At 36.8% G+C, this 72,089-nt stretch overlaps 2 protein-coding genes and 1 pseudogene across 8 annotated transcripts; 2 read left to right on the top strand and 1 right to left on the bottom strand.

Annotated features, from left to right (window-relative positions):
- Positions 1 to 6,180: 6,180 nt before the first annotated feature.
- Positions 6,181 to 12,055, bottom strand: LOC148872323 (pheophytinase, chloroplastic-like). Of its 6 annotated transcripts, none has more exons than XM_088969105.1 (6): positions 11,857 to 12,055; positions 10,755 to 11,506; positions 7,469 to 7,695; positions 6,989 to 7,180; positions 6,738 to 6,894; positions 6,181 to 6,576 (listed from the first exon to the last, which is right to left on the bottom strand). In XM_088969105.1, the coding sequence occupies exons 2-6, from the start codon at positions 11,487 to 11,489 to the stop codon at positions 6,334 to 6,336; spliced, it is 1,554 nt and encodes a 517-aa protein (XP_088825231.1). In that variant the 5' UTR covers positions 11,490 to 11,506; positions 11,857 to 12,055; the 3' UTR covers positions 6,181 to 6,333. The 6 variants fall into 6 exon arrangements, with proteins under 6 accessions (XP_088825231.1, XP_088825236.1, XP_088825234.1 ...); XM_088969110.1 differs by having other exon boundaries at positions 10,755 to 11,531; positions 11,857 to 12,005; XM_088969108.1 differs by having other exon boundaries at positions 11,645 to 11,867.
- A 20,477-nt stretch (positions 12,056 to 32,532) lies between these two features.
- LOC148872322 (RNA-binding protein Y14-like) lies at positions 32,533 to 49,198 on the top strand. Its single transcript, XM_088972276.1, has 3 exons — positions 32,533 to 32,848; positions 38,461 to 38,597; positions 48,719 to 49,198. Exons 1-3 carry the CDS (start codon positions 32,578 to 32,580, stop codon positions 48,887 to 48,889), a joined length of 579 nt encoding a protein of 192 aa, XP_088828402.1. The 5' UTR covers positions 32,533 to 32,577; the 3' UTR covers positions 48,890 to 49,198.
- Positions 49,199 to 63,350: 14,152 nt separating this feature from the next.
- LOC148872321 (disease resistance RPP8-like protein 3) lies at positions 63,351 to 68,655 on the top strand (annotated as a pseudogene). Its single transcript, XR_016107282.1, has 3 exons — positions 63,351 to 65,628; positions 65,722 to 67,231; positions 68,231 to 68,655. The product of XR_016107282.1 is annotated as a disease resistance RPP8-like protein 3 (transcript).
- The last annotated feature ends 3,434 nt before the right edge of the window (positions 68,656 to 72,089 follow it).

The following is a 72,089-nucleotide window of genomic DNA, read 5'->3' as shown; positions in this document are numbered from 1 at the left end:
CATATCTGTTAGAATATGGTGTTGTCCATCAGAGCAGTTGTCCCTACAGTCCACAGCAGAATGGTGTTGCAGAAAGGAAGAACATACACAATGTTGAGATTGCAAGAACCATGATGATCACATCTACAGTTCCAGTTCGGTTTTGGGGTGATGCAGTTCTCACAACAGTATATCTGATTAACAGGGTGCCCTCTCGTATACTTGGATTCAGCACCCCATTCAGTCTCCTTTTTTCCTCAGGGGGAGATGTTTCATATTCCTCTCAAGGTGTTTGGGTGTGTCTGCTTTGCACATATCCTTGGTCCTCACTGCTCGAAGCTTGATCTCAAGGCAAAGAAGTGTGTCTTCCTTGGATATGCAGAGAATCAGAAAGGGTACTGCTGCTATGATCTAGTCTCTGGGAGCCGATATGTTACCATGGATGTCACATTTTTTTAATCCATGTACTTCTTCTCAAAGAATCCTTCTCAGGGGGAGTGTTTTGGGGAAGTGAGTCAGCAGTCTATTCCTCTCCCAGCTCCAGTCCCTGTGTCTGTTCCTGTGCTTGACCACCACCCTATGTCACCTACCTTGCCACCTCCTTTGCGTTCTGCTTCTCAGCATTACTTACAACAGAAACTTCACAAGGAGGTTGATTCCACTACAGCAGAACTCACATCACTTCCTGTCGATTCCTTGGAGACTCCAGATTCGGCTGACCCATTCAGGTGTTCCTCTTGGTCCTGCTACTGTTTCAGTTCCCATTGATTCTACTAACCTTGTTACAGATAACCTTGATCTCCCTATTGCTCTCAGAAAAGGGAAGAGAAAGTGTACTACTCATTATATTTCACAGTACTTATCCTACAGTGGACTTTCTCCTTCCTACCGTGCTTTTCTTTCCTCTCTTGACTCAGTGTCTATACCCAAGGGTGTTAGTGAGGCTCTCTCTAAACCTAAGTGGAAGACAGCTATACATGAAGAGATGGTAGGTTTGATTAAGAGTCAAACATGGAACATTGTTGATCTACCAGAAGGCAAGGAGACAGTTGGATGCAGATGGGTTTACACAGTAAAATATAAAGCAGATGGAAATATAGAAAGGTACAAGGCAAGACTTTTTGCAAAAGGGTACACACAAACCTATGGCATTGATTACTTAGAGACCTTTGCACCAGTTGCAAAGATGACCTCTGTTCAGATACTTCTTTCTCTTGCTGCCTCATACTCTTGGCACTTGTTTCAACTTGATGTGAAGAATGCTTTCCTAAATGGGGATCTGCAAGAGGAAGTGTATATGGATCTTCCTACTGGCTTCTACAATGATGCTGAAAAGGGAAAGGCATGCAGGCTTAAGAAGTCACTTTATGGCTTGAAACAATCTCCCAGAACATGGTTTGACAGATTTAGAAAGGCCTTGACTACTTTTGGCTACACTCAGATTCAATCCAATCATACCTTGTTTGTGAAGCGAAGGGGATCTTCGGTGTTAGTCCTAACTGTTTATGTGGATGATATTGTTATCACGGGGAATGACCTAAGTGAGATTGATTGTCTGAAAAGGAATCTACATAAAGAATTTGAAATCGAGGATCTTGGAGAACTGAGATACTTCTTAGGCATTGAAGTTGCAAGGTCAAAACATGGAATTTTTATCTCTCAAAGGAAGTATGTCTTGGATCTTCTTCAAGAGATAGGGTAGCTTGGAACGAAGGCAATCAGTACCCCTATTGATCAGAACCACAAAATCAATGCATCAGAAGGTGAGCTAGTAAAGGACATTGGGAGATATCAAAGACTTGTGGGTCGGCTGCTATACTTGTTTATGACAAGAACAGACATTTCCTATGTAGTAAGTATAGTCAATACATGCATGCTCCACGAGTCCAGCATTGGGTGGCAGTTGACAGGATTCTCGCTTATCTGAAGGGACACCCGAGCATAGGCATATTGTTTACTGATCATGGATAGTTGAAACTAGAGGCTTATACAGATGCAGATTGGGCAGGATGCCTTGATGACAGGAGATCAACTTCAGGAGTGTGCACCCTTGTTGGGGGTAACCTTGTCTCATGGAATAGTAAGAAACAAACAGTGGTGGCAAGATCAAGTGTTGAAGCCAAATACAGGGCCATGGCACATGGAGTTTCTGAATTTCTCTGGATTTGTTCCCTGTTAGAAGAAATTGGTGTACAGGCAGAAGAACCTATGATACTATATTGTGATAACCAGGCAGCAATTAACATTGCCCATAACCCAGTCCAGCATGACCGAACTAAGCACATTGAAGTGGATAGACATTTTATCAGAGAAAGGGTAACTTCTGGAGAAGTTTGTCTTCCATACATTGCTTCTGATTTGCAGCTCGCTGATGTTCTCACAAAAGGTGTTACAAAGAACAAGTTGGAGCATGATCTACGCAAGTTGGGAATGTGTGACATTTACTCCCTACTTGGGCTTTAGGCCCATTAGTTGATTTTTTTTTTAAGTTGTGACTGTTCAGCTATATTAGTAGCCACCCTATTAAGGGCATCCTTGTAATATCTCATCCTTTAAGTTAAGTATAAATATAATGAGAGGTTGGCGGATAGGGTTAAATTTTACAATCCTGGTTGACTTCCTACTCTTTTCTTCTTCTCCTTTCTTCTCTACTGCTGAAATCTTCATCTTCCTCCTCTTTCCTTTCACAAGAAACTCGACCAAATCTGCAATTAGTGATTTCTACTCATTGTAACCCTTATACTGAAAAATTTAGCTTGCCACATCTCTGTACCAATATTTATTTGGATTCACAAATAGTGCAAGTGAGCTTAACCAAGATTTCCCTTTCCTTTCCAAATATCTATTTTCTTTTGGTAAAAAGTGGTGTTTGGTCATATTTTAATTCCTCTCCCTTCTGGTAAGCAATTGGATGTAGATGGATGTATGTTGTGAAGTTTACTCCAGATGGTACAGTGAATAGGCTTAAATCTCCTTTGTGCAAGAGGGTTTACTCAAACTTGTGGTGTAGATTTTGATGAAACCTTCTCTCTAGTTGCTAAAATTATCTTTGTCCATGTTATTATCTCCTTAGCTACAAATAATCATTGACCCTTGTATCAATTAGATGTTAAGAATGTATTCTTGCATAGTAACCTTATGGAAGAAGTGTACATGAAGCAACCACCTGGGTTTGATGCTTATGGGGAGTATAAGGGTATGGTTTGTAGGTTAAAGAAGGAATTGTACGGTTTGGAACAGTCACCATGTGATTGGTTTGGAAAGTTGAGTGAAGTGGCTGTGGAATTTGGCTTACATAGATGTTAGTTTGACTATTCTATGTTCAACAAGACTTCTGAAGGTGTCATTATTCTTGTTGTCTATGTAGATAACATTGTCATCACAGGGAATGATTCACAAGGCATCAGTGAATTAAAGAACTTTCTATTCTACAAGAGAGACTTCATACTAAAGACCTCAGCAAATTGAGATATTTCCTTGGTACAAAAGTTATGAAATCATCCACAGAGATCTCTCTATCACAACATAAGTATACGTTGGATCTACTTGAGGAAACAAGCAAGGTGGGATGTAAACCAATTGCTACACCCATGGATCCCAATACTAAACTTGTTTTAGATCAGGTGGAGTTAGTCTTTTGTAGGGAAGCTGAATTACTTAACTATCACCCGTCAGATATTTGCCTTGATGTGGAGGTTGTGAGTCAGTTTATGAGCTCTCACGTGTTCTGCATCTTGAAGCTATGTAAAAAATCATAAAGTATCTTAAGGGATCACTAGTGTTAGAGTTAGCCGAATAAGGGTAGATTAGTCATCTCACCTTGGTTAAGTTATGAGCTTATGTGGCAGTCTTATTAGAGGTTCTCTGTCCCATACTTAAGTAGGGGCAGTTTAGTCCTTGTACATTTAATTAGAAGCCTAATCACTATTAAGAGGTCGACTGATAGGGTTTAGCTATCAAGTTCGACAGTTCTTTCATCTTCTTCTTCTCCTTACTGGTTCGGACTACTGTAGCTACAGTATCTACAGTAGCTACAGTAAAAACAACTAGGTATGAGGAATATTTACATAGATTATGGTCATTTGATTTGTGTCTGGGTTCAAGATGCTGATTGGGATGGATCACCAACAAATAAGAGGTTAACTACAGAGTATTGTATACTTTTCTGTGGTAATCTCGTTTATTGAAAGAGAAAGAAATAAAATTTTATGGCTAGATCAAGTGCAAAAACTGAGTATAGATCCATGAGTCATGCAATAAGAGAGTTGGTGTGGCTTTAGAGCCTTCTTTGAGAAATTGGAATTCCAATGAAGACTCCTGTGCACTAACACCATGATAATCAATCTGCCATTCATATTGCATCAAATCCTATTTTCCATGAGAGGACAAAACATAATGAGGTAGACTACCACTTTGTTAGAGAGAAGATTCAAAGTGGTAATGTTGACACATCATCCGTGAAGACAAGAGACCAATTATCTGATTTATGGACCAAGGCCTGTCATCGTCCTCGTATTAACTTTATCACTAATAAACTGGGTCTATATGATATACACACACCAACTTGAGGAGTGTTGAAAGAACATTATTTTGGGTGCACATGGGCAGCAGGGTAGTTAAGTAATTCTATCATAGAATAAGGACACTCCAGTCCAATGCCTTTCATAAAGAAGGGAACTCTATTCGTTATTTAAAGTTAATATAAGGTCGGACCAACTGCTAAGAGGAGATTAATACGCTCTAATCTCTCTCTAAACAGTTCAGTGGTTTTTTCCTCTCTTCTCTTCCCTTCTCTTCTCTCTTTCTCTCTCTCTTTCATCACAGTTTCTTGCTGTTTAGTGCCTCTATAATACCATATTTTACATTTTTTTTTATTTTTGAGAGCAAAATCGCATTCAGATGAAGCAGCAACCGTTCATTTTCATAAGGGTCAGCCCCTGATAGCAACTTAAATTCATAATCATAGTTTTCAAGGCGCCAAGGTGAGGCTAGGTGACTGGGGGGGCGCCTAGTCGCCTAGGCCTAGGCGACGCCTAGGCAATGGATTTTTTTATGTTAAAAACAGAGATCCTAGGGTAGTTCCCTAGGTACCATAACCATATTTCTTTAATAATTATTCAGGATTTTCATAATAAAAGTATAAATTTCATATTAAAGTATAGAAAATCAACATATTCATGAGAAGAAAAGGAAGAAGGAAAATAAAATTCAAAAAGTATTGGGCTGAACCCTTATTTTTGTTATAGGAAAAGAAGAAAATAAAAAGTATTGGTAGTAGTAGTAGTAGTAGTAGTAGTAGTAGTAGTAGTAGTAGAAGAAGAAGAAGAAGAAGAAGAATATATGGAAGAGGAAAATGTGCTGATTAGATAAAACTTTTAGTTCTTCCTTACTTATTGGTTCAGGTTTTTAAGTCTTTGAGGGTTCAATACAGCATTTAGCAATGTTTGTGTTGATTAAACCCTAATAAATAAGAAAATAATAAAAAGAAATTAGTATATAAACACACAAAATGATTATTTAGTTTAATAATGTCCATTTTATAATTATAATCTCAAAAAAGAATGAATAAAAAAGTTTTTTATAGTAGGGAGCAGAAAACTGTTACACGATTAGGCGAGGCAAGCCTCAAAGGGCGCCTTGTCGCCTAGGTGTCCGCCTAGGCATCGCCTTGACAACTATGTTCATAATTGAACATGATGTAGGAGATTAAATCCCATTGATTCACATTATGGAGTCATATCTCATAACTTTTCCAGTGCTCACAAAATCACAGGTTCTTCTTAGGTGATCTATTAATAACAAGAAACAACTGTATTAAAATTTAAAAGAAATTATAATGTGTCTGCATGCTCCAATAATGAAATGACATTGTGATAAAAGCTTGATTGTTACTCTTCTTGCACTGTCAAAGGAAAGGCAGTATATATAATTCATGATCCACCATTTTGAAACTTCCTCCTTTTATGGGCTTAATATCATGTTGCATAATCAGCCATAAAAATTATGTTGCATGTCTGCTTGTGAGATAACAAAGAGTACTGCATAACCATCTTTAAATCCTGAACACCTTTTCTCTTTGACACCAAAGCCTGAGGGCTAATTTTTCTGTATACTTCTATCACTTTATGTAATATTGAACACCAAAACCACCAATGCTAGTGCATAGAATAAAAATAACTACCATGTCCCTGACTGGGGAAATTCCACAAGGCAATTGAACTTTTTCAACTTTTGAATTGACACATCATGTGTACATTGATTTTGAACTGAATTTATTTGTTACATTAATGAATCAAAATATACGACACATCTGAGAATTTACATCAACTGTGGAGGATGGCAAAGTAGGTTTGACTATGAAGAATTAATTCCTAAACCTGTAACATGCAACCTAAGATAAGTGCTTATCTGGTTCCAAAAAGAGAATCTTGATCCAAAGAAACGCACCGTCACTAATTTTCTTGATCCTTCTCTAACAAATTCTAAATTCCCAGAGGTTCCATATTCAATAGATTCAGGATCTTCCAGAAGAGGTAATGTAACAGAACCCTGTGAATCAAGGTTTCTGATCCATCCACGTAGTAAATAATTCACAACCTGATCAATGAGAACCCAATTTCCATAACTATTCAAATAATGGAGAATATAAAAGAAAAATGAAAGTATCCATATAATATGAGCTTAACAACCCAAGGAAATAATGTAAAACTCAATTAAAAATTTTCCTGCTTCTAAACTATGAAGAAATAGAGTTGTACCTCAGGAACCTCATCATGGGGGCAGTGGCCAGCTGGGCTGATCTCATAATATGGAACTTCAGGCAGTTGTCTTTTCACTTGATGCCCCCACACAGGCATCACCCAGGGGTCTTCTTTCCCATACATGAGACAGATTGGGACATTGTTCTCTTTGCACCTGAATAAGGGGATACAAAGTCCTTAACTTGGAATAAGAACAATGAAAATATCAATGATGTTTCTGTATCAGTTTGTATTCTAATATTACACACCTAGATAAAGCTTCATGGAAAGAAAGTTGTCCTTTAGGAGCAAACATGATTGAAGCAAATGATGCAGCTGCTGCAGGATGCTGTGTGACCTCAAGTATACAAGAAAAAACTTTATCAACCCTTGTGGAATGATCAGCATATACCTGCTTAAGTACATCAGCTATGCTTCTGGGATCACTTATCTTTTGCCATCTGCATTAGAGAGAGTGTTTTTTCAGTAAACCAGCTACTTGTACAAAGGAAAGACAGAGAGAAAGCATATTCTTCTTTCAGAATATAAGGTCAACATGAAATATAAGAAAGTTCCATCTCATAACAAGATGATATTTTCCATCCTTAAGCAAGGAAATGAAGGATTATCTACATCTATTCCCAGAAAATTGTCAACACAAGATTACCTTAGTGAAAGAACTGGCATTCATCTTTCACATAAAATGGAAAGAAAACTATTAATTTGATTGATAGAAGTAGAAAACTTACACCAATTCTGTGAGCTTTTTGACATTGGTTGGCAGTGGAAAAGTCCCAGCCCATGGGAAAATCCTGGCTAACTTCGGAGAACTTATAGGATTAGGAAGAAATCCCCAAAATGGTGTTGCATTTAGCAGTGTAACACCCTTTACTAGCTCAGGATAGCATGCTGCTAAGTACAATGCAACAAATCCTCCTAGTGAATTTCCCACAACATAAACTGGTTCTCCAATAACCTGTATCAGGAGTCAGGACTAGCCACTTCAGTTTTCTCCTACATAAATCGGAAAAGGAATAATCCCGTTTTAAATTATATAAAACATGGTGAACAAAGATTTATTTAACCATAAGGTTATATTGCTACGACTAACATTTTATCAAGCAGCAATGATTGAAATATTGGATTAACAGAGCTACCCCGATTCACTATTCATTGAAAACAGATTTTGAATTTTATACTGAGAAGCAAGGATTAAGAAATAAGAACCTGAATCTTCTTGAACAGCACACATAAGATCCTATATCAGTACAACTAATAATCTTATAGATTAGTGCAATTTGCAAAGATATATAAGGATGGAAGTACTGCACAATTTGCACTGCATTATGGTTTTACTTTTTTTTCAGTAAAAAAAAAAAAAATTATTGATCAAAAGAGTTAAAAACACTGCAGTGTTTGATGACACTGCACCATCAGTAACAAAATTTGCACTATCAGATGCAAACAACACAAAACAACAAAAAAGTATAAATATAATTACAATCATCCAGCACACAACCATTCCTCCCTGGAAGATACAGACATTTAACAAGAGCACAATTTTACTCAAAAGGCCAAATGATCTTAATCCAGGAATGTGATTCCCCAATACAATGGATTCTTTGGTATCCCATCCCAAGCTATATTGTCTGCTAGAAAGTTTTAAAATATTGGTACCAAAGAGGATAAAGTGTTAATGTAGTTAACTAAGGATCTTGCCTCTCTGATGAAGTGTCTAAGTTCCCATAGCCCCTCCTTGAAATTCCTCCTTCCTATCACCATTGCTGAGTCTCCTTCAGCTTCAAATATTTTAAGTTATTTTCATCCTTTCTGACAATAGAAAGAATATACTGGAAACAACCAAGTCAATAGATGTTAGGCTCATTCCTGTCTCTTTATCCCCAGAATATGTAGAAACATAAAATAGCAGATCTTTAATTAACAATGAATTTCCTACTACCTATCATTCTCTAGAAGTTTCCAATCCATTAATGTAATCCAGATATCTTTCCATGGATTGAGGAGTAACACAGAGTGTACCAGTCCACGTAATATCAATTAAGCGGATAAGGAGCTCTATGTTCTATTCATAATTTCATGTTCAAATAATTTCTAAAGGCAAGTGTAGTTGTGGTCTTTTTTTGTTGCACAAAATAGTTGGCCATTGCATCAAAGTAAGATAGCAATGAATGACATATAGATTTTCAACTTGAAAGGAGAGTCTCACTTCCTTTGATGGGAATGAAAGTATGCAACATCATTGTAACAGCATAAGCATACAATTAGTTAGAAGAAAAAAACAAATTTCAAAGCAGGATAAAACATAGAAAATCGACTTGAAGAGCATTGAATAAGTAATCGAAAGACATTAATTAGGTATTGTCTAAGAAATAAGTAAAATATGAAAATTTTCAAGAATATGTTGAACTTTTATAAGATTTACTACATCTTCTGATGTACAAGTGAGTAGAGTGAGAAGGAATTTCATACATTTACAGAAATGGCTAAGCGTAACCTAAATGCAAGATTTCTGGACTTCGTAGTGCACTCTGATGTTTCCTATTTGATAAAAAAAAGGCCATTACCCAATGCAGTGCATCCCTTGGTGTTTTCCAGATGATCTACAACCAAAACTCTCCATGTTTTTGGAGCACAGAAACATGGGGTTTTAAGCCTTAATGACCTTTCAGATATACTAGTCTCTTTTCTTTTTTCCATGTGGGTCAACGTGTTTAAAGCCATAGGATGCTCAAGGTCATGTCCAGAAGATAGCAAGAAAGTTGGTTTGATAATGGCATGATAAGTCTAGGACTAAAGCCTTCTATTCATGCAGCCCTTCTGGATCGTTGAGACTGCACTTAGAGGGTTGGAATCATAGTTTAAGATCTCTGAAGACTTCCTTTTAGTGTTTTGTTTAATTTTAGTACCTTTCCAATTGAACTAATGCCAACTTCAAACATGGATTGGATTGGTTGCATGAATATATATAATAAGAAAAAACAACTAAAAAAAAGTCCCCACTCTCTACAATGCTATTTGACACTCTTGACTCTCCAAATTGGACTAATGCCAACTTCTGCTTTGCAGATTGCATAGGCATCCAGTTGTATCATGACTCTCAAAATCTTGCTTTGTGGATGGGTTTACTGGATTGCATTGGTCTTTGGTTTTTCCATCCTGAGCCTTGTTAATAATGGAAAACCAACATAGTCAATTGACACAATAATTTCAACTACTGGGAAATTTCAAACTCATGAAGATAGGTTAATAGTAAAATGCATGTTTTTTTCTATTAAATTTTGAAAATCAAACAAACTCAGGGTAATAGGTAACTTGTGCAACCATCATGTGAAGTATACATGGTACTTCCCGTTTCCTATTATATAACACCATAGAGGAAACAGGGCAGAACTGCTTGCAGTTTTACAAGGAGTACAAATTGCTAATGAATTGAATATAGCCAATATTGTGATTGAAGGGAACTCAAAATTGGTTGTGTGTTGGCTATAGGATCCAGAATCTGTAATATGGTGCTATAGGGATGAAATAAAAAAACTTAAATGGATCACCAAGAATATGAACTTGAGGATACAATGGGTGAGGAGATCGGAAAATGGGCTAGCAGATACTCTATCCAAGCAAGGAGTGAATAGGCAGTCTTTGTTTTCTGTTTTGTTTACAGAGAGGTAGTATCTCATGCCTCTCTAAGGGATGCTTGTAATGGTTATACTTTCAGCTTTAGTAAAATTTAAACCCATTTATCAAAAAAAATATCATAGAGGAAACAGGCTGCTTGAGGAAAATCCTTTAAAATAAAGATGCACAAAGTTAATGTGATGCAATCCCAACAAGCATCTATCCTGTGACATAATTTAATGCAGTGTACACAGAACAAACCAATCAAAATTACATTAGGGCCAGACAACAGTAATAGATGATTTCATACATCTCCATGGAATTGGCAAAGGTACTCAATGACAATGTAGAAACAATGGGTAAAATGCAGTTCATATATTCTAAGACTCATTTAAATACCTGTTGTACAAAATGGTGAACCTGATCTCGCCATAGATCAACTGAATATACCAGCTGATCTGCCCATGGTTCAGTTTCATTTCCAAAGCCCCAAACCAGATCCTTTTCTTCTGAAGCACCTTCTTCCTTAGCCAGAGGAGCTGGGTCTTCAGATGGCAACGACAAACCCTGTCCTAGAAAATCAATAGCCCAAACTCTGAAGTCACGGCCCAGATCCTTCAATTGCTTCTCATAGTGGAAGGATCCAACACCAAAACCAGGAAGAAATAGTATGGGTGGTGAATTAACATTCTTGGACCCAGATTTTTCATAATGCACAGTAAGTTTTGGTTTCCATTCCCAGAAGCAACTAGCGATGGGAGAACCATGGTCACCATTTGATTCCTCTGGCAGACCAGGAATTAAGACCTTTGTTATCACCTCCCCTCTTTCTGATAACTTTCTTATACCCTCTCTCCCATCAACTACATAACAATTATAGCTTTTGCTCAAGATTCTGGATTTTCCACTGCGCTGAAGCTGATCAAAACTCTGAATCTTGGAAAAACTTAAATGCTCCAAATTAGATAACTCAAAAGAATCCAATTTGGAATTAACTCCAACATGTCCAAGTCGAGTTTTCCTATCAAGAAAGAGATTTGACCTATTCAAATTCAAGCTCTTATCAACTAAACTCCACTTCGATCTATCAATGTGACAGTACGGCATATGGTGGCAGAAGGAGAGCAGTTCCATCGCTTAGAAATTGCTTCCTGTTATTCAGAAAAAAGGAATAAACTGCAATTTAGAGATAAAAAGGTAAGAATTTTTGCTTCTGTAAAATTTATTATTAAGGAAAGAGGAACTCAAAAAATTTAAAAAAAAAAAATCGCAAAAGTAACAAAACTAACTTTAACAGTTCAAACACGATTGGTGGGAGAAAAAGCAGATACAGAACAAACTAACCAACAAAAGGCATCAATTTTGAACTGTTAATGACTATATCCGATAAAGAACCGAATACTTAACCAAAAAACAAAAGAAAAGAAAACAAAGTTCGCCGGTTGGTGATCGGATTTGATTAGAACAACTGAAAAAGAAAAACAGGTCTAGAAGCTTGTACCTCTGAATGGCAGATCGAGCTACGATTAAAACCATATATATCTTGCAACTATAGTTTCTATGAGCGTAAGAGTCGAGGAGACTCCAGAGACAGAAACAGTGACAGCGAGAGAGAAGGTTGCTTACAATCTTCACCCTCTCCAAGAAAACGGTCGAACTGAGGTGAGAGAGAAGAAAACGGGAATTATTGCACGTGCGATAAGATCAAGCTTTTTCTAAGTTAGTTAATTCCGGTAATTCACACGTGTGGAGTTTCAATATGAAGTTTTTAAGGAATTGGGATCTGCTCCTCACACCGACTTCACAGGCACATCCTCCGTATATTAAGAATATCTTCTATCAATAATAAAACATATATACATGAGTTGTTCCGCCCGTAAAGTTGGTGTGAGGTGCGCTCCGTGCTCTGTGAGGAGCAGATCCGGTCTCGTTTTTTAAACCATTGACATTAATGCTGAAGTGGCTGACTGAAACCGAACCGAGTCCGAATCTCTTCCCAAGAAGAGAACCGTTCCAACATTATCTCTATCCGTGCATCTCATAAGGGCCCACCATGCATGAGATGTATGGATACAGATAATGTTGGAAACTGTTGGAACAGTTTATGTTGGAGGTCCTGATCCTAAGTCGGTTGAAGTGAATACCAACCTGATTGCTTATTGGGTCGTTTGGACTTTAGCCAACTATGATTGGGCCAGTGGGCCCAGCTGAAAAGTTATTTGGGCCCGTTGTTGAAAAGAAGGAAGAAAGAAAAGGAAATATCAAATGCCACCAAACCAACTTGTTTGGCTGGTTTAGACTTTTGGACTGTAGACCCTTTCAGAGGAGAGACGGCGTGGTACACGCAAACCCTCAGCTTCATGGATGCGTATGCGTGTCAATGACTCTCGGTAGAGTCCTGAGTTTGATATGTGTCGGTGTTTGACAAAGTATAGTTTGACACGTGGTAAGAAATGAAGGACTGAAACCTTTACATTCATGGAATCACTAGAGAATTCATTAGAGAATAACCCCTTATTAATTACAAGGTATTCACTACTATGTGTATAATTTACTTATAAGTTTACTATTTAGTTATTAAAAATTAAATAAAAAAAATAATATGGGTCTTGTATCTTTGTAATTGACAATTTATTCTAACCTATTTTATTTGAAATCTGTTATTAATTTATTTTTTTAATTTGATTTAAGATATTAAATGAGATCTTATTAGTAAGTATTTACTATTTCTCTAATAAATCTATTTTGAGTTATTTATTTTTAAAAATTAAATTAGGTTGGTTCCTAAGAATCAAATCAAGTTTGTAATTAATAAAGTATTTTCTTTTTGAAAAAATTAATATTTAAAAACAAACGTGTGTTTATGGTAATCTTTTAATAGGTCCTACCATTTTTATTTAATAGACTATGGATAAACGTGTGTTAAACTAATAAATAACTGTCTATTGGAAATACTTTGGAGTGAAACTAATCACTTTTTGAATTCTATTTCTTCAATTAATAGGATGCCATGTGTTTAGATTTCTAAATAATAAGAAGGCCATTTGTTTGAATGGTGATAGTCAATTATGGGCCAATTATTGCTTATTTTTTTGGTTAAATACATTACATTTATTAAAATTTTTATTTAAAGCTTTCCACTTCAGAGGAAAAGAGGATTTGATTGAATGCAACTGATGGTGGTTCAGTTCGTAAGTTTTCTGGCTGGTTGTAGCAAATATTGGTGTGACTTGGGTTTGGGGAATTACGTAGGGGTGGAATTTGGGCGGGTCTAATCCAAATATGGACCAATTCAGCCTATAATTTATGCATATGTTTGGCATTGATGTTGCAGATACATCAGGAAACCGTGCTACAACGGTGTCTTTTTTTTTTTTAGAAGAGTTGCTGCCAGGTAGGGTGTTTCCTGGAGCAACAACAACATTTTTTGTTTGGTAACAATGCTCCAGGAAACATTTTCAACACTGGTACCTATTATCTAGTGCCACGTCATGTCCCTGTTGGCATCAACTTGTTCCAAGCCATGCCTTCTCGATTTCTAAAGCATGGCTTAGCGTCTGTTTGGAACCGTTGTTGTTGCTCTAGAAAACGGCACCACATCAGCGCCGTGTAGGAAAAAAGGGTACTCCAAGAAGCAGTCATATGTTTGGAACCACTTTTCCATATAAAACAGTGCTCCAAGCCACACCTTGGAAATCGGGAAGGCATGACTTGGAGCAATGCCAAATTTGGTGTTTCCTGGAGCTGTAGCTTGTTACTACCAACAACCCGTTGCTCTAGAAAACGTCCTACCTGGCAGCAACAATTCTAAAAAAAAAAAAAAAAAACACCGTAAAATGCTATTAGATTGTGTAGACCATACTAGGCCCTCAAAACCTCATTGGGTCACCTGTACATTGGTTCAACCATCTGGGTATGGCCCGATTCATCTTGTCCAAACCAAATATTTTGCCCATATTGCTTTTATGACTTATGAGCCTAAGAAAATGCATCCCATGTGCAATCCAGATCTGCAGACCACAAAACATTGCTGATCATATTCATTCAATAGCATATGGGGAATATTAGTGATATAAAACACAAGAGATATTCCCAATGTGTGGTTGGGTGAACATGACCTTGTTGTGGTCAGTAGATCAGAACACATTGGGGCCTTTTGGGGCCTAGCCCCGTGGCAAATAAATGGAATGGTGAGTTATGGCTAGACCTGGCAATTGGGTTGGGTTAATATACTTCGGGTTGATTTTGGGTTGGGTTGTCAAATGTAGACCCTAACCCTAAATGTTCAGGTTAGGGTTGATCCATGCGTCAATTCGGATCATCCCAAAAAATAATTGAAATTTTAAAAAATAAAGAAAAATTACATGAAATATGTCAAAATTAAAAGAATTAACCTTAAAATTCTAAATATAAAATAAAAAACTTGAACATTTAACAATTTAAAAAGTAAACAATAAAAAATAAAGACTAAATAGAAAAAATTAAAGAGTGAAAACTTCTAACAATGCATAAATAATCCCAATTAAACTTAATAATCAGGGCAGCGGGTTGACCCATGACCCAACCCAATCCTATTTTTTCGAGTCGGATCATGTCATCTTCATGCTCGAGTAGCTAAATATGAAACCCTAACCCTGTTTTTTCAGGTTGGGTTGGATCGGGTCAACTTTTTGCCAAGTCTAAATTTATGGCATGTGGCCGGCCAAATCATGTAAATGGCATGTCCTCTACTCTTCGTTTGGATACTATGCCTATAATAGTGGTGGCCCATGGTTGGATGATGATTAGTGGGATACAATCCTGACTCAAGCCCAACGTAGTTGAAATTCTTAAAATATGAGAAAATGTAAGTTTTTAAAAGAAAAATCTTGCCCAATTTTAATTGATATTGTCTTTTTAAGCCGGAGATCTCGTTAACCTTTTTATTCACGTTTTTTTGTATACATGAGAAAAGGAGATACACAAGACGGGTATCACGTCCCAAGTCACAGACCAAATATAAGGGTGCAAACCGGGCAGGCTTAGCCGGGTTTTAGCTCAACCAATGGTCTTCATTGAAAGTCTTCCGGGTTATGGATGTTTTCCCACATATGCCATGCCACAAGAAGTAAACAATCCTTTCAAGCAAGAGGAAATCATTGTCTTTTAATCTAAGGATTCTTCTCCACCAATCCATATGAGTCCCTTTCATTTGGTCCAGGAATTTGGCAATCTACTGCCATCCAAATTTGCTCTACATATTTAGGCTCAGTTTGGAAAGAGTACAAATGCAAATATATACAATATAAATGCATACAAAATAATACCAAATATAAGGTTTTGCACTCTATATATTTGTATCTGTATTTCTTCCAAATTGAGCCTTACAAAAAAATGGCTTGTACTTTCTTTTCCTATCCTAGGGCTACAACGGATCATATCTGATTTGGCAAGGGCATATCCATTCCGATCCATTAAGAAAATTCGACTGAACCAAATCTGATAAGGATTCGTTGGATTTTCAAAAGCATGATTCAAATTCGAATTTGAATGTATTATCGGATATCTGATTTGAATCCAATTCAATTAGAATTATATTTATATTATGTATTATAAATAAATAATATAATAATATATTAAATTATATAATATATAATATATAATACATAAATGATATATATAGTATACATATATAATATCTAAATAATATATAATATTTCATAATTAACAGATCGGATCAGCCAATAAGAGTAATCCTACCTATCACAGTTTGATAACTTCTTTGTAAAATCTCTCCCATCTTCTTCAATGATCCTTGCTAACCTTACCCTCAATTACAGGAGCACCCAGGTAGGAGTTTTTTTTTTTTTTCAGTCTAATGGGATTTTGAGAATCTTTAAATTATGCTTTTGCAACTTTGCGTGTAGGATGATAGGATTTTTGCAAATTTTGACAAATTTGTCGCAAAGAGAAGTATTGCCCAATTTTCTTTTATATGAAGAAGACAAGATTTTTCATACAATAGATCAAATATTTAGGATCTATTTATTTCTAGTGCGAATTCATTTACATTGGTATAACTGTATAAGAATGCCCAATTTTCTTCTTCAGGCTTTATTTAATTTGCATTGTAAATAAACAGAGCAATTAAAATCTAAAATAAAAGTAAATGAGAATTTGCTCTCAACTTGTTTCTACTGTCATACTTTTGTAGCAGTAAAAAGGAAGTTACAGTGTAAACAAACTATACATTAGGTTAAGGTGGTGATGCTCATGTTTATTTGTAGCTTCAGTGAATTATGGAATGGAATGGGTCTAAAGACTGCCCTTGAAGACTTTGTTATTATGATGCTTTGATATTCTGGCATTCTATCAGATGATCTAATGTGATTCTTATTGGATTAGTGGCCATAGGCCCTTGATTTGGAATCCTCAACGTGTAGAAGAATCCATTGGCCATGTGAATCACCCAGTGAACACACTACAACACACACCAATTACTCTATGAATAGTGGGAGTTCATTTATTATACTCATATATGTTGATGATATTCTAATAGTTAGTAATGATATATCTATGATAAATAAAACAAAATATTGGGGGAGTACTAATTTTGAAATGAAAGACATGGGAGATGCCAACTATGTATTTGGAATAAAAAAATTGAAAGAGACAGAAAATCCAAAACATTATCTCTTCCATAGAAAAATTATTTAAAGACCATGCTTAAAAGGTTTAACATGGCAAATTGTAATGGAATTAATACTCCTATTTACAAATGAACTAAAATATCTAAGGACATGTCACATGGAAATGAAAGAAAAGTAAGTTATATGAAGAAATTTCCTTATGCACAAGTAGTTGATAGTTTAATGTATGCTATGTTATGTACAAGACCTGATTTGTCTTATGTTGTTAGTCTTGTCAATAGATACCAAAGTAATTCAGAAACTACACATTGATCAGCCATTAAAAGAATACTTAAATATTTACAACAAACCAAGGATTATATATTAACATACTCTTGTAATCTATTAGAATTAATGGGTTACTGTGATGCTGATTTTGCAAGAGACATGGATGATAGAAAATCTACTATCAGGTTTATCTTCCTTCTCGAATGAGGAGCCATTTCTTGGGCAAATAAAAAAGCAAAGTTGTATAGCCAAATATACTATGGAAGTTGAGTTCATAATGAAATGACCATCAAGACAATAAAAAACTAGAGAATTTAGCCCTAAAGGCACGTCAACTTGTAATACCGGTATCTTCATGATATCTACTAACAGAATGAGATATTGGTAGAGCACATGCCGACAACTATGATGGTTGCTGATCCATTGACAAAAGGCATGTGGTGTTAATGGGCTTGAGAAGCAACCAAACATCTCGGGCCTAAGTGGGAGATGTTGGAATGGGTGGCCATAGACCTCAATTTGGAATCCTCAATGTGTAGGAGAATCCACTAGCCATGTGAAAAGCCACACGTTGATGGAGAAGTTTGCTAATATCACCTCTATGAACACACTACAATATACACCAATTATAGTTTTTATTATATTAGTATTTATCTCCTAGTAAAAATAATTTTGTTTTATCTCAACTATATTTGACATGTTCACAAGTAGAGGTGTAAAATGGGTTGTGTTGGGCTGGCACGACATGACTAGTGTATGGCGTAGGTTGTGTTAGCTCGCGGGCCGTGCATCCCTCCCTTGGGATATTTTGGGGGCTCGGCCCACTATGGCCCACGACCTGAGCCTATGTGGGCCAAGCCTTGGGCCAGATCAGGTCGTGGACCGGGCCAAAGTTATTTATTTAAAAATTTGAAAAAACTTAAAATTTTAATTTTATATGAATTTTGATGTATACAATTGCTTATATATACAATAATTAAAATAGTATAATAAAATTGAAAAAATGTTTATTTATTAATATATTTATATTATATATTATTATATAATTATAATTTATATAATATATATTATATACAAATATATATATAATGCATGTGGGTTGTATCGAGCCATGCCAGCCCACGGGCCACAAGCAGCACGACACGACAGTGCAGGCCATGATGGCCCGGCCAGCTAACTTGAAACCCCAAGCCTAGCACAGCCCATTGGCCCATACAATTGTGTCAAGGCACGACACCACCTATGGACCATCGGGCCGGGCTGACTCAAAATCATGCTGGATTGTGGGTGACACAACCTGATTTACATCTCTATTCACAGGATTGTTATTAGATCTAAGTTGTACCCATACAGCTTTTGACCAAGTCAGCAAAAGAAGGTTTGGCTTAGAATGGGCTGAGTGATCATGTGGTATAAAACCATGATCATTGAGATACTTGTCTCAATCTAAAGGGGTAGAACAAGTCAATATTAGTGACATTACACTTGCCAATGACTCAATCTTGCTCTTTGACATGAGAGACGTTGTGGGCAATTATCTATAAACAGCAAAGAATACAAATCACTTGTACTTCAGAATTTTCCTCTTTATTGAAAGGCTATCAAAACCTCCAAGAGTTCTGCCCAATTCGGATTGTATAATCAACTTTGCAAATCCAAAGTTGGGATAGGTGTTAGTGGATCTATCAGCCAAAGTGTGCACCCCATTCATTTGCCAAATCTGTTTTTTTTTTTCTTTTGCATTTTATTTCTGTTATTGTTTTGTTTTTCCAATTCCTACTATTGATTTAATAATAGTTTCGTTCGGGTGCATGTGAATGAAGGAAATAAATATTACTTGAAAAGTGTGTATCGGTTGTAATTGTATAAAGAAAACATTCCTTCTAATTTTCTAAGTAGTTTTTCTCCATTCATACCTTCCAACACTTATATGTTTCTTAGTTTTCAGGGATGTGACTTGGGTGGACTCAAATCAAAAGCGAAAGATTATCCAAATAGAAACTTGATTATTTTTCATTAGTTAAGTTGTTCTAATTGAAAATTTAACTAATGAAAAATAATCAAGGCTGTAATCATGATTTATCTTATGCACCAATTATGAAAGCATGATGCCGTAGCAATATGATTTATCTCATGCAGAGATAAAGCTCTAATCATGTTTCCTATTCTTTAAGAACGAGTGTGCGATCAAAAGTGGTGAATACACATTGATGAGGGCAGATTTAGTCCTTTAGTGAAATTGTGACACGTGGCATCTCGTGACAAATAGGCGACACCCAGGCAATAATTTACCAAGTTGGTGCCCCACCCGGGCACCGGCCTGGCGTGCGGCCTGCGCGCGGCCTGAGCGGCCTACACGACCTGGCCGACCTGGCAACCCATGCCCACCGATAAACTCGGCATGCACCCCACGATACGTGGAGGCCGGCTCACGTTCCGGAAGTTGGTCAACATGCATGGTGGTTACCTCCAAGGAACTCGCGAAGGAGCTCAGCAGCTCACCAAGGAGCTCGGCAGCTCACCAAGGAGTTCGATAGCTCTCCAAGGAGCTCGCCAAGGAGTTCGGCAACTCACCAAGGAGCTAGGCAGCTCTCCAAGGAGCTCGACAACTCTCCAATGAGCTCGCCAGCTCGCCAAGGAGCTCGGCAACTTTCCAAGGAGCTCGCCACCAAGTAGCCACCAGGGAGCTCTTCACCAATAGGCAGCTCGCCACTTGCAGAGTAGCTCGGTACAGGAGCAGTTCAACATATCGCAGGAAGACCTCCTGCCTGACAACCGTACTTGACAAATTTGGTGGCAGCACCCACATCTCTTGCCAGGCGGCGTCGTGCCTATCGTCTCTGAAAAGCATGGCACGCCTTCGTACCCTGCAACAGCAGCCTGCACCTGTCACCTCGGTCCTGGTAGTAATGGCTTGGGCAGTGGCGGTTACGCCTGATGTAGCTGGGCACCACTATATAAGGACTCTGACCCCCAAAGCCAAGAGGAGGAGAATGGAAAAAATGGAGTTCTCGCAGGTCCCTAAGCTCCCGCCACCTACAAAGAGGAGGAAAAGATGGAGTTCTCGTAGGTCCCTCAGCTCCCACTGCCTACAAAGGAAAGAAGATCACCTCATGCAGAGGGCAGTCAGGTTGCACTGCACCAGGGAGCTCCACCATTCTCCGAGTCACAGGCCGCCTAGGAGTAGGGAGCTTGCCACCAGGGAGCTCGTCACCAGGTAGCTCGTCACCGAGGAGCTCGTCACCAAGCAACTCGACACCTCACAATCAGCTCGTCGCTAGGCAGCTCGCCACTAGGTAGCTTGCCACTAGGCAGTTCCACCAAGCAGCTCGCCACCTCACAGGTAGCTCGTCACCAGGTAGCTCACCACTAGGGAGCTCGTCACCAGGTAGCTCACCACCAGGGAGTTCGTCACCAAGTATCTCACCACTAGGCACTTCACCACTAAGTCAAATGATGAGGTACTTAGCCAAAAAAATTGATACATCACAAAAAATTGGTATGTGACCAGAAACGGTTACATCACACATGAATAACACAATCAATACCGAGGATATCTAGTACAAAAATGAACCACAAATAGAATGTGTTAAAAAATGCATTGTCATTTTCAGAAAAGATTTGGCACTTTATGTTGAACCATATCGCCTTTCTTTAAACCATAACGGTAGAATTGAGATACAGGTATTTCTTCTTTTTCTTCTTTTTATGAATGTGTTAATTTTTTATATATAGTTGGTTGCTATAAAACCCATAGAATTAGACTAGGATTTATATTTTTTTTCAAATCCATTGGCTAGGTAATTAAGCACTTATTTAGCTCCAAATTGGTTTTCTAACAGCCCCTGTATTTTGTGAAAAGGCCACTTTTTCCCTTTTACAATGCGAGGAGCAAATTTAGACCTCAGACTTCAAAAAATTTATTACTAATGCTAGGTTGCAAATCGGTTTGGTCCGAGTTAACAGTTTACACTATTTTTGGCCCAGGCTTCGAGTTAGGCCTATTGACATTTTGACAAAATCCCAACTCTAACTTGGAAAAGTTGCACCTATGGCGTCGTTCACAATCCATTAAATAATAAATAAAATAATAGAAAAATATTGATGTGACACTGTTAAACTCAAAAAATTGAAAAATTATAAGTGGATCTCATGGAATAAATTAAAACTATCTATTGTATAATTAATAAATGTTGAAAATAATATATAAGTGAGATTTCTCATGGGCTTGAGTTCTCAAACTTGCTATTTTATGGGCTTTAAGGAAGCTCATATTGGCAGTGGACAAGGACGATATCCTACCTTCAAATTTGAAGAGACGGACTAAAGGTAGATGGGTGGTGTGCATGGGGTGGGCTCCACAATTGGAAATTCTTGGGCACCCTTCGATTAGAAGTTTGTTGTTTCACTCAAGATGGGGATCTGTAATAGAGAACACTGCAACATGGACACACCCTGGCAATGTTGTTTATGGCAAACCAAGGATTGAATGCACAACATCTAGTGGAGAAGGGGTTGGTCATGGAAGTGGAAAGAGGTGAGGATGGATGGTTCCAAGGGAGCGACATCGCCAAGGCTCTGAATAAGGTGATGGTGGGTAAGGAAGGCGAGAGCTTGAGGGTACGTGCAGCATTGATGTGTGTTGTTTTTGAGGATGTGAAGCTCCACCAAGAGACCACTGCTTTGGAGGCTTCATTCAGTATTGCAATAGCAACAACAAAAGCAAAAGCACTCAGAGATTGTAGATCAGGTGTTAAATGCATGATTGATGATTCCAAATTGTATACTTGTATTAGCCATCTATTGATTGGTTGGAAGGAGAAGCTAAAGGTGCTAATATTAAAATTATGGCATAGTTTATTTAGGGCAAGAATGGGCAAGAATGAATAACATTAGAATGTTTGGTTACAAAAAATCTTGCCTTGGGATACATTCTTTTTAGAATGAAAAAGCAGCCCCATAGTACAAAAAATTGAGTAGCCTATAGCATGAAGCATGCCCCATGTTGCTCATTTTCATTCTTTGAGGAAACACTGTCTATAAAACTGTTGCCATAGATGTTTAATTTTGCGAAAGAATTTTTATGAAAGCACTTTTATGAAAGTACTTATACAAAAGTACTTTTATGAAATTACTTTTACAAAAGTACTTTTATGAAAACATTTTTATAAAAGTACATTTACATTAAAACACTTTTATAAAGCACTAAAAGTATTTCTGTTAAAGCACTTTTATAAAATTACTTTTATGAAATCACTTTATGGAAGTACTTTTATGAAAGTACTTTTATAAAAGCACTTTATGGAAGTACTTTTATAAAAACACTTTCATGGAAGTACTTTTATGAAAAGTACTTTTATAAAAGCAGTTTTAAGAAAGTACTTTTACAAGACATATATGCCAACTCATAAGCATTGACTATTAGAAACGTAGGTTGGTAGTTTATGAATGCCACCAAAAATTTTTTTGAAGGATAAAAATGAGCAACATAGGGCACTTGTTAATTTGAAAAAAAAAATTTAGGAAAAAAGTGTTTGGTTCATAGCAATATTTTCTCATTCTACCTATTTTTACCCAGTCTTGTCCATTTTAGAATTTCATCTTGGGCAAGAATGAGAATTGAATCTAATATGGCCTTACACTACAATTTCATTCCTACTGATTGGTTTCAAAGTATAAAAGTGAAAATGAATTGTGATCAAGTTCTGATTTACATTGAAGGAAATAAATAAGCCAGCAAAAGTGTTTTTAGAAAAAAAAAAAAAAAAAAAAAAGCAATGGTGAGGAGAGATTTCAAAGCTGATGGCTTAACATTTGTGGAATTTATTTGAGGAGGGTCAGAGATGCATGGATTGGATTAAGGGTGTTGTGAGTTCTAGAAAGCTCATGGCCGGTTCAAAGAAATGGAGTCACCACCCACTTTTCAAAGGAAATGGGTCCTCATTTTCAACCTTGAAAATCAATTTTATTATCTTGATAGTGGCTTCATTCTCCACGGAAAAAGGCACACAACTGAGAGATTTTGGATCACAAGGATTGGGAGAGGGAAGTAGTTAGGCACTCCTCTCTCCAAACTGTTGTAGTAGCCCAATACAAGAACTGTTTAAGCTTAATTTAAAAAAAATGGTTGCTGGAGTTTCTAAATGTTGGAAAAACATGCTCCCTACCTCTCCTAAGACCAATTTCGATGTGATGTTATCGAGCCTTAGATATTAGTTTCCCTAAGACCCTCATTTCTCTACATCTTCTCTGCTTAAAAGAAGTTGAGAACAATGATTCTATAAGGTCTCAGAACTTCAAGCAGCCCAGAAATCCAAACTTGAGCTAAAAGATAACGTGAGAGGCTTACCTCTCGTATGTAGCCTTATTATTGAGATTCCCACAACTTAACTGAACAAAGAGAGGGCTTGAATGAGCTCAAAAGAGATTTAAAACAGTTTGACGCTTGGATATGTTGTACAAATCTTAGATCTGAAACACTGTGAGTGGGTTTGGAGTTTTAGGTTTAAATGCTTGGGGGTTTTCTCGTGAATGAGGCACCTACATGAGTTGGGAATGCTTATTGGCTCTCTCTTTTGTTTTTCCTCTCTAACTTTTCTCCAAAGGTTTGTCCTTAGAGCTTGATTTTTGTCCTATTTTTAGAGAAAGGGAGAGAAACATGTTTGAATCTCACCCAATCAGAGAGCTTTGACAAGAAAATAACAAAGATTTTTCATAGAGAAAGGTGCTCAATCAACCTTTCCATGTTGGTAAAAGGATTTTCCTTAATTTGGGGTTCATTTTCATAGATTTTGTGTGGCCATTGGGAGCTTGGGGTGTGCATGTCATTACAATATTATATTTGGGGTTGTCAAGCGCATAAAATGTAAATTTGACTCACTTCTAAATGTTATTTTCTCTTTTCTTTGTTTTTAAGTGAGGGTATTTTTGGGTTTTTGGGATTTTAAGTTAATTTAGCATTATTTTATTGGTTTAGGTGTTTAGACAAATCAAGCAAGGGGTTGAAATTAGCCCCCACCTTTTTGAGGTCTTAGGTTGGGACAACTAATGTGGCAATTTAATTTGGCGTGTCAAAATGATGTTTTTTTTTTTACTTTACCGATCAAACAGGTGAATTATGTTGTGAAATTTGATGTACAAGGGTTTTTGGGTATATAAACATAGTGGTAAGGTCTGATTAGTCAAAAAGGTCAGGATGATGAAGATCTATGGATGGCAATTCGGATTAATGATATTTGTTGAAACTGAATCATGGCTTAATGGGGGGTCAAATGAGGGAATTTTGGGATGAAATTTGTTGGGTAGGCACTTTTGGACATCCTAAATCTGATGAAAGTGATGAGGCTTTGACCAGAGATGTGAATTGAAAGATTTGGTTTGGATCAAGGTTTTGGCTTATGGCACCAACCAATGAGAAGGTCCATAATGGAATATTACTCATTTTAGAGGAAAATGGAGGAATCTAAAGTTAGATTTAATGGGTGGTTTGTTTTGAGGATTTTGAACTCGAGATATGACTTTTTGTTGGGTCAAATCAAAATCTTTGTTGATTAGATGGTTAAACAAGGGAACTTTTAGTCAAGATTTGATGTGTGGGCACAAATTTAGACGATGAGTCAAGTTGATGGTTTTGATTTGAGAAAGAAATAGTTGATATTGGTTTCCTAGCTCTAGTCATTTAAGCCCATCAAAATGGAATCTTGGATTTTTAAGGTTGATCATTGTAGATTTAAAGTGGGATTGCTAATTGATTGTATCCTTGTAATCTTGAGGCACTGAATGTGTTCAATTTGATTTTAGGGTGTCATGGTTAGGATATCGTGTAGACCAAGACTGCTAGAGAGGGGGTTGATGTGATGAATGGTGCAACTAAGTTTTAGTTTCCTAAGTTTGGGGATAATGTCTAATTGCATATTTGATATTGATTTCAAAGTTCTCATTTGTCATGTGGCTTGCATAAAAAAAATGGAATTTTGGGCTTTTGGCATGTATTAGGTTGGTTTGATTTGGTTTTCAAGTTTTGGGGTCAAGTAGGAAGGTAGAACGAGGTAGGACGATAAAATCGAACAAAAATTAGGTGCTGACAACTGCTCCTCTTTGATGGAGGCAGCAAGCTGCCGAACAACAAAGAAAAAGAAGCACATGGAAATTTTTTTAAGGGACAAGAGGTTGGATTAAGCACATGGAAATTTCTGTTTGTAATAAATTTATATTGGACTGGGTTGGATTAATCCAATATCTGGTCCATTGATATAAGATAAGAATATAGGTGTAAATGGACCGACTTTGGGATGAAACCAATTAAATTAAAACCAATTTAAACATATTGGATGGTCTAGGCATTGAATTGGACTAGTCCAAAATGGTCCCAAATATTCATTGGATTGGATTGGACCTGGTCCATTGTAATGAACTCACATTGGACTAAATCAGATCGGACCAAAGCCAATTCAATTTACACCCATAGATTGGAGGAGGAGGATTGAGGGGGGGAGAGTGTTAACTGTTAAAAAAGAGAGAGGTGGGACCCACTTATAATTTCAAGTGGAGCCAACCTATTTATTTTTCTCTAAAAAGATAAAAGTTCAAGGGAAACCCACTTGTATATTATTTTCAACATTTATTAATCATACATTGAATCATTTTTGAGTTTAATAGTGTCACATCAGCATTTTCTATTATTTTATTCATTATTTAACAAATTATGAACGACGTTAGTAACACTGTGCGTTTTGGGGCTGATAAAGGCATTTTTTTCAAGTCCAAGGTCTAAATTGGCCCCTCGGATTGTAAAAGGGCAAAAGTGGCCTTTTGGCAAACTACAAGGTCTGTCAGAGCTGAAAATCCTTTTCAAAATCATAGAAAATGAAATATATTCATTAACCAGTGCACCATTAATACTTGTGGACAAAAATGGTGCTAACCTTTTAAATAGTCACCCACATAAATGTTAGTGAATGAAGGTAGTGAGTACTTAGGGGGTGTTTTACAACATGAGTTGTTTTTGTTGTTATTGGTTATAGAAAAAAATCAAAATCATCTGGTTTGAAAAGTGAAAAATAGATTGTTTTTCAAAACAAAAATACAAAATGTTCTTGGTTGTGTATGTATTTTTTTTTTTGTTTTTAAAACTAAAACCAAAAACATGTTCTTGAATTTCTAGTCTAGTTTCAAAAATATGTTTTCATCTGGTTAATATCGTGATCTATGAGCCATATGATTTCTACACTACAAAGTTTGTTCTTGTTTTCAAAACCATTATTTTGATGGTTCAAAAAACAGGTATTGTTTCTTTGGAACAAAACCAACTTAAAAATAGAGTTCTTTTTTGGTAAGCAAAAAAAAAAAAACAAAAAATAGAGTTCAAGAATTTGTTCTTTGTTGATGTGATTATGTCACAAACAAAAGAAAACAAAAACATTCATGTTGTAGAATGACCCCTTATGTGGTTGTTTATTTGGGATATTTTATTTTTTTTAAGAAATTGGGTTAATTCTGATTTCATAGTCTAAAAATACCAATTATCTATTATCTTGTTCTTTATTGTTTTATTTCTAGAAATGGGCTAATTGAGATAAAAGATTATTTATACATATTATGTTAGAAAAATGTAACAAAATAGATAAAAATAGACTTAATAAGACTATATGAAGCTTCTTGTATTTTTAGGGTCAATTATAAATTTACACCCTGTGTGCTTAGAAGGTGGAACACTTGGCCCCCAAACTTTGGTTTGCAACAAAAGCCCCTCAACTTTTGGATGTAGACACTTTGCTCCCTATTCTATTAACGGGTTGACAGTGAATGTAGAATTATAAAATTGGCTATTTGACATTCAATGGGATAAGAGAGAAAGTTATCAAAATGATGCAAATGGGCGTAAAGCATAATCTCTCTCTCTCTCTGGATGGGTTACTATGCTTCTAAACCTTGGGATGATGAACTGTGTTTCTTCTTCAGCATGGGTTTGGAAGCACAACAACCCAGTCCGAGAGAGATATTGTGCTTTAGCATGTGTAGTTTCATCATTAAATGGGCAATTTAGAAAATTTACCTTCACTATCAACCCCATTAACAAAGAACGAGGCAAAGCGTTGAAATCCAAAAATTCTAGGGATCTTTATTGCAAAAACAAAGTTTAGGGCGTTAAGTGTCAATACTCCTAGGGATGGCAATGGAACAAGTTTAGGAGAGTTTTGTAAATTCTAGACCCTCTTTGTCTCCCCAAACCTCCCAACTCATACCCTTCCCAAAACTTGCAACTTGTTGGAGTTTTGAATTCAAACCCTTCCTACACATGAAAATTCAAAACCCTCTATATTTTTTTTTAATATTTGTAAAACATATCAAACAGGTAATTGTTTCAACCGTTGACCCTTATAAAATTTAAAATGTCAAAATTTAAAACTCTTGCCACACCGGTTCAGACCTGTAAAATTAAAACATGGCAACCCATTAAGCTCCATCTTGATATTAATATGAAAACAACAACATCTATAACAATTCATGAGTTAGAATTTGAGTTCAAGAACCAAGACAGTACCTACTTCGATTGGAACTGTCAAAGAGTGTAGGCACATGAGCATTAAGAAATCACTCCTCTTTCTAAGAAACATCTGTGGACCTTTCTCCATGTACTCTTTAGCATTTTTTTGAGCTCAAAACTTTTATTATTTTTTTTCCCATACTGCAACTCCACCATGTTGAAATATTTAGTAACCTAAAGGCACTTCATCCCTGCTCTTCATCAAATGTCCAAGTATATATGGACATTTGTTGCTACAAATCAAGACATTGAAGTAAAGCAGCAAAGCAACACCTTGACAACTTGACAAATGTGCTATAAATCACACACTACTTCTCCCTCCTAAGTAGCAGTTGTCTTACCACCACTATCCTACCTCTATTTAAAAATCACTAAGGCTGTCTGCTCAATCTCAATGAACTGTCCCATGGCTGATTTAACGATGTATCACATTTTAAATAAGTAAATCAAACTCTAGGCTAAGACCAGTAAAGAAGTCAGAAACCTATCTCAATTAAGTTCGTATATTGCTTTGCATCAGGATAATCTCTCTACTACTCAGAAGACCAGTAAAGAAGTCAAAAACCTATCTCAATGAATCTCGTCACATGCATCCCCTTATGCTAAATGATAACCATAGACATAGGAATGTATGTGGTATTGTGATATAAACCAAAACTATTGGCCTTTGGGGTTGGGCCTCCAATGGATCTTGGATGGTTTCTCATTAGAGTTTAATAACCTGTTGATTCCCCTTATATGTAGTACATGATATTCAGTATGTATGCATGATGAATTTGCATATCATTAGGAGGACAGTCTTGGAATGGGCCTTCATACAATAAACTTAGAAAACTAGGGTTAGGAGCTCTGATATTCAACTATTTACTAAACTTGATCAAGACTAAATCCTAACGAGAACATGAAATCTCTCACTCAAAAGGCCTGACCACCCAAAAATAAACACAATTAGAAGCAAAATAAACCTGAAAGATCTAATTAAACCAAAGAGTTAGAAGCTGAAGTTGATCCACAAGAAATTTTATTGAAGACAGGGTGAATGTATAGAATGTACAAAAGGAATAAGGATCTTAAGTGAGGAAAACAACAATCACTACCACCACAAATACAAGTTTTAAGAAGGAGAAAGTTTCCTTCTACAAGGAATCTTTCTCACCTCCCCAACCTTGATAAGATCATCACCTTGGTTGTTTCCTTCTCACTTGTAGTTTGCATATGATACCATCGTTATCTATAAATTGATCCTAAATAATTGGGAAAAGGCTTCATTCCATTTACTGCCTTTTTTCATTAGCCACTGATGAACATCCATTCCAGTTTAAAATAAACATATACCAAAATCTGGTGGGAGAGGAGGTGAACTAAAAGTGCTTGCAGGGGCACTGGGATACGAGTTAAGATGATTCTTAGTGCTATTGATCCTATTATGAAGAATAATTTTTGGAGGTTTCTACATTTATAGACAATTCCTAAGCTCAAGGATATTTTAAAGATTGGATGCCCCAGGAAGAAAATCTCCTTCAGATCTAGTTCACTGCATAAAACAACATAGATTTACTACCACTAAAAGCATAGAGATATCTTCATTCCTAGAAAGGGCTTTTGTTCGCCTTGAAGCATGGTTCCAATGGTTCAATACTACACAATCAAGTAAGATATCCAATTTCTAATAATGGAAATTGCAATTTTACTTGGTAGTTCTATCCTTCAAAACATCTAGAAGGATATTGATTAGTTAAAACTGGCATATTTATCTTGCTTTAGAAGTAGAGAGCTGCAATAGACTTGTTTGACATTTCTCATGAAAACAAGTTTCTAAATGTGTTACAGAGATTTTTGATTGTGTTAAGAATGAAAATTTATACTTAAGACATCTTAGTAGGTTATTGTATTAACTTTTTTCTCTATTAAAACTCCAAAAATCTGTTGGTTACAGGTACACTATACTGTATGGTGTATATTTACAGTTCAATATTTCATTTTCTAGGAAAGGATATTAGCAGTTATTACTGGCATAGAAGAGATAAGGCAACAACTCGTGAACTAAACCCAAAGGTTCAAATTACAACTTTGTGATCACCTGCGATTATTGGTGTTGATTTTTCTAATTTGCTTTTACAGGAATGGAATTGTTATTTCTTAATTTCTCTTTAATGTAGTGTAAATGAATTTTAAGAATTGAGAATTCAACAAGCTCAGATCAAGTTGGCTAGACTCAACTAAGTACTCAGAAATGAAATTGTGCTTTTCAAAGTTCATTTAACATTAGTAACATTACCTCTAAAAAGGATTAATCTAATTCTAAATCATGCTTCATGGAAAAAGTGGTTGTATTTTGCTATGATTCAAAATTTGCATGTATGCAAGAATTTCATTAAAAGTTTATAGCTATTTGCTAGTCCACAACAAAATTTGGCAAAAAGAAGGCACTATGTTTGTGGGTGAACATTTACTTCTCATAATCATGTAATTTGGTTTGTGAACAAGTTTACTCTTTTGATCTACCATACCAACCATGCAAGTTCCAAGAACCTACTAGCATGGCACAACTTAATTTGAAAGAAGTAGAAAGTATTTGGACGAAGAAGTCAATTTTTCCTAGGCAGTGTGGGATCAAAACCAGTCTTTAAAAACCCATCTTAGAACTTGAACCATTTCCCCTTCTAGGTCAATGGGTCAGCAGTTCAACCATCTCAGTCAACCCATGATGTCACCAACATAAAATTTCAAACAAAAATTAAAAGAATCCAATAACCCGTTGAACAGGTCAACCACATGGGTTGTGGTGATTGACCAAGTAAATGTTTTTATTTTTTGTTAAAAAAGTGGGTTAGAGATTGAGGCACCTAGTATTGTGACAGATTCACTTCACTGCTCTGACTGGCTGGATCAATAATGGGTTGAAAACACTGATCAAAACATGTTATTTGGTTTGTAATTCAGTCTTTTCTTGGAGAGATCCTTTTCCATTTGAATAATTTTCTAAATGTCATGACTTTGGCATAGGAAGCTTTTTTTCATTTACAATTTAGCAGGAACACTCAACTAAGAGGCGATTTGAGTAGTGAAACGTAGCCATCGATGGTAAATACGGAGTCACTATTTTCAACTCAGATGACCAGGGGAAAATCATGTGAAGCTGTTTGAGAGTTGCAATCGTTTGGTTTATTTGGGACCAATGATATTAAGTGAAAAGTTGTTTTCAACTTGATGGTTTGTTCTTTGAGCAATTTGGGACCAAAGATACTGTTGATCCCATGTATTTTATGGTTGGTGGGAGTGTTATCATTGGCTCCACATTCCACTATACAGACAATGCATTCGGCTAATCCGATCTCCAATTGGGGCTTTCAGATTCGGGTATTGAAGAAGGGGTTTACAATTGATGTATTCCAGTGGACCTCTAATACCATCCAAAAGAACTATTCAACCTAAAAACTTAAGATATTAGGTGAGACCCCTGGAAAAGGTTTTTATTCTCTAATAGGATAGGATGCTCGTTTCTATTAGAGTTGTCAATGGGTTGTGTTTATTGGATAGAGCCAAATCAACCAAACTGGTTATGTTGGTTTTAGTTTTTGTGGTTTATGTCCTAAATAATAATTGGATTGGGACCTGCTCTTCTTCCTCTGAACCGATTAAGATGTGGACCAATTATACAGTTAATAATATATAGATGTCTCACTTTTTTGTACTTTTTGTTATATTTCATGTTTAAAAGTGTAAATTTCATAAATCGTACATAAGATAATTTTGGATAAAATTATCAAAATATAAACAGTTTATTATTTTATCGTCCTTTTTATTAAGACTATATTATTAAAAATGAAATTCTAAGTTGTTATTATTATAGGTAATTATAGGTGTCAAGTATAATCTGATTTGATTATCATGATTAATAATTGATTCGAGACTGGCCCACCATCTCTTGGTGGGTAATGAACACACTTCCTTTGTGTTGTTTTCAATTGAAACTTGGAATCATGAAATTGGAAAATTCAAATGGATAATAATTAAATACATAGAGAAATAAAAAAAAAAAGAGAAAATCAGAAATATATCTTGATGGTTAGGCTCAGTTTTGGAATGAATACAAATACAAATATGTAGAGTGCAAAACCTTGTATTTTGTATTATTTTATATGTATTTATACTGTACATATTTGTATATGTACTATTTCAAAACTGAGCCTTAATCAATTTTTAGAAGCACAAAATTGAATAGAAATAGGGCCTAATGGGCAGGAGTTCCTATTATAGAACACTTTTTGCAAAGATTTTAATAGAAAACTAATGTCGCGTTTGGGGGGCTTTTCTTCTCTAAATGGGCTTTTTAATAAGCACTTTTTGAATAAGTGCTTACAAGAGAATTACTTTTTAGCATTGGTGGTGATGGACTTTTTTTTTTAAATGTGCTTCTCGTAAACATAAAAAAGTTAGAAGCCAAAGCCGTTATGTTTTGGCTTTTTTCTGAATGGACTTTTTGATTAAAAAAGTCGGGTTGCAGCTGTTTTACCATGCGGTTATTTTGGTGCTTTTGGATTCCTATTAGTTGCCCCGCAAAAAACAGCCCAAGAGAGTCCCAGAGTCCAGAGAGGATTTGGCCACGTATGATAACCGTTGGATTGGAATAGTTTTAGATTAGGCAATGGTCGTTGGTGAGCGATCACGTGCAGAGCACGTGCTATTTCGATATAATAAAACCCTTTTTCCAGCTCTAAAACCTTTCCTCTTCGTTCTGAGGGAAAGAAGAGCAGAACTACAGTGCAAGTAGGAGAGAATGGCGAACGCAGATGTCGAAGCCGTGGACTTCGAGCCCGAAGAGGACGACCTCATGGACGAAGACGGAGCTGTGGACGTTGAAACTTCGCCGAGAGCTCCTCTTCCGAAGCTCAAATCTGCCATCACTGGTGGTTCATCCTCGTTGTCTGGTCCAAAGAAGACCAAAGGTAGAGGTTTTCGAGAAGAAACTGACGCGGAACGCAACAGTCGCTTCGCCGCCAATAATTTCGAATCCTTGGACTCGGATGGCGGCCCCGGTCCCCAACGATGTCAGTTTTTCTACCTACATCTATTTCTTTCTCGCTGTTACTGCTTGTTTTCATATTTTAGGGTTTCTTAGCTGTTATGTTGTTTCCGTTTCTCTTCTTTCTCCTTTTAGTTCTCCTTCACTACACGTTTAGGGTTTTAGGGTATTCTTTAGATGTTTTCTGTTAGTAAAAGCGACCCCTTAAACGAAATTCAATAATATCCTTGTTTGAGATGCATACTGTTATGGGATAAACAACGCTTCGCCTTTGCTTTTATGGAGACTTTCCAACGCTAGATATGTATAGTTATTAGTACTGGCCAGTACTTAGATTGGGGGAGCTGAGGTTTCCACTTTTGGGACAAATCTTCATCCTTTAACTTCCTTTATGAATGGAAATAAAAAAGAAAAGAAGGAAAGGAAACGGAAAGGACATAATATGTGGCTGTCCAATAGTTTTTTTTTATCAGAAAGCTGTCCATAAATATTCTGTGCTTGTTAACAGTTTACTGCCTATGTTCATGCTCTCTTTCTAAGCTGATGGCCTTGGAGGTCGCTGATCTTGTAAGTTGTAATCCACCTGAACAAACAATTCAATAACTGTCAGGGATTTAGCTCTCCTAATCAAGTGCCTTAGAGCCCGTTGGTCTTCATCTTGTCTGTCAGGGCTGATTAGCTTCTATAGAGTTGTTTGTCTCCCTTGTATATATATTCTTAAAATGCCAAGATTAACTTCTATAGAGTTGTCTGTCTCCCTTATATATATATTCTTAAAATTCCAAGAATACACATCTATATATATATATATATGTACGTATTTATATTTATATTTATAGTAAAATGCCAAGAAGAAGCCATCTGGACCTTGTGCTTTCTCCTTATCAAGAGAGAAAACCCTTTTGTGGATTTTCTAGTTTCTACTTTAAAACCTTTCTACGATTCTTCTTGGCATTACAGATTGTTGGGCCTGGATAATTCCCTAAAGAAAGTCTCTCTATTCTCTCTAAAGTGTAGAGCTTATTCTGGTAGAAGTTAACAATTTCCTTAGCTATCAACTTTGGGTCATTTGTTTTTTCCCTCTCATAAGTAGCTTGCTAATGTAATTTTTTTCTCCCTTTTTCATTTGCATATCTGTAATAAAATTTTCTGTTGCCACCCCTCTTTTACCCACTTCACTCTTGATTCATGTCTCCTACAAATTTGTTCTCTATGGATGAACATCTCTTTAGTCCTCCTTAACTTCTGCCCTTCTTACCTTTCTTCATTCAATCCTTATCTTTTCCAGTGATTAAACTCTTCTACAAGTCTCTAAGTTATATCTTTTCCATATGTTGCCCTAAATTGGGACTTTGGTTTTTGTAGGGGTTAAGGGGTAATGAGTCTGTTTGTGCTTCAGAGTTATTAATTTTGCTTGAGTCACTTTGTTTGGACCCTACTAAATCTGATGGAAGAATTTGGATCCCTGTCCCAAAAGGCACCTTTGCTTGTGCTTCTTTCTTCAAATCCCTTAGTCCTAATTGTACCCCCAACTGGTTTGCAAATTAGACCCCTTGTACAACAGCTAAAAGTTCTGCCCTGATGAATTCCCAATTCCCAAAGGACCTGAGTAGAGCAACAAAATCTCTCCCTTCTCATTTCTCAAAGCACCCTCCATTCCGGATAATCCTGGATTACCCATGTTGCTTCCATCAAAGTTCAACTTAATTGAGCCTTTGGGTGGGGGAGACCATCTTGTAATTGATTTGGCCTTTAAAGATGAACACCTTGTTACTGCTGATCAATTTCTCCAAATGTCATTAAAGGAGAATTGGTGAAAGATTTCCAAGGTCTTCAACCAATGTATTGCCCTGTTTGACACAGTCTTTCAAATCTTGGCTGTTCCTTTCCTTATCTTGAAAAATTCTGAGATTCCTTTCTTTCCAAAGAGTCCAAGTCAAAGCAGCACGAGCACATCTCTACATAATTCTCCCTATTTTTTTAGGCCAATAAAAGGTAGAATGGTCGAAGAGCATGTGAACTTCTGCTGGTAGACTCCAACTACCCCCAAACAACGAAAGTAGCCAAGCCCAAAGGTCTACAGAAAAGTGACAAGATACTAATAGATGGTAACAATCCTCACCGTGAGCTCTACAGAGGATACACCAATTAAGAGAAATACAGAGAAAAGGTCTTCTCTTTTGTAGGTTGTCTAAAGTGTTTACTTTCCCATGGAAAACTTCCAAACAAAAAGCCATAATTTTTGGGGAAACTAGCCTACACCATATTTCTTTTGACGGAAAGGGTTGGTGAGTAGAAAGTTGAGAGATGGACTTGAAAAAAGAAGCACAAGTGAAGGTTCCATTGGGTCTAGGAGTCCAAACCCTCTTATCTGGCTTGGAGGGATCCAAACAAACCTGATTAAGACACCCAAGCAAAAAAGAAAGAGACTCAATTTCAGCATCCCTAAGTCCACTACGAAATCCAAAATCCCAAGTAGGATCTAAGGGTGTTCCCAAATGTGAGACAAATTTTGAGACCACCTCTTTTTTGTACAAAGAAATAGAAAAAAGCGAAGGGAACAAATCCTTTTAACAGTGAGTCTCCTACCCAAATATCCTCCCAAAAAAGGATAGAGTTGCCAGAACAAACTTCATACATGATAAAATTGAGGAATTGAGGAAGGGTGTTGTGAATAGCCTTCCAAGGTGCTGCTATGTTAGCTTGCCTCGATACACCAGCATTCCCATCCATTCTCTGACCTCCCATGAATGCTTCCCACCACCTCATGCTACAATCTCTCTCTTTCCAAAGGCCATCTCCACAACCATTTCCCTAACAGAGCTTGATTCTTTCTAGTTACCCTCCCAAACCCTTCCCTTCTTTACTTTTGCACACAATTTCCCAATTAACCAAGTGATCATTTTTCTCTTGTTCCGGCTCCCATAAGAAGTCTCTCATCAACTTCTCCAGCTTCCTAGCTTCCCTAACTGGTATCCTAAAGACAAACAAATAATAGGTAGGTAAGTTAGCCAAGGTAGCTCTTATTAGGTTAATTCTTTCTCCTAAAGAGGTATAGTTCCTCTTCCATGAGACTAATCTCTTCTCAAACTTTTCTAACACTGGGGTCCAAAATCTACTCTCCCTAGGATTTGCCCTTAAAGGAAGCCCTAAATATGACATAGGCCAAGCAGAGGTGTAACACTCAAGACACTCCGCAATAGCCTTGACCTCCCCTACCTCCAAATTTATACCTGCTACGCAACTCTTTTCCAGATTTATTCTCAAATTAGAAACACTTTCAAATCCTTTTATTAGCTCCTTTAGGTTTGCTACCTTTTCACTAAGACCTCCTTCACAAAAAATCATTAGCTCGTCTGCAAACTGAAGGTGGGTGACGGGGACTTGGTGTCTCCCTATTCTCCAACCCTTAATGGCATCTTCGCTGTCAGCCTTAGTAATGATCCTACTAATCACATCAGCTACTAAGGTAAAAAGGAAGGGTGAAAGTGGATCCCCTTGCCTGACACCCCTGCAAGCTGGAAAAAAGTCCCTCACCGTACCTTTTACCAAAATAAAGTAGTGACAAGTACTAATACACCCAAAGATCCAACTACACCACTTGTCCCTAAATCCATCATTTCGCATAACCTCTAATAGAAACTCCCAGTCTACCAAATCATTGGCGTTTTCAAGATCCAATTTACAAATGAATCCTTTCCTACTAGACCTTTTCATTTCCTCCACACACTCATTTGCAATTAAGATCTGATCTGTTATTTGTCGCCTTTGAATGAAAGCCCCCTAAGTTTCACTAATGATGGTAGGGAGGACTGTTTTGATCCTCAATGAGAGCACTTTAGCCAGAATTTTATAGATGCTTGTCACCAGACTAATAGGCCTATAATCTTTTGGGTGGTTGGCATCATTCTTCTTAGGTATCAAGGCCAAAAAGGTGGCATTAATTCCAGGGCTTATAGTGTGATTGTCTGCAAATTCCTTAAAGACTTCAACTAGATCCTCTTTCAACACCTCCCAACAGTCTTGATAAAAACCCATTGTAAAGCCATCTGGACCCGGAGCCTTGGATCTATCCATTAGAAAGACAACTTTCTTAATCTCTTCTTCCTCGAAATCCCTTTCCAGCCACCTTGCCGCTCCATCAATTCTTGGCCAATCCACCCTTTCCATGACTGTTCTTTCACTCAAAGGCCTACTTCAAATCGATTTATAGGACCCCCCTCTTTGTCTCTCAACCATTTTATCGTATTTTCTGAATCTCCTGCAATAGTCAAATTCTGAATTCCCAAATTTTTTATTATCCTGATTCCGGTGAGAGTAGCCATCACTTCATCCTTTGTGGAGTCAGCCAAGCCAATTGGGCCACTAAACGTCCAACATATATTTCCCCTTTCATCCCTTACTATGCCTCCAATACCAGCAAAGAAGCATAGAATACAAACATGGGGAGAAATGAAGCATCTACCCAAGAGTTTTTTTCTGAAGGAGATCGCATGTATTAATTTTCTAGAGACAAGCTTCCCAAACAAAGAAGCAACTTCTTGTAGGAATGTGGCTACACCAAATTTTCTTAGCAATCAAAGCTCTGAACATAGACTTAGAAGAGAATTCACCATTTGGGTGTAAGGTCCAGATTTGGGTGTCAGAATAAGAGGGGGAGATGTATGCTTCTTTGAGGGTCTGAATTAGGGCTATTAGATCAGGAATCTCTGAGTCCCTAAGGGGTTTTCTAAGGTGTAGGTTTAAAGATTTCTCGGCATTTGGTTTGGAAGGCAGGAAGAAATAGTGGCTTCTTGGTTGAGGGATAGATTAAAAAGCCTAGGGAAAGAGGCAGCAGGGTGGAATCCCTCCACCAAAGATCTTTCCAGAATTTAATTTTAGAACCATTTCCCACTTTATACCTTATAAAAGGAAAGAAAGAAGTATTAATGGAACAAATACCTTTCCAGGGGTCTGTTGCTTTTATTTCTGTCCAGTTTTTTGAATATACACTTATTTTTCAAATGAAATTGGATGTTACTTGCAAAAAAATTATTAGGGATGCAATGCAATGGTAGTTAGGTTGGGCCTGGGTGGGTTGTCTGTGGTCCAGTTCTAGCAATCTAGCCTAAAAATATGAAAATTTAAGTTGGGGAAGATTTTAACTCTATATTCTGCACTAGCTATAAAATACTTGTCCACTGATTAAATGGTAGCTGTTCTGACAAATTTGTTTTCTACATTAGCTTCTGCCTTCCATGTCATAGATCAAATTTATAATTTTAATAATTAGATGCTACTAATCTTGAGTTCTTTTTTATTGTTTATTTGTCTTAGGCCTACTCATTTATCCATGAAATACAATATTTCTGTTTAATTTGCCATTTTGGAATCTTATTTTTCTTCAGCATAAAAGAGTTTATGTCTAAAGTCCTTTTATGCACCTTATACAAAAAAACGCTTTTCATGCACTTATTTTTGTCATTGTTTAGCTTATTGTTTTATATTACTATGCTAGATGATCCATGGATAAAATTGTGTCCAAATGTCTATTATATGGTTCATCTCATTGAGTCTTTTAGTATCTTTATTTTATTTTTTATCCATTTTTCTAATTGTAATATTTAGAATACTTAATTTTTCATTAAATATATTCAGCTATTGAGGGATGGATTATTTTGGTTATTGGGGTACACGAGGAGGCACAAGAGGATGATCTCCAGAATGCTTTTGGTGAATTTGGGGAGATTAGGAACTTGCATCTAAATCTTGATCGTCGCACGGGATTTGTGAAGGTAAGTAAAATTATTTTAATTTAAAATATGCATTTGGATCCATCACCAATGAACCTCATATATAGATGATCTTAAACTTGACTTTACCTTTTTTTTGTTTCTTCATTTCTTTGTATTCTATCTATGTGGATACATTGTTAGACAGTTTTGTATGCCTTTAGTTTCAATCAAAATTGATGTACTTTATGAGTTTATTGTAAATGAATAAAAGTGCATATTTGATTCATGTTCCCTTGGTGTGTTTCTGTGTAATACCCTTAAACTGGACACTTATTGAGACTCGTGTTAGTTTAGAATGTTCACAAACAGTGGGTCGGTCTGGAGAGACCTATCCTGACAAGGCTGACACTGTGGTGCCACCAAGTTGGTTGGGGTGGCTTGTCTCAGCTATCGGGGTGAGACCCTAGGCACATACAGTGTGGGATTAATTGAGTTTTTGAACTGGACCGGATTTCCAGTATTGCCCTGGACCTTGGAGATTGATGGGCAAAACTGGAAAGTTACACCCGACCCCTAGAATCGATTATGATACTGCACTAGGTGTCGGATCGGGCTGTCTTTGATGTACCAATTAGTGAGATCCTTAGTGGGGGTCAAAACCTGGGTATGTTGGGACAATCCGAGAATTCATCTGAATGGGTGATCATAGTGACAGGATCAGCCCCTTTGTCGGACAAAGGTAATGATCGGGGATGCACTATCACTGTTGGAAACCAAGACTGCTGGCAATCGATTTCAACCGTTGAGATTTGTTTTGCAAAGTATATTTTATATGAGATATAAAAGTATATATATTATGGTTTCTAAAATGTTTGCAAAAAGGTTTTAATTCCCGGGATTCATACTTGAGAGAGTGCAACACTGTTCCTTGCAGCCGAGGGAGAGGTCCTCTCTTGTCGGGCAGTGTATGATAATTAAGGGCTGAGAGGTTAAGTGTAAGACCATTGAGGATAATACCTAATGGGCTAATCTTGCATTTGCCTATAGTCCCTGGGTGTTACAAGGTGGCTTGGCGTAGGGACCACTTAGGGTAAGTGTTGGGCCCATAGAACCCATTCGATGGGTTTTAGGGGGTGCACTGTCTTTAACAGTGTATTCGACCAGGCCTTGTAACAAAGGTTGGGCCGAACCCATGTGGCTGATGTGTAGATCAATGCTTGGGTCTCACACAATACAAGGAAGCCCAACTGGGCAGCAGTTAGGAAGGTTAAGTGAGCACATAAGCTTAATGGGCCTAAAGCCCATTTCGAACTGGGCTATTTATTTAGTTAATTAAAGAGGCGAATTCTGAGATGGATTAGCAGATAGGATAGGGTCTTAATCCTATCCACTCAGAGAGTCCAGATCTGAATCACATTCAGATCTAGAAACCTCCTAATGGGATTAGGAGAAAGCTGATCTAATCTGCAGATAAGATAAGGGTTTATCCTTATCACTAGAAGAGAATGCTGATCCAAATATGATTTGGATAAGCAGCTCCTAATGGGATTAGAAGCTGTTCTTTTAAGTTAACAAAAGGAGGGGGCGACAGCCTTTAGAAGAGATACATCAGATCCTCTTTAGTGCTGAAATCAAGAAGAGAGAATTCTGCACTCTGCGAATACTCTCTTGCCGCCTCCCTGTTCTTGCCGCCCTGTTTGCCAGTTCGGTCTCCAGTTGTGGGAGAAGTCAAGATTGGATCTTGACATCAGTTCTTTGAGAAATGATTGAAAAGGAAGCTGTGCTCACGTACCATTCTACTGATTCTTGCGAAGGACAGAGTTCTTGGGGAAGAACACTGCTGATTCTGCTCCATCCTGCACTGCGCCATCTTCAGTGGGAGCAGTCTTTGGATCATTCCTTGGGCGTGAACACATTCGTTGGGAGATATTACTTCTCCGTATCATGTATAATTCTCTCCTATTCCTTTTGGTTCAGATCTGGTTCAGTTTAAGGTTCAAGAATGATCCTTGAAAATATGATTTTCTAAATAGGGAATGTGATTCCCAGTTGAAGGGAGAGAAAAATTTTTGAAATTCGCTCCCTTATTCCGCAATCTTTGGGCGTCCATGGTATTGATCTCTCATCCCTTCATACATTTGTTGACCAATGATCAAGGATTCATAATACTGGCGACCTACTTTTTTCTATATTGTGAGAAAGTTATTATTGAAGAAAGAAATTCACTAGGTTGGTAAATTCTTTTTTGATCACTAACTGTAACTCATTAAGATTAAATCTAGAGTATCTGTACAATTAGCATTGGAGATAAAATAGCTTTTCTCCAAGCACCACAAAATTTACAGCTGAGCCTATAACATTTGATCTCTCCCCACCCCACCCTTTGTTTTGCCAAGGAATCGGCCATTCTGTTGGCCATCCTTTGCACTGACTGAAAATTTTCATCCATGTCCCTTGTTAACCATTTTAGCTTTTTCATTCATTTTTGTACACCCAAAAGGCATTCTCTTAATTCTTGAGCCACTTAATCACCAATTACAGGTCTCTTTCAATAAACAGTTTATTCACGTTGAGCTTCTTTGCTCTGTAAACTCCCTCCATTAATGCCATTATTTCTGCTTTCAATGAATCTCAATACAAATCAGTCCTGAAAATTATGCCACCACATGACCTGATTAATTCCTGAAGATCCCTCCCTCACATTATAAAGCCTTGCAAATGTTTGTGGATATGGGTTTTAGGTGTAGAGAGAAGAAGAGAAGAGAAAGAGTAGAAATGAGTGTGCACTTGGTGGAGAGAAATGTGTCTTTCCCCCCTTGGTGATTTACTTAAAAGAATGAATGAGAGAGACTGAAAAAAAGAATGAATGAGAAAGGTTGAACTCCTCCAGAGGATGTGGTGGATCTCTTTGATCCAAATTTCTTGAGACAGCCAAAGAAAAGGGGAAGAATTATGTGGAAAGCAGTGAGAGCAGCCATGTTATGGACTGTTTGGGAAGAAAGTAATTGGAGGATTTTCTGTGAAAAGAGTAGAACAGAGCTGGAGATCATTGACGCAATTGAAAGTAAGTTGCACATAGGGTGAAGACCCTGGAGGACTTCCAATTTTTCTCAATAATGACATTTTGAGAACCTGGAAGGAAGTGGCACTATCGGTTCAAGTCAAGGAAGAGTAACTATGAACTGGACACCCCAGCAACCAACTTTGTTATACTCAACTTTGATGGAAGTTATATTGCAATCAAGTTGCAGCTGGATTGGGTGTAGTCTTCTGAGACATAGAAGGAAAGATGTTTGTTTTGTTTCTAGGACCTTGACAGATGGTAATAATGCATTGACAGCTGAGTTGCATGGACTACTTCATGGTTTAAAATTTGCTAAGCAATTTGGTTTCCACAACTGGAGGTAGAAGGGACTCTCAGGTGGTCATTTCTTGGACAAAATGCAACTATCATAACCCGTGGATCTACAGACATACTTTTTGGGAAATAGAAAGCATAACAAGGAGCTGAATGTTGTCTTTAAATGGGTAAGAAGAACAGCAAATGGGGTGGTGGATGGTCTGGCTAAACAAGGGAGAGCTAGGCATCAAATGCTTTAGGCAACATTATATATTATATATCAGTCTGTGGGATGGAGAAAACTCCCACCTTATTTTAATACTTAAATTTGATTTTAATAAAATCTCCTTTTATTGGTAAAAACCTTATATGCTTAATATAGCTTCTACAACTTCTCCTCATGCTAATTCATCTCCTTTTGTGACTTAAACTTGTAGTAAATAGGTCAGCTAATTCATCTTCAAATTTGACAGTACATCTTCACTGAGAACTTCCTCTCTTACAAAGTCCTTTAATGTCTTTTGTTATTTCATGGAACATTGGATTGGCACAATGTGGATTGCAGACTAGTTATCAAAGAATAACTTCATGGGAGTTGAAGTTTTTCCCCTTTTTTCTTTTTGTTTTGATTGGTAACATAGGAGTTGAAGTTGTTAGCAAACACCCAATCTCTCGAAGCACGTTCTTTGACCATATTAATTGAAATGATCAGCACCAATAGCCAAGAGATACCTGGCACCACTGTCTTCAGTAGCTCCTCCTCTTTAGTGGAGCTGTTGCTGAAGATCCTCATATTATATTTCCTTCCACACTGTCCTTTTTGTTGTTCTTTTTTTGAGAAATGTTAACTGAATTCATTAAAGAAAAAGAGGGGTACATAAGGAGGTGTACAAATACAAAACAGGGATCAGACCCCCTAAAGATTACACAGGGGGAACTGTGTCACAGTACAAGGTCTCTGAAATAGCACCTACCTTTGTTAATCCATCTGCAATGTCATTTAAACCCCCTAGGGTCCAGAACAGATTTACATTCATAGAAGCCAATAAGTTCCTTGCTTCTGCTAGGAAGTGATTGAGTCTCCATGGTCCAGCCTCCTGCTTTCCTAACTATTTTATGGTATTTGCTGAGACACCTTCAATGGACAGGTTCTGAATACCCAGTCTGCTGATTAGGTGGATCCCTGTAAGTGCAGCCATCCCTTCTGCCTTGGTAGAATCAGCTATACCAATTGGTCCATTGTACACCCAGCAGATGTTCCCATTTTCATCTCTTAAAGCACCTCCAATGCCAGCAACACCAGGGTTACCTAAAGCACTTCCATCAAAACATCGAGTTCTGGCTCCTTCCCTTTTGAGAAATGCACCGCTGGAGATGGGTGGGGGGGATGGGGAGGAGAACAAGAAGTTAACTGCATTCCTGTTTAGATTGTTAACATTGATTCCTCTGAACACATCTGAGCTGGAAATCCACAAATTAAAAAGATAGTTGATGTGAGAGATCAACTCACTCTTGGATTTGGCCTTATTCTCAAACAGACGGTTATCTCTTTCCTCCCAAATTCCCCAAAGCACAGCATGCATCACTATTTGCCAGTACACCTTGCCTCTCCTACTCAGTCCTTTTGCCACTGAAATAGCAAGTCCTGAGGTGATTTTGAGCAACCCAGCTGTACCCGGCTAGCTGCAAGAAGTAGTTCCAAATGTACCTGGTTTCCTGGCAATGGATGAACAAGAGGTTGGCTGACTCTCCTTCTTGGAAGCAGAGGATGCAGACATGGGGAGAGATATAAAGTCTGCCAAGATTTTTCTTTTGCAGCAGATTGCAGGTGTTTATTCAATGCAGACAGGCTGCCCATACGAAGAAGCACACTCTTGAGGGGACGAAGTTGCACCAAACCTTCTTGAAAGGAAAAACAGTCTTGCTCTTCTGCAACCAGAGCCTTGAAAAGGACTTGGGAGAGAACTTGCCAGCTGGGTGGGGTTTCCAAACACGGGGAGTCTAGGGAGTTTGGGGAAATGTAGGCCTCTCTGAGAGAAAGGAGGAGGTCAGTTAACTCATTGATCTCCGAATCCCTTAAGGGTTTTCTAAGGCTCAAGTTTATATTTCTCCTGATCGGAGAAGAGGGAAGGCACTGGGAGATGGTTGCTTCTTTGTTGAGGGAGAGGTTAAAGAATTTAGGGTAAGAATTTTCTAGGGTAGAATTGCCCCACCATAGGTCTGTCCAGAACTTTATTCTAGTGCCATTACCCACTCTAAACTTTATGAAAGGGATAAAACTGTTATAAGTAGAATAGATACCTTTCCATGGGTTTGCGGAAGCTAGTTGGTTTGAATGAGGATTGCAATCCCAACTGTTTGCGTTCAACCCATACTTGCTAGTGATAACAGCTGCCCAAAGAGAATTTGTTTCAGTAGAGAATCTCCACAGCCATTTTCCAAGGAGAGAATTGTTCTTCTCTTTTAGGTGGCCAATCTCCAACCCTCCAGCCTCTTTAGACTTACAAACCCGAACCCAATTCACTAGATGACTTTTCTTCTCAACTCCACCTTTCCAGAGGAAGTCTTTTGAAGTTTCTTAAGCTGTAATCTAATTTTGGCAGATAGGCAGAGTTGCAAGGGAAGCCTTAATAAGAGTAAGTCCACCTCCTTTTGAGAGAGAGCAGCGTTTCCAAGAAGCTAACTTCTTTTCACATTTTTCCACCACTCTGGAAGCTTGGACTTTTTGGGTTTCTATCAAGAGGCAACCCCAAATAAGTAAGGGGGAGGTTTTCCACTCGGCAGTTCAGAATTGACTTGAAAGTTGAAACTTTCTGAGAGAGCTTCTTCGTCTGAGTTTAAAGTCATTATGACTACTTTTTGAGTAAGTAACCCTGAAGCCTGTAACTAATTCAAAGCAATTTAGAACCCTTTTCACATTAGTGATGTTTTCCAAATTAGCCTCCAGAAACATAATAATATCATCTGCGAATTGGAGATGGAAAACATTGAATCATTATAACTACTTTTTGAGTAAGTAACTGTCAAGCCTGTAACTAATTCAAAGCAATTTAGAACCCTTTTCACATTAGTGATGTTTTCCAAATTAGCCTCCAGAAACATAATAATTATCTGCGAATTGGAGATGGGAAACATTGAATCATTATAACTACTTTTTGAGTAAGCAACTGTCAAGCCTGTAACTAATTCAAAGCAATTTAGAACCCTTTTCACATTAGTGATGTTTTCCAAATTAGCCTCCAGAAACATAATAATATCATCTGCGAATTGGAGATGGGAAACATTGAGAGCATCTCAACCTACCTCAAAGCCTTTGGCCTTTTCCACAAGCTGACTGAAAACATCCATCACCAAGGTGAGGAGGAAAGGGGAGAGAGGGCAGTCCTGTCAAAGTCCTCTACTTCCTTTAAAGTAACCTTTGTGCTCTCCATTCAAAAGGACTGTGAACCAGGTTGAACTAATGCAGCCTTTCATTCACTGCAACCGTTTTGTGCTAAAACCCCTCAGTTTCAGAACTTGGAGGTAGTCCCAATCTACTTTGTCGTATGCCTTCTCTAGATCTAGTTTGACAAGGAGACCTGACCTACCACTCTTCTTTCTTCAACATATTGTTTCCTATTAAGATGCTGTACACAATTTGACTGCCTTCCACAAAGGCAAACTGCTTAGGAGAAACTAGATCTCTTAGGGCTTTAAGTCTTTTTCCCAACACTTTAGCCAGGATTTTGTACACACTCCCTACTAAACTTATTGGCCTTAAATCTTTCACTTCCAAAACACCACCTTTCTTTGGGATGAGACAAATAAAAGTAGAATTGTTTCCTTTGTTTAATACAACAGCCGAGGAGTGGAAGTCCTTGAATACCTCCAAAAGATCATGTTGTATCACATTCCAACAGTTCTGAAAGAAAAATGAGGGGAAACCATCAGGCCCAGGGGCTCTGTTTCCATCTATGTCAGAATCCCTTTTAAGCCAAGACCTCTTTTCTTCTGCTAGAGCCGGCCCATCCCAACTTCTTAAATTTAACTTTCAAATACTTTCCTTAGAGTAGAGCTCTTTGAAGTGGTTCAGAAAAGCCTCTATTATTTCATCTGCGTCCTCCACCTCCGTTTGATCCGCCTTTATTTTTGAGATAAAGTTTTTCCTCCATCTGCCCGAAGCATAACTGTGGAAAAATTTTGAGTTATTATCACCTTCCTTTAACCATCTAACCCTTGACTCTGCCTCCAAAATATTTCTTCACCTTTTCCCTGGAGCTTCTCAATACATCTCTTCTCCTTCTTCCTTCTTCATCCAGGGTGCCTAATTGCTCCAGGAGGATAACACTTGACTCTGCCTCCTTTGTAAAAGATTTTAACTCTTCTCTGCCCCGGGATCTTAGTTTTCTTCTTAGATATTTCAACTTCTGCGAAAATCTGTAACCAGCCCTGCCTTCTACACTGCATTCCTCCCACGAAGAAGCCACTTTCTTGTGAAATTCCTTATGTAGGGTCCACACTTTTTCTAATCTAAATGGGGATTTTCCTTTCACAACCAAGTCGGTACTCAAGACTAATGGCCAGTGGTCTGAAGGACAGCGAGGTCTGGTTTCTTGAATAAGATCTAGAAAGTGCTCTACCTAATCTGGAGTTACCAGAAACCCGTCAAGTATGCAGGTTATTAAGTTCTCTTGTAAATTTGACCAAGTTGAGGGAGATCACAAAGGTTATGTCTAGAAATGAATCTAGAGAATCCTTCATTCTTCTGGCCACTGATCTTTTGTTGGAATTTTCTTGCGAGAATCTTGTGACATTAGAGTCACCCCCTAAACACCAAGGAAAATCATCATACTCATGCAAAGAATCCAGCTCTTCCCAGAATTTTTGCCTGTCTGAACGAGTGTTTGGACCATAGACTCCATTCAGAATCCAGCTGAATCCCTCATTTTTGTTGGTAAATAGCACGGAAATTGAAAACTCTCCTTTGTCTATTTTGATGCCAGATACCTATTCTTCATTACAAGCTAGGATAATCCCCCCTGAGGTGCCTAGAGCTGGGAGAACAGCCCATTTCTTTCAACGAATTCCCCAAATTGCTCTCAGCAATTTTCTGTCTACTATTTTTGTTTCTTGTGAGATGACTATATTTGGCCTTTGTCTTCTTAATGCATATTACTAGACTTCTCTTGAGCTGGCCTCCTAGACACCTGACATTCCAGTTTAACAACTTCATTGCGCTCTGATCACTGATTTTTCCTTATTAGCTGCCCTAGGACCGGTTATCTTCTGACCCTTCATTTCTCATTGAAGTCTCTTTAATTCCCTTTCAGAGTTCTTCTTTCCTCTTTTCCCCAAGTTATTTTCCCAATTTCCACAACTCCCATTATTTTTTGTCTCTGACTGTCAGATGTTTCCTTTTCTCCATTTATCCCCAAATTCCTAGGACCGGTTATCCTATGATAGTGAATTACATTGGTTGAAGTTGTAAAAAGGGTGATTCTGATGGTTGACAGAGGATGCTGATGGTGGCGAGAGATGGTGATATTGGTTGCTTTGATGATTTGTGATCATACATATTGGCATATATTGTAATGCATAATGCAAGGTTCAAACTATCGATAGGCTTATCGGCCTGTATTGAAGGCCATCTTTATTTTTTTTCCTCTTATGTTATTTTTTGTTTTTGTTTTTTTTTTCCCTTTTGAACTGGTTCAGGGTGGTCAGTTTAAGGCCTTTCTACCCCTTGAAATAGGTAGGACCTCGAAACACCAAGTATAGCGGTGCATCAGAGGGTTACCAATATGATACTTATTGGTCGATATGCCCCGATATGTTGTGATATTCCAATCCTTGGCATAATGTAATAGCCAAGGTTCAAATTTTTACAATGTATTGGCTCATATTGGCTGATATGTATCGTTCCATTAAAGGCCTGATACATTGAATGTATAGAAACCAGTTGTGTTTCGTTTAATCTGTATTGGGCTGATATGGCCCCATATCGGACCGTTTCGGGTCTGCATTGGTGATACAAACCCGATACGAGCCAATACTCTAATGCATCAGCCATACATCACAAATTAATTACACTCCCTCTCATTAATTACTTTAAATACTCCCTCTCATGAAATTGTTATTGAAAAAAAAGTTACTCCCTCTCATTAGTCTTTTTTTTGTTGCTAATCCTTCTAATTATTTTATTTTAAGACAAATTATTTTGATTATCTGAAAATCAAGGAGAGGTATATATGTAGACATTTTAGTTTTTCTGTCATTTTCAACAGTTACCGATTGTGTCCTGATTTCTCACACTTCATGTAAACCATTAAAGTAAGGTTTTTATGTTTAAATAATTTATGGTCATATATACTTTGTGCGTATTGTTATTAATATATTTTTTAGGATTTATTTGAGTTTCATAGCGTATTCATACGTATCTTGGTTTTTTGTCTGTATCTATGCGTATCCCAAGCGTTACGTTTCTTAAAATTCTTTCTGATACATGTTGTGTTTCCGATACTTTGAACCTTGGTAATAGCTGTTAATTTCATACTGTCCAATTTTTTGTGTTTTGTAAATTTCAGTATGCTGAATTCTTTTAGGGGGACATGATCCATCTTATCTTTTGCTGATAGGTACTAGCAACCGACCTTCTATTCTGGCCATAAATTCTAATCATAGTCAACTTTCTGTTTTATTGGATTGAATCTATTGATTGAGGACAAAATAACAAACTGTTGCATATTATTATTTTGAGGATTATCTTATTACATTGGCTTGCTACGATCCATTCTTTGTCTACTAATTTCTCTTGCAGGCTTCCTCTTTTAATTGACAGATGTGGAATTTTTTTGATCTTCAGGGATATGCATTAATTGAATATGAGAATTTTGAGGAAGCTCAGGCTGCAATATCTGCAATGAATGGAACTGAGCTTCTCACTCAGATTGTCTCTGTCGATTGGGCCTTCAGTAATGGACCTTACAGAAAGAGGAACATGAGGAGGAGGTTAGTTAAAATTCTCCTAAAGTGATTGACTTCTGATTTTGGGCATGTTACTGCCAGCTTCCATTTTGTTTGTGGTTATGGGGTTGGAATTTAGAATCACAAAAGTACAAGATGTAACAACCAAGTTTACATTTTGTTGTCTTACGGTTTTAAGGGCTCTGTGATGTACGGCCCCGATTGCTAGAATTGCATTCAAATGAATAGTTAATCGCACAAGGACAAGATGTATCAACCATGTTTACGTTTTCCTGTTCTATGATTTAAGGGCTCTGAGACATGCAAGGCCCACGATTGCTAGAACTATTCTTTATTCAGATGGGATAATTTATTTTCATTTCGAGTCTGATGAAACCATAACGGTCTGTTATTGTCCCAAGTCGATTCATGGCTCAGCTTGCTCCCCTGAAGAAAGCGGAGCAACGGCGGTTTTGAAGGATTAATGGTGAAGCCTATAGAGGACTCGGACTCAGTAACATCTGAATATAATCCATACCATCACTCATACAAGTAACACACTATGAATTTCCAAATTCCAAGCAATGTTTCTGTCTCTCTTCAACGTGTCTTCCATGACTGTCCACCAAAGCCCAAACTGGCTGATGGTCAAGAAAATGGATTTTTACAAACATGACCTTCACCTTCTTACATTATAGTTTAGAAACTTTCTTCTGTGATGATTTAATTCTACAATTCTATCCAAAACCTGAAAATGGTGATGTGGTTGAATGTCGAGGATGAACTAAATATATATATGCTGCATTACGAACTAATGTTACAAAGCTAAAAACAAAGTTGGAGACACCGAGAGCTAAAAACACAAGTTAATTGCCATGGCCTTAAAAGCAAGAAAAAAAGAAAAAAGAATAACACAAGTGAAGTACTTAAATATGCAGAACTGTAAAACACTCTTATGACAACTGACAAGTTGATAAGTGCTCAGTGTGGATTTTTAGCTAATGTACTTTCAATGACAATTCGAACTGAGAATTCAGAAAACCGAAGATAGTAACAAAAATTTGTCATCCCTTACAAGTTTATTTTCTGACTTGAGTTTGTCAATCTGGAAAGTTGCTTGTTACTAAGAGTATCCTCCATGACTCCATGTACATAGAAAATACTAGAGAAAATGTAATACATACATATTCAACCAGGTGGTAGAAATCAGATAAAAGTGAATGCCATGGAATAAGTGCCTGAATGATGGGCCTTTTCTGCTTTTCATTATGAATAAGAATTCAACTAATCTCTCATTTTATCTTTCTTTAGAATACCATGCCATTAATCTACCTTTATGCAAGGAATCTCCATCTTGGAGACTTGGACCAAGCTTTCCTATTAGTTACCAATCATTGAACAAGGGACAACCCTGTATTTCTAGATGAGAAAGCCTGCTTTACCTCTCAGAACGATGAATTTACGCATGATTTCTAAATTTTCAAGCAATGTAAGATTTGTCAACCAATTGCAAAAGGATATCAGCTTGTAGCACCGTTTAAGGCAAAGAGACGTAATAAGGGTAGTAGGCAGCTGCAGGGAGTCCAAAAGAGGAGAAAGAAACAACAAGTCCTGCAATTGTTAGGTCAAGTTTTTCGAGCAGGTCAATATTCTGGCAATCCTTGATGGAAATCATTGCTGGGGATAGAATGCAATGAGTTTTAGATAGTCCTAGATTTCTAGTTCTTGAAGGCATACCAACTTGTGCAAATGGTTGGATAGGGATGCAAGATTCCCGCAGTACTTATGGAAAGTGAGTGTAGAATGTTGGGAGCCCTCTGAAAATGAAGTGACTTTAGAACAATCCTAGATTTGCAGCTCTTGAATTGATTGACCAAACATTGCATGTGATTTGGCGGAAATTTGAGATTTTCACATTTGGAGATCAAATTGAGCTTAGGGCGATGGTAGCCGGCGGAGCTCTAGGCCCTGTTTGGTTGAATTTTCAATCTTTCTCATTCTTAACCAAGATGAAATTCTAAAATGGACAAGAATGGGTAGAATGAGAAAATATTGCTATGAAGTATAAATCAAACATTTCTTTCCTAGAAGTGAATTCTTTTCAGATCGATAAGTTCCCTATATAGCTTATTTTCATTCTTCAAAAAAAAAAAAAAAACAAGAAATAAAAACTCTATGCTGACGATCATATACCACCAGCCTAAGTCTCCAAAAATGTTGGCTTAGATGTTTACCGATGAATAGCCAGCTGTCAATGTCTGCTGAGGTAAGTTTCCATGGTAGTCTACTAGCAAACATCTATGGTGGCAGTTTTGTAGGCATAGGTTTCTCAAAGAATGAAAATGAGCAAGATGGGGCATAGTTACTTTTCAAGCTGTAGACAACCACAATTTTTATGCTATGGGCCGATTTTTCATTCTAAAAAGAATGATATCAATGGCAAGAATTTTGTAACCAAATACTCTAATGTTATTCAATTTTGCCTATTCTTGCCGAGAATGAGCAAGAATTAAAAGAATGAGACCTAGAACATCGAACCCAACATGTCCCTAGCTTCTGAAATGTGGACATTGGGCAATCTTTGATTTCTAAGTGTTGGAGAGAAGCTAAGTTTTCTAAATCATTGGGTAAACCTTATGTGGAGAACAACGAGAAGAAGTCCATGCTTTGTCTATTGATCATGATTGAATATATAGTTAGAGGAACTTGAATCCAAAACAAATAACAAAAGATAGGTATAATACAAGGTTTTTAAAACTGAACCGGACAATAGTCAGGGGTCCGGTCCTGGGTTGAACAGTTCGATCGTTCGACCCGAACAGACGACCTGTTCTGATTAAAAAAATAAAAAAAATTAAAAAATAAAAAAAATAAAAACCAGCCAAACCGTTGAACGTTTCGATCACCCGGGTCAGCAGTTTGCTGACCAAATCAACGGTTTTTGGGGAAATAACGGTTCTGGGGTAAAACGAAACCAATTACTTGATTGGTTCACTGTTTTCTGGTCTCAACGGTTTTTGGCGAAATAACAGTTCCGAGGTAAAATGAAACCGGTTCCCAGTTTTCCGGTCCGACCATCTGGTCTGGTCCAGTTTTGAAAACATGGTCTAATATATATATATCTAGGAAATTGACTAGAGTCTAGAAAATAATCTATTTGTTTTAACTTAGGGCTTGTTTGTTTGCTCTGAAGTCTTATATCTAAAAGTACAATAATTACATTAAGAGGTATATTGGTATTGGTGAATTTTTCTTTCCTCTGAACTTTGAATGCAGAGAATGTTGTTCTGAATTCTGAATTTTGAAAATTATCAAATATCTATTTTAACCCCATATATGAGCGTTTTTGTTTGTCTTTTTGGGGGTATTATTGAAAAACAAAAAGTTGTACGATTGCACTTTAAGAGATAAGAAATAAGAGGAAACGAACAACTATTTTTCTCTTTAAAATTAAAAGATTCCTCTTAAGAGATAAGAGTTATGAATAAATGAATAAGCCCTTAGAATCAAATTGGGATTCTTGTCTCAACTCGCCAATACGCCCCCTCAAACTTAATGGGTGTGAAAACCCAGCGATGGAGGTGGGAAAAGATGTACCAAAGTGAAGACCATAGTTGATGGTTCCTTCCTTTCATGGACTAGATAGGGATTTGAGCTTTGGTAATATTTGACCCGAATGGCTTAATTGAAGTTTCAGAACCACATCTTGGGATGAATTTACAATGACCACTCCAGGTCAGAATTTTTTTAACTCAGCCGTACAGGAGATGAATCCAGCCCCATTCAGACATTGGGTTGCAGTGCACTTAACCCATAATCAAATATATATTTAAGAGATGGGTGGTTGTACAGTTGTATCTCAGGTAGGATGTTTATAGTCTTGCAATATTTGACCTCAACGTGTTCAAACTTAATGATAGTCCTGTCCCTGAAATATGTACAAAATTATATTACATGACTCAATCTTCAAATCATGAAGATATATGACGTTGTATTAGATGATAGACTTTTAGTAAACCAGTGACAGTGACAGTGAGAAATAAAACCCAGCTGGTGCAAGTATTCCAGTTTCTTACAATTTGAGAGACATAAAAATTGAAGTCCACCATCCCTTGGCAAGGATACGAGAGTTGAGGACATTGCTTAACTTCTGTTGGAGACCTCAGCTCTCTCTCTCATTTATCTTTTCTCTGGTTTATCTTCTTTCGAACTAATCCTGTATTTCTTACTCTAGAAGCGTCATAAACTTCTTATATGTTTTGTTTATAAATAACAATAGGTTCGGATGGGCCCAACAACCAATTGGTTCTTAGTTGGCCTTTTGCTTCACTCTCAGGTGTGTTATCTCAAGTAGTCACTCTGAGGTCTCTCTTGCGGATCTCTTAATATCCTTTGCTAATTTTTCCCTTCTTTCATTGAGAAGACAACTGTATGCAAAGTTTTAAGAAAGGGACTATGAATACTTTAAGGGAGAATGACTGTTCAACACACCCTAAGAATTTTTAGCTCCACAGTACAGTTCGGGTAGATGCCAGTTTGGAATTGATGCCAATACACGGACGGGTAGTGGTGTTTTAGGGTGGGGGTGTTTGTTATTTCAAATTGTGTAAGGTTGCAGTGAAATTTTAGAATTCTGCAGTGTGGTGTAATGTACTTTTCGGTACTTTTAATTAAGTTAAGAGACCTACAAACATTTCTGATAACCTTTCAGTAGTAGCTGAACCTGTTTGTAAGTAGCGATTTCAGGGATGTCAATGGTTTTGGTCTAGGTAGAACCAGTTCCGAACCAATTATTAATTGGGACAAAATCACAGACCCGAATCCATCTTAATAGTTGGGTCTATCGGGCCCAGATTATACTGAAAACTATATTTGTTTATTTAAATAATAAGTTAAACATTTAATTTTGATAATACAACCTTAATAAAAATGATAGAAAAATACTAAATTATTTATTTATTAATAAATTAAACATTTTAACTAATATTATCTTATTTGTTATCTATCAAATTTATCATTTCACACATAAAATATGATAAAAATTATAAAAAAGTTAAGAAAATATTAATATAATTGTAATCGGTTCTACGTCTGTATCAGTTTGGGTCCATTGGGTAGACCGACCCATTGACAACCCTAATTGATTTGGTTTTATATATGGTCGATTTGGGAAATCAGTTGTGATTGCTATTACAAACTGATCAGATGTTGAAGAACTCAATGTTAATGATGTTTTGGTCTTGTTGCTCAACCATGAAGCGTGCGTGGCTTGAGCAAAATACAGTTAATCATTGTTGATATTACCACTCTTAAGCAAATCTTGCTTAATTTCGAAAACAAATTCTCAACAACAATCCAAAAACTTTGTCCCAAATAATGGTGTCCGTTGTTGAGGTAGGGGTTGTAGACCCTTTGATGGATGATCCCAAGTAGGGGTGTTCACGGTCTGGTTTGGTGTAGTTTGGAGAAGATTTCAGATCAAACCAGTAAATTACAGTTTGAGAATTTTTTAAACCGAACCAAACCGTTTTGGTATAGAAATCAAACCAAATTAAACCATTTTATTATGGTTTGGTGTAATTTCTTATACGGTTTAGGGACTTTGGATCATTCTATGGTTCTTTTGGGCTTAACCCAATTAGAAAGCCCAAATAGTTCCCCTAAAAATTAAAACTTAAAGCTTAAAGCTTTTATTTATTATTTTATTATAAAATAAAGAGTTCGTTATATATTTATAATTTAATGCATTCCATTTAGATATATTATATATAATGTTAATATATTATATATTCATATTATATATATGTATTTAAAAGTTTGGTTTATGATTTGGTCAGTTTATAAAATTCAATAAACCAAAATGAAACCATAAACCAAAATTTAAAAAGTTCTCAAACCGAATCAAACTATTTATAGGTATAAACTGAATTAAACTGCAAATTCAATTTGGTCCGATTCGATTTTGAGGTTTGAACCATATAATGAACACCCCTAAATTTCCAAGGGAATAACTACAACAAATACCAGCAATGGTGGAGTAAAGTCCATGGTTACAATCAAATTGCTTGTGAGATCTGTAACAAACCGGGCCATGGTGCTCTTAAGTGTTGACAGGTTGCTGAGATACACTTTCATTGTGATGAAGCTGAACCAACAACATTTCATAGTGGTGGCCCATCTACCTTAGATCCTAGTTGGTACCTAGATTCTGGTGCCACTCGTCACGTGACATTGAATGTGGACAAATCGCAAAACAAATACGATTATAAAGGAGGTGATCAGGTCAAAATTGGAAATGTTGTAGGTTGCCAATCTCTCATATTGGAAATACTATAATTACTTCTAAGTCACATGTTTTATATATTTGAATGATTTGTTTTTTGTTCCTTGACTAAAATTGATCTTAGTTAGTAAATTTTCTGAGGATGTTGGACTTTACTTTGAATTTCATCATGATTATTTTTTGAAGGATAATATAGAAAAACAATACTAGGAACAACTGGTAGAGATGGACATTCTCTCCTTATTGAGGGTCTTCTCACCATAGAACCCACACATACCTCATCTTCCTCTCCTTTCTCATACATGTGCATATTTATTTTTATATTAAATCATTAAAAATCTCATAGGTCTTTATTGTTTCTCATAAAATCCATATTTATTCTCTAATAAATCTCTCTTGCCTTAATAGTCAATATTTGTAACATCTCCCCTCCCCATTAAATCCTTATTATCTTCTTAAATATCTCTTAATCTATCTAAGTAGGGTGTAAATTAGATGGGTTGGGTTAGGTTAAGGATTAACCTAAATATGAACCTTAGCTTGGATCTAAATTAATGACTAAAACCCAAATTTGATTACCAGTACATGGGGTGTACTAATCTAAACAAATCATTGCTTGTTTCCTTGGGTTATTAGGCTTTTTCCTCTACTTTACTCCTTTCCTTAGTTTTAGGTATTTCCCTTTATTTCTATTAATTTATTTTAATGTAGATTTGTTTAATGGGTTGTTCTTAATTAGTTCAATAATAAAATGTAGTAAGAAGTTAATGTGAGTTTTTGGTTATTTTCATCATTTCAATTTTGATTTTTTTTTAAATTGGCTATTAATCTCATGCTAAGCACTTTTTTTTTTCTAGCTTTATAGGGCTACATAATGGAGGTAACCCATTGCCTCAACCTAGGTCTCTACTACAACTAACTAGATAAGATATCAACTGAGCCACCATCTAATTTTGAAGCTCAATATAATTGTGATTACCCCTCTTGATGTACCTTGTTTTACTTGATGAATGGATGAAGCCTACGGGCTAAGACGATCTACGTCATCATGCCTCTCCTTGCTCCAAACCCTTTTCCTAATTTTTTATTTTTTTTATTTTCATATAATTACCCATTAAACCAATAAGGAAATAACATAGACTTAAATATTTCTAACAACCATAAAGAAAGAGGGATTTTCTTTTCTAATGTTTAGCTAAGTGGCACAACTTTCCCCCACCTTTCCTAAATTGTCTCCAATTCCTATTTATATTCTAAATTATCTCTAACTCTTATTTATCTCTTAAATAATCTCTAATTTAGTAGAGGAATTATCTCCTAAACTATCTCTAATTCATATATATCCTCCCCCCACCTTTTGTCTACATCTATCTAAAGAAAGTGTCAGTTCAAAACATTTCAGAATTATTTAAATATTATATTGAAATTATATACTAATTTTAAAATATTTATTCAAACACAAAAATTAATTATAATAGATTTGATAATATTTATATTATTAATAATTCTATATTTTTACAAAATTAATCATTGAAATTATGTAGTAACAATATAGATTATAATTTTATGAATTATTCAATTTAAGTGTTATTGAAAAAATACAAATTTAACATTAAAAAATAAAACATATTTTAAATATTTTAATAACTAAATATCTTAAATAACAAAACACTACAATAGCTAAATAATTATATAAAAAAATATTTAATATAATGTAATAACTCTAAAATAAATAAAATTCAAATAATGAAAAATTTTAATTATTTTACATATTATTTAAATATTTAAATTACGAAATATTTAGCATGGCTAAATTTTAAATAGTTAAAATAACTAAATCATGTAATGAGTTTAAAAAATTTATTAAAAGTAGAAAAATAATTATAGTACATTTCATAATATTCATATTAATAATAATTTAATATTTTACAAAATTAGTAACAAATTATGTACTAATAGTACTAATTATAATTTTACAGGTTATTAAATTCAATGTATAAATAATATTTTAAAAATTTAAATAACAATATTATTTAAATAAATAAATAATATTGTAAATAATTAATTTCACTTATACGAATTAACAATTATAGAAAATAAATTTCAAAAAATAAATATTTATTAGTAATAATTTTACAATAATAGTGTATATTCATTATATATTTATATATACTAAAATGAATATTTATTGTATTTTCAGTAATTATTTATTGTAATTTTTTATCAATATATATTCAATAATTATTTATAAATCTATTTTTGTTTTGTTATTTAACAAAAAATTGTCAACAATTATAGGAGATTAAACAACTATTAACTTTTGAAATTTAATTTTTTTGTATTTTTGTTATAAATTTATTTTTAGTAATTATGTTCTTTTTATAGTTTATTGACTAATATTCATTAGAGATTAAACTATCATTTGAAATTACACTATTTTTTACTAATTTAATATATTTTTAGTATTTATTGCATTTTTGTAATTATTGTATTTTCATTGTAAATTTATTTTCAATAATTGTGTATTTTTGCTATAAATTTTCAATAATTATTGGATGTTAAATTATTAATTTAACTAAAATTATGAGTGTTCAAGGATTGGTTTAGTTCGGTTGTAAGCTATTTTCACTACCAAATCAACTTGGTCATGTAGGAGATTTTCACCCAAAGCTGACTAGCCATTAGTGAGAATTCGTCAACTCGAATTGTATCGGTTTAGGTCTATTTTCAGTTTGGTTTGTTTGTTCAAAACATTTAAGCTTAAAAGTTGAATTTAAATTTAATAAATTATAGTGGTATTATTAAAAATAAATTTAAAAAGAATGAAATTTATGATATAAAATATTTTAGACTAAGAAATATGGGAATTTTCCCACTTTCCATACTAAAAAAAATCATATTTAAAATATAAAATATTAATATATATCTATAATCAGGTCGGTCTACAAATGGACAAACTAGAATTGACCTAATTTGGTCGGGTTGAAAAGTTATTGAACCAAAGCCGATCGAAAATACTAGAAAACCGACCAACTCGGGTGGAGTTTTATTGAATTGATTATTAAAAAGCTAAAATATATATCAATTATATACTTTTATATATTTCTATTATTTAGCTTTCACTTAACAAAGCCCATGCATCACACGGGTCCTCGTTAGAAAAAAAGTGAGGGAGAAAAGAATGCTTAACTGTCCATTTAATTTTCAAAACATGCCCTCTACTCTTTTGATTAAAAAACATAACCTCTACTCCATTTAATTTTCAAAACTGACAATTTGTTGATCTCTCATCACATCTTTGATTTGATGGATCAAAGCTTTCAGAAATGAGTGTAAACTGTTGTATTTCTATTATGCATTAGTTTTTTAGATTGAAATCTCGTTTTCAACTATCTAATTTTGACAGTATAATCTACCAACAAATAGGGATGTATATCTTGTATAGACCAGAAGTCCTCCTCTATGAAAATTTCAATTGATTAACTGCTCTCCTTTCTAGGCTAGAAGTGATAGAAGATTTAAAATTGTTTGAACAAATTTCTGAAAATTGAACCACAGATCTTATGACTTCTCATTAAGGTTGCATTTGGCATTCCTTATTTTAACTTAAAATAAGAAATGCCAAATGCAGCTTAAGAAATCTTTAGAAACCTGTTTCGTCGACTTCGACATGAAGCAGCTGAGGGCAGCCATTCAGCCGGTTAGCCTCTGAGTCTCCATGACCAACCGAGGGGGCGCTATGTCCAAAATGGCTTTGATTTTTTCTGGGTTAGCTTCTACGCTCCGCTAGGTGACGACAAAACCCAAGAATTTGCTTGATGTGATGCCAAAGGCACACTTGCTAGGGTTGAGCTTCATGTTGAACCTCGGTGGTCCCCATTTTTTCTCTTCTTCTCCAGGCCTCCATGATGGTAGTCAGCTTCTCCCTCCTAGCAATCGCTGGCCGAGGCTTGCTCAGCCACGATATACTTCTATGCCTTCTTCAGAAATTCCACCTTGGACTTCGGCGGGGTCTTGGCAACTGAGCATTTGAGGGCTAAACCGGGGAGGAGGCCATTGATGGCAGCGTGCATGGAGACCGTATGGTTGAGGTTCCATACCTCGAGTTCTTATTTTTTAAAGCGGTCAATGTAGGATCGTAGGCTCTGGCCGCTCTTCTGCCTGACTAACATCGTGGAGACAATGCTCTTCTAACACCGCCTGATGATGTGGGCAAGGAATAGGTTGGCGAACTGCTCCCATGAGCTGATGGAACGAGGTGGGAGGCCAGAAAACCATCGCCGAGCTGCTCCCTTGAAGGTGGCCAGGAAAGTTTGGCACGTTAGGGCATCAGAGTATCCAATCATGAGCGCCTTGAAACTTTCTAGGTGATCATCCGGGTTGGTTGTCCCATCATACATTTCCAACACTAGTGCTTTGAAGTGTAGGGGGAGAGGCTCAGAGATGATGCTCGAGGTGAACGCATCCATTCTTTCAAAAGGGTGGCTTTGGCTGGCCGAGGTTTCAGCTCAGATTTGTTTGACTTGGTGGAGCTCATATTTGACGGCTCTAAGTTGGGCTTGCAAGTCTGCGATCTGTGGGTAGAGGGGGGCCTGTGCCCCGTTCTAGTCCTCGCAAACTTAGCGAGGGTCGGGCATGTGGGGCTGCGTTCATTCCTTTTGGCCCATTGATTATTCAGTAGGTCGTAGAGGTCTGAGACCCATGAAGGAGAGGTGCACGCGTTGGTCAAGAGGGGGCTGTAGCATCCTGATAACCCACCTTCATCCCGGGGGTTCGCTCCTCAGTGGTAGTGATGCTGATCGGAGTCTCGCTCATCGTCACGAGATTGTGTTGATTCTGCCCCCCTTTGGATGGGGGTTCTTGAGGTTCTGGGTGGTTGACTTGCACGTTGGCTGCTGCCAGATTCCAAGGGATTGACCTGGTGGGTGTCGGCGGGGCCGAGGGCTAGTGGGTCTACGAACTCGCGCTCGCCCTTGGGGCACACCTCGTCCACTCGCCAAGCAATCTAGTCTAGTCGGTTGAAGACCGCTTGGAGTTGTTCCATCGTAACCAGGTTTTGTGTGTTCCTAGCATTCCTCACCATGTTGGTTGAGGCTTAGGAGTTGGTTTTCTTAGTTTGAGGTTTGATAGAGGGGAGGCTTAGCGATGTTCCCCTAGACGACGTCAATTGTTGATGCTGGGATTGACCGAGGTCAACACTATCAATTCGCTTCCTGGCCGATGTGAGGCTGAGGGATCTGAAGCCCAGTGTCCGAGGTTCGAGGTCCAAGGTATGAGGCACGAGGTACCAAAGGCTGAGGGCGAGTAGATCGATCCTGTCAAGGGAGAGAACACGTCAGAGGCCTCAGGGTGGCACCTGAGGCGGAGATTCTGACGGTCAAGTTAGTATGTTGGTACAAGGTGATCGAAGTCTGAGGTACGGGGGCTTAGACGAGGTCACAAGAGAGATCCCAAAGGATGCTCGAGTGTCTTAAGTTTCAGATCCTTTGCCTGGGAGGGGTTGCCCTCTATTTATACTTGAGGTCGATAGGAGGTAGCTCACCTCGGACATTGCGGATGTAGTCCATACGAGGGGGCATGATCATCTGATGCCGCCAAGTGAACGCATACCATTGGCTCCGGGGTACCCATCGAGCCCTGTTCTACTCGCATCCTGATTGGGTCTGCTCTAGGCACTGCCACAAGACATGTGCCGACTAGTCGTAGGGCACGACCACATGCTCCCACATCAATTAGGGTTTCTGAGTTGTGGCATTTGTCTTTGATTCGAGGACATATTTGCATTTTCACGAAGGGAGTCTTTGGACGGGAAACGGTTCCTAAAGGAGGATATGCAACAGTTATTGATGAAGGATAAGCAGCACCTTCGTGGGCTAGAATTGGTTTGGAATTATATGGGAGAGAATAATAGAGCCATCTACAATGAGAATATTGACTACTCTTTACTCAAGTTGTTACAGCCTCATACGAACCTACAGGAGCTCACGATCAAACGCTATCAAGGCAATAGCTTTCCACAGTGAACAGGGACATTTTCTCATCTCAGCAAGCTTACATTAGAAAGATGCCACCGTCTAACTGGTAACTTGCCTTGCTTCCCCAACTTGGTTAGATTAGAGATTAAGGACTGTGGCCAATTGACTTCTCTTGGAGAAGTTATTCCATCTGATGCCCATTTGCTTGATGTTGGGCAAAGAGACAAGAAAATGGCTCAACCATCATCATCATCATCTAGAGCATTGCATTTGATGAACAACATGGCCTGCAGGAAAACTCGTCCTTTCTAATTGTCCAGAGTTGACAGAGCTACCGGGCTTCTTGAATCGATGCGTTGACAAATCTTATATTGCATGGATGTAATAGATTGATTACACTTCCAATGCTTCCATTGCTCCGAGAATTGGACTTGGAAGGACCATATGACGATGCCAACAATCTACTGACAAGCGTTGCTAGCATGCATCAACTCACTCTATTCATTACGTATCTCTCGTTTTTCAAGGCTGCAGCATTTACCCAAGGGACTTCTGCAAGGCTTAGTGCGGCTTCAAGATTTGGAGATTTCTGATTGTGACTTGCTCAATGCTCTGAGTGACGACTTGGGCTTCCCGCATCTTTCTTCTCTTAGCCGTTTAAAAGTTAAGCAATGCCCTGAGCTGGTATTCTTAACCCAGCTGGAACACTTGCACCAGCTGGGTTTGCTCACTGGCTTACGAAGTCTGTCTATCATCAACTGCAATGAGATCCGGTTCTTGACTGAGTGTCTGTATAAACTCATATCTCTTCACGACCAATCAGTCGGACTGTTTGACCCATAATGGTTTTGCGTTTAGTTTAGTTTGGTGTGTGGCATGGCTCGACTTTTGGATCAGCCCGACTCACAGCACTGCACGGGTCTGTGTGGGTTGTGCCAAATCGACCTCCCAAATTATCTTAGAGGAGGGAGGCACAGCCCGGAACGCCTTGTGGGTCAACACGGCATGACTTGCACTTTTGTGTGGGCTACATGTGGGTTGTGTAGTACTAACCCAGCACAACCTAATTTACACCTATACTTGAATCCACCCAGTACTGGGGACGGGGCAAGAAAAATCGAGGATTCTCATGCTTGATGTGGAGTGAGGTGCTTTGCCCTTGAACCCGTTCGACATTAAGGAATGATTACGTTGCCCTGAACCTACGTGACACTGGGGATGGGACAGGGATGAGATGAAGTATATTTGACTATGGGGCAGGGAAAGGGATGGAGTGCGCTATCCTGAACCCACCCCATTTTATTAGTGGAATTAATAAAAATATTAACTTTTATAATTATTTTTATTTATTTAAAGTTAATCAAGCTTTCATTTAAAAATAATAAAAAGAATGAAAATGTTTGTTCGTATTCAATTAACAATAATTGTTTTTTATAAATCAACATTAAATAAAAAATAAAATTATTAAATCTTTCAGATTTTTCCGTGCATCGCATGGGTTCCTGTTAATGATAATAATAATAATAATAATAATAATGATAATAATAATAATAATAATAATAATAATAATAATAATAATAATAATAATAATAATAATTTGAAGCTTGAATCTCGTGAATCATTAGAGCAACTTGATCAATGAGTGACGTCAAGCGTTGACACTTATTTTGTTGTCTTCAACTGAATAAGGTGTTGTAATGAGAGCTTGAGACTAAGAGGGTGGATGGTGGAAGGGCTTTTTTTTTTTTTTTTTTTTTTTCCCTCTCTTCCAATGCAAGTTGCAAGAATATAATAAATCTATTATGTGGAAGGGACCATGATATAAATGTATCCGATCCAATTGAAGTTGAATTTGAGCCAAACTGAGACAAACTCCTAAACTAAGTTGAAAATGTTAAGGGTATGAATCAAATATAATTAAATAATTACGGACAAAAATGATATTTTAATTTTCATTTTTATTTTCTTTTGATTAAATTATTTAAATGATTAGAGATGTTTCAGTAAATTACCCTTTTATATAAATAAATATTGTGATTATAAGTTTTTCGTGTATATACTGTATGGTTGAACCCGTGGAATTAAGTAGATATATGGGGAGGGCAGTCAACAGGTTGATTAATGCTCTACAGCTCGTAATACTGAGCCAATCACGAAACACCACGTCATGCGGGTCCCATAAATAAAGATGACGTGGCATACCTTGATGGACATATTTATCTTTTGGACTTTGTGACGATGCGATAACTATTGGGCTAATCATATTGGCTCGCCATAAGTAAGCCTCGATCTGTTCTGGTTTCATCATTTGCTTTCTTCAATCTTCACAAAGCAGAAAGAGCAGATATCAATATGGCTATTGGAGAAGTTTTTCTTGGGGCGGTCATGGCATTCATAGTCAGGCAGTTGGGCTCTAAGGAGGTCAAGGAGATCGCACTTCGTTGGAGGATCAACAAGAAACTGGAGAAATTGGAGAGTATAGTATCTGGAATTCAGAAAGTGCTCGATGATGCAGAGAACAAGCAATTGAAAGGCGAGAAGAAGGTGGAGAAGTGGCTAGATGATCTCAAATATTTAGCCTATGATATCGAGGACGTACTGGACCAGGTCGCAACTGAAGCTCTGCGTCAGAAGGTAGAAGCAGAACACAAGAAATGGATAAATGTCTGGGAAGAGAAGTCTCAGCCCAAAGCAAAGATACGGATAAAAGGCTTGAAAAGGAAAATTCAGCCCAAAATAGCAGGAATAAAGGTATGGAAGAAAAACTCACCTTTTTATCATTTAAGTCCGCATGTTGTTTCGTTTAAATTTGAGATTGGATCAAAGATAGATAAAATCAATAAAAAGCTAGAGCAAATCGCTAGAGAAAGGGATCTTCTCCATTTACAGGAGGGAGTAGTTGGAGGAGTTGTAATAAGACAAGATCGACCAACAGGTTTCATAATAAATGAATCTATGGTCTACGGCAGAGAGAAAGATAAGGATGAGATAGTTCATTTGTTGCTATCAGTTGAACGAACCCACAATGAGCTCCCTGTTATTTCCATAATTGGTATGGGTGGAGTTGGCAAGACTACCCTTGCTCAACTCGTATACAATGATGCAGATGTAGCAAATCATTTTGATCTTAGAGTGTGGGTTTATGTCTCGGAGGAGTTTGACGTGGTGAAGCTAACAAAAGCAATTATCCAATCTGCCACCGGAGATGGTTGTAATCTTGATGAGTTAGCTCCACTTCAAGCTAAACACTACGAGTTATTAAGTGGAAAGAAATTTTTGCTCGTTCTGGATGATGTTTGGGTTGACAACTATATTGCCTGGGATTCTCTAAAAATTCCATCTGGAGCAAAATGAAGTAAAGTTCTAGTGACCACACGAAATGAAATTGTTTCTTCAAAAGCTACACGCTCTGCTCATGCTTATACACTTAAAATCTTATCAGATGATCATTGCTGGTCACTGTTTAAACGCCATGCATTTAGAGATGAAACCTTGGCTTCTTCAAACTTGGAATTGATTGGCAAGGAAATTGTCAAGAAATGTGAAGGTTTGACTTTAGCAGCAAAAGCACTTGGAAGTCTTTTGTTTGGAGAAACAGAGGAAGATAAGTGGAATAAAATCTTGAACAGTGAAATATGGAATTTACCGAATGATCCAATTATTCCTGCCCTGAGATTAAGCTACTATCATCTCCCTGGACATTTGAAGCGGTGCTTTTCATATTGTTCCATATTCCCTAAAGGTTATGAATTTGATAGGGAGAACTTAGTCTTTCTTTGGATGGCTGAAGGTCTGCTGCAACCAGAACAGGGGAAAGAATTGGAAGACATTGGTGATGACTATTTTATCCATCTACTTCAGGCAGCATTCTTTCAACAATCAAGACTCAATAAATCCACATATGTGATGCATGACCTCATGAATGACTTAGCAAGATTTATCGCAGGGGAAACCTACCTATGGTTGAAGGATGGATCCAATGCTGGAAATATTTCTAGAAAGGCTCGGTATTGCTCATACTATCGTGGACAGTATGAAGGGCTAAAGAAATTTAACATCTTTGATGAAGTTAGGGATCTGCGCACATTCTTACCCTTAAAACAACTGTATTTTCAGTATGAGTATGAGCACACGTACCTTCCTAAACAGGTCATCCATGATCTGTTTACCTAACTAAGATGCTTGCGTGTGTTATGTTTGAGTTATTATTACATTACTGAGTTGCCGGATTCCATAAGCAATTTGATCCATCTGAGGCTTCTTGATCTCTCTTACACTCCAATTAGAGAATTACCGGAATCAATATGTTCACTCCACAATTTACAGACACTGTTACTTGATGGTTGCCGAAAACTCGAATGGTTGCCAAATAATACAGGGTGCTTGATTAACCTCCGGCATCTTAAAAGAAATGAATGCCAATTTTTACGTGGATTAATTGTTCCAGGAATATGTAGATTAACGAGTCTCAGAACTTCGTCCAGTATTGCTTTGTACAGAAGCAGGAATTTGGGCTTTATATATGATTTTGTTGGGGTTTCTGAGTTATTTGTAATTGTACAGAGTTGACAGAGCTACCGGGCTTCTTGGATGCATTGACAAATCTTATATTGCATGGATGTAAGAGATTGATTACACTTTCATTGCTTCCATTGCTCCGAGAATTGGCCTTGGAAAGACCATGTGACGATGCCAACAATCTCTCGTTTTTCAAGGCTGCAGCATTTACCCAAGGGACTTCTGAAAGGCTTAGTGCTGCTTCAAGATTTGGAGATTTCTGATTGTGACAGGCTCATGGCTCTGAGTGAAGATTTGGGCTTCGAGTATCTTTCTTCTCTTAGCCGTTTAGAAGTTAACGGTTGCCCTTCACTGGTATCCTTTCCAATGAATGGCTTACCATCTGGACTTCAATTTTTGCGTCTATCAGATTGTTGTAACCTTGAATACTTGCACCAGCTGGGTTTGCTCACTGGCTTAAGAAGTCTGTCTATCATCAACTGCCACAAGATCTGGTTCTTGCCTGATGATTTATGCAATCTCGTATCTCTTCACGATTTGAAGATCGAAGGTTGTGCTAATTTCATGTCCTTTCCGGAAACAGGATTACCGGTTAAACTTGAACGCCTTGAGATCATGTATTGCATATCTATTACTATCCTACCTAAGGGACTGCTGTACAACCACCGATCGCTTAAGTATTTGATCACTGTGGGGTGTTATCATCTTGAATTTATCCCAAGATGTGGTTCAGAATCTTCACTTAAAGCCATTAAGGTCAAAGAATGTACGGAGCTGAAATCCCTACCTGGGGATTTACAAAACCTAGCTTCTCTCGAGCAGTTAGAAATCGAATGTTGTCCATGTCTCAAATCCTTCCCAGAAGGAGCACCGCCAGCTGCCATCGCTCTGCGCTCAGTTTGGATCTCCGAATGTAAGAATCTCAAGTGTCTGCCTAATTACATGCACAATCTTCCGTCAATTCAAGAGCTGCGAATCTGGGATTGTCCTGAACTGGTTTCGTTTCCTGAGGGATTGCCCAACAATCTACGATCCCTTTCCATCAGGTTTTGCAAAAAGCTTGCATCTCTGCCCAACCATTTTCACGAGTTGACATGTCTTCAAGAATTGGAAATCTGGGACTGTCCTAAGCTTGCATCCTTTCCCCAGGACGGTTTTCCGAGCAACTTAACAATGCTGTCCATCGAGGACTGCAAGAGGATTGGCCTCCTAGTCAATTTGGGACTGCACAGACTCACATGTCTTAGGAACCTAACCATTGCAGGATTTACTGATCCTTCCACCTCCTTTGAATCGTTGCAGCTACCCACTACCCTTTCATCTCTGTCTTGAGCGTTGCTACAAGCTGATATCCCTTCCCAGTTGGCTTCCAAACCATACATTCCTTGAAAAATTGGTAATCATAGATTGTCCCAATGTCGCATCCTTGTCAGAGGTGGAGCTGCTTAACCAGCTTTCTCATCTTGAAATACGGGATTGTCCCTTGCTCAAAAGACAGTGCTTCAAGGGTAATAGGAAGGCTTGGTCCAAAATTGCACATATTCCTTGCATAAAGATTGACGGAAAGGTGATCTGAAGAAATTACGAAGAGGAGAGATGCTTTGCAAACAAAAATGCTTATATTGCCCTTCATCAGGTACTTTGTGTATCATTTACCTTTATCTACTTAGTGCTTGCTACCATCTGGTTGAATATATTTGCATGACATTGTTACTAATGGTGTTATCTATTTACATGGACATACGGGTGTCAACTGAACTGGATTTGGTCCAATTCGATCGAGTCCAATATGAGCCCATTACAAATGGGTCCGATCGAACCCAATCCGATGAGTATTTGAGATCATTTTAGACTAGTCCAATTCAATGTCTGGACAGTCCAATCTGTTCAAATTAGTTTTAATTTAAATTTGTTCCAATCCAAACCTGTTTCATCGAAATCTGTATTCTTATCTTCTATCCAATCCAATAAATACTTTACACCATTAAGTTTGGACTGTTCTAATTGAATGTTTCAGTCGTCCGTCCAATCCATGCGAATGGATTTTGGGCGGGGTCCAATCAAAACCGGTCCATTGACACCCCTGCATGGATGGAGGATAGGTTTCTTAAACTATTATCAATCACACAAATAGCTTCTCTTGTACAAGAAGCTTTTCTGCTTGGCAAGGTCATAGGGATACCAAACTTTGTTTACCATCTTTGATTTTCTGTAGAAAGGAATCAACCGATCCATTTTTCTTCTTGCAGTTTTGCTTGTTCCAAGTCTCATATCGTAGGATTTATGCAACTATGATGCCAACATTTCACACCTACTTGGCAAATGTCAACTCGTCATTTTAATTATGTAAACACGAGTATGCATCATAACTCCACAGATTTAAATGCCTCAAAATTTGTTGTTATCACCTTCTCATTTCACACAGAATTATTGCAGGATTCAGTCTTTCATTGATTTTCCATTTCCCTGCAAAGTTGAGGCTTAAGAAAGAAATCTCAAATGTGTGCTTTTTCCTTCTTGGTTCTCTCTCCAGTGGACCTCTGTTTCATGTCTATATAAGTATCATTAGTTATCTGTTTCATTTATCTAGTATATGCTCAAATCTCAATATTCAAACATATCCTCATCTTTTCAGGTTCTGGATGCATATACCTGTAGAATTAAATCATGATAGAAGAATTTTAAACTGTAGAAGTAAGAAGGTGAAGGTACGGATAGTAATGTGAACACTGAACAGATTGGAGAACTGTTTAGCTTTGAAGTTTGTGATAAGCCATTTTCATGGCTTTTATCCAGGTTGGGCTTTGGTTAACTATCACCCAAGACAAGTTGAAGCAGCATAGAATATTTAGTTCTTGTTCGTTTTTTGGTAAATTATTTGCCCAGGTAAATGCAGTTACCTGGATAAGTTTTTCCTGGGAAACACTTATCCGGGTAAGTGCATTTACCCATGTTCTTTTATTTCTCATGTAAATAAGGCAATGACCATTTAGTTAGCATTGGAGTTGTCTTAGGACTTATCTTTTGGTTTTGGAAATTAGATTTCTGCTTGAGCACTTATCTTTTGGTTTATTTATTCCTATGTGTAGGACTTTTTCATGGTTTTCTATCACCATTCTTTTCTTTTCATTTCCCTCTCTTCTCTCTCTGTAGAGTTCAGTTTTTAGGCTCAGATGTGGTGTCCTCATTCCTCGTATCAAGTTAAGGGGGAGAGACAGAGGACTTCGAAGTTTTTGTTGAACTAATGATTTTGAATTAGACTATTTTCTTGGGATTTAAAATTCATATTTCTTTGTAGTTGGAACTGAACCTGGAGCCACATGAAAAAACTGAATTGGGGATAAGGGTGTTAATGGACCGGTTGGATTGGACCCCATCCAGTCCAAAATCAATTTGTACGAATTGGACGGACCAACAAGACATTGGATTGGACCAATTTGGTCCAAAATATTTATAGATTGGATTGGACCTGGTCCATCCATAATAAATTTATATTGGATTGGATTGGATTAAGCCAATATGTGATCCATTGATATAAGACAAGAATATGTGTCAATGGACCGGGTTTGGATTGAAACCAATCTAAATCAAAATGAATTTGAATAGATTGGACGATCCAGACATTGAACTGGACCGGTCCAAATTGGTCCAAAACATTCATTGGATTGGATTAGACCTGGTCCATTTATAATGGACTCACATTGGACTGAATCGAATTGGACCAAGTCCAGTCCAATTGACAACCCTAATCAAGGAAACATATTAGTGGACCTCAATGGGATGAGGTACTTCAATAGCAAATGGATGAGATCTTCTACCTCTTGGGTCTTTGTTCAGAGTTGAAATCAGCCCCCCACAAGATAGTTTCCCACAACATCCCACAGCACATCCCGTCCGCATTGGGAACATCTCCCAATGATGCTCATCATTTTTAGTACTTATCATCGGGAGATGTTCCCAATACACGGCGGGGATGTGCTGTGGGACGTTGTGGGAAAATATCTCGTGGGGGTTGTTCCTTCAATAAAGTCTACTCAGTAAATGGATATGACTTCTCTGCTGGTTAAGAAACACACCCATCGAGAGATGAGGTGTAAAAGAGATCAAATCGTTTAAAGTTCTACTTATAATAATGGATCAATTATGATGCATGTACACAAAAACCTGCAATTACCTCCTTCCATCTTTGTCTTGGTAATGGAGACTTCAAGGTTATGAAATTACCCTTACAACTTATTAGGATATCTTTCAATATCCATATCTATATTACTATAAAAAGTATGAATAGGGTCTAAGATTTTTGGGAATTTTTAGACTAAAATACCCCTTTTTGAAACAGGGTCTCTATCTATTATAAGGGTAGATAATGTAATTTGAATACTATTATTCATTGCATTCAATTCTCTCTCATTAAATTCTATTTAAGGTATTAAGTCTCATTTATCCTCATTTAATCAAATATTTAAAGCATTTTTGTTTCTTTTAATTACTAAATCCATACATAAATAATTCTAATAACATATAAACTTGTACTTTTGAAATTGACTTGGAAAAATAGTATTTTTCTGTGGTGGTAAGAAATTAAACAATTTTGGGTCAAATAGGCCAATTCATATTGCATTGTTGCCACAATTAAATAAAAAAGTTAAAACTTGATAAAATGCAAAAAATTTTAGAAATTAAAAAAAATTGGGAACATCTTTAATATGATCATATATTTATCATATCACACAAGAATAAGTATGATAAATAAGAAATACTTTAATTAATGATAGACATGAAATATAAAATTTAAAACTAATTGGAAATAAAATTATTTTCCTATTCTCTCTCATTAAGTCTCATATCTAAGGTATATTCTCTCATTAAATCCTATATTTAAGATATATTTTTTATCATTAAATTCTATTAATTAAATCCAAAACATTGATTTAATAATATAAAAATAAATATTTTAAATAGTAAATACAAAAAAAAAAAGAATTGAGGATATCACTAATATTATATATTCATTATACTAAATAAAATTACGTGTGAAAGGTAAGAAACATTTTTATTAGCGATGAATAATAAATATTTAAAAAAGATCGAACACAAAAAATGAAAAGTATATAATTTTTTCAAAAACATTTGGGGACATTTCAAATGTTATATATTCTTCATATTAAATAAAAAATTTGTTTGAATAAAAAATATTTTTATTCATGATGGAAATGGAATACAAAATTAAATAATAATATTAATAACAATAACAACAACAATAATAATAACAATAATCATAATAACAATAATGATAGTAATAATGGTGATGATAATAATTGTCATTGTAATTTAAAATTTCAACGTGCAACGCACGCCCACATTTACACATTTACTAGTAACCCAAAATGTCAGATTTGCTCTTCTTGACTTAACTAGACTTAACACTTTTATAGAGTAAAATTACTTTATTCTTTTCAATCTAATTTTTTAATTAAAAGTAAAAAATTCTTTTAGGGGTATTTTAATAAATTTCCACCTGAATTCATAGATATAAGGGTAAAATGGATACTTTGCATTTGGCCAATGCCATCCAAGATGGGTAAAATGGGCCCATTTTCAAACTTTAGGGTTGAAAGTGGCATTTTTTAAAATTTAACGGTGCAACATAACATTGTCTAACGGAACCATTGATATCGTTTAAACAGCGTTTGCTTTTGCCTACAAATGACATCTTTTATTACTTAAAATCAAAATTTAGCCTTTTTACAAAGTTAATAAGGGATTGTTAAAACCAAAACTCTATAACAAAAGAGAGGTAATTGCAGGTTTGTTAGACCACACGGGAGGTTTTTTGCGAAAATGAAACCTTTTAGGGGACATTCTATAACACGAATTGCCTTTCTTATTATGGATTTTAAAAATTATTCAAAACCATTTGGCCTGAAAAAAGATTGTTTTTTCAAAATAAAAACAAAAATAATATGTTCTTGGCCATGTGCATGTTTTTTGTTTTCAAAACATAAACAAAAAACATGTTAAATTTCTAGTTTCAAGAACATGTTTTCATCTGATATGACTAGATATGACCAGATAATGTGTGTGGATTAATTATAACAGGAATAAGTAGATTAACAAGTCTCAAAACTTTGTCTAATGTTGGTTTGTACAAACCCAAGAGTTCTGTTGACCCTAGAGATGATTTTATTAGTGTTGAAGCCAGATTTGCCGAGGTCAACATTGTAAATTTACCTTCTGTCCGATGTGAGGCTGAGGGATCCAAAGCCCAATGTCGGAGATCAAAGGTCTAAAAATTTAAAAAATTTAAACAATTAATATTACATCAAATCGAATTCTTACACATTCAATCTAAAAATTAAAAAAAAAATAATTATAGATTGGAATGTAAAATAACTGCAAATCATAGTTTTCCTGCACCAATAAAGAAAGCGATCTCCATTGTACGAACAACCCATAAATCAAGAAAAATATAAAGAACCATTCTAAATATAATC

The sequence above is a fragment of the Nelumbo lutea genome, chromosome 2, assembly GCF_056320005.1.
Source record: "Nelumbo lutea isolate HS-2025 chromosome 2, American lotus-T2T, whole genome shotgun sequence".
In the NCBI taxonomy this organism is placed as follows: domain Eukaryota; kingdom Viridiplantae; phylum Streptophyta; class Magnoliopsida; order Proteales; family Nelumbonaceae; genus Nelumbo; species Nelumbo lutea.
This window is presented reverse-complemented; position numbering and strand designations above follow the sequence as displayed.

Excerpts from the sequence above, each read along its gene's own strand:
- LOC148872323 (XM_088969105.1), bottom strand. The coding sequence starts at position 11,489 with ATGGAACTGCTCTCCTTCTGCCACCATATGCCGTACTGTCACATTGAT. Across the intron at positions 6,895-6,988 it reads TTCCATGAAGCTTTATCTAG|GTGCAAAGAGAACAATGTCC; the intron begins GTGTGTAATATT and ends CCCCTTATTCAG. Across the intron at positions 6,577-6,737 it reads CCCATGATGAGGTTCCTGAG|GTTGTGAATTATTTACTACG; the intron begins GTACAACTCTAT and ends CTCATTGATCAG.
- LOC148872322 (XM_088972276.1), top strand. The coding sequence starts at position 32,578 with ATGGCGAACGCAGATGTCGAAGCCGTGGACTTCGAGCCCGAAGAGGAC. Across the intron at positions 32,849-38,460 it reads CGGCCCCGGTCCCCAACGAT|CTATTGAGGGATGGATTATT; the intron begins GTCAGTTTTTCT and ends AAATATATTCAG. Across the intron at positions 38,598-48,718 it reads GTCGCACGGGATTTGTGAAG|GGATATGCATTAATTGAATA; the intron begins GTAAGTAAAATT and ends TTTGATCTTCAG.